At 33.9% G+C, this 72,089-nt stretch overlaps 1 protein-coding gene and 1 pseudogene across 1 annotated transcript; one reads left to right on the forward strand and one right to left on the reverse strand.

Moving 5' to 3' along the window:
• Positions 1-23,647: 23,647 nt before the first annotated feature.
• On the reverse strand, positions 23,648-28,230 carry LOC131177910 (uncharacterized). The gene is made up of 2 exons (XM_058143086.1): positions 28,165-28,230; positions 23,648-24,367 (listed from the first exon to the last, which is right to left on the reverse strand). The coding sequence occupies exons 1-2, from the start codon at positions 28,228-28,230 to the stop codon at positions 23,648-23,650; spliced, it is 786 nt and encodes a 261-aa protein (XP_057999069.1).
• On the forward strand, positions 25,465-25,559 carry LOC131178229 (small nucleolar RNA R71; annotated as a pseudogene).
• Positions 28,231-72,089: the final 43,859 nt, after the last annotated feature.

Raw genomic sequence — 72,089 nt, forward strand, 5'->3', positions numbered from 1 at the left:
TCTAGTTCACTTTAGATCTTTCTCACTCAGTTATTTAATTTCTAATATTCTTAACTTTTTTCACTGCCCAAGTAACCTATGACAGGCTGACTGGACTGGATACGCGGGTCCATGGCACTGGACACCGTGGTGCCTCGGGCCATCACACCATGAGACACATAACGTCAACCACGTATGCAATCAATACAGCTGGCATTGGACACCATGGTGCCTTGGGCCGTCATACCATGGGACGCATAACGTTAACCACGTATGTAATTAATATGGCGAAGAAGCCATGGTAACACATAATCGAGCATACAAGCCATATATGTAGGCATAAAGACTTAAAAACGAGTACTATTAAATCAATCCCTATTGGCATGCAAATCTATTCAATCTGACACACGTGTCTAGGCAATACATGGGCACATTAGTATCATTAAGTGTTCATATGTTTTATTATTTCATTACATGTTCCATTTATATTTTATAACATTTTTAATCCCATTCATGGTGAAAGCATAAATTTCCAAATCACACTTCTACATAATTTATGCATTCATCATATCATTAATGTTGATTACAATTCACATCAATTGATTTCATGTACCATTTGTACTCAAAGCATTTTTCCTTTCTCTCATGATGGGAACAAGTGTCCTATTCACACATTCATGTAATTTATTTATTCATTACTATATTTATGCGAATTATCATTCACAATTCAAGAGGTGTTTTGCATACTAAGTATTTATACACACTATTCCCTCTCATGTGCCATTTATTGTGCAAAGTATTATTATTCTATTTTTAAGAAAAGCATAAGTCCTAATGATAGATTAACCTCATTTATAAATTTTAACAATTAATTTACGTTAATTACAATTCATATTTTAAGTTGTATTGCTAATGCATTATGAGTTCTAGAATTTAAGACTTAAATTCGCTTAGCAATTTAGTTGAGATGCAAACTTCTTTTGAACCTACTTCCTTCGTAGAAGTTGTTCCTCTATGTTTTATTTTTATTTTCCTTTTTGAATCATGTCATTTGCAGTTTTAGAACTCAAGTTATGGTCAAATTACCAAAACTGGTTCATTGCCTCTTTCTAGTTCCAGAATCAGGCAGATTCTAGAGTCAAATTTTATCTAGTTATTTGGGCATGTCATAGTCATATTTAGAACTAATGTCCTTCATATGAATTGTTACCCTATGTCTTAAGGTCACTCAAGTTCAAGAATCACAATTTTTCAGGTTATGTAAGGTGAGTTATAGCCAATTAATTAACCAGGACTCCTAAACCCTATGCCATCAGGATTTCATATTCAGGCCTGTGTCTTTGATTCCCATTTTAGGGTTCCTACAATCAAAATTTGAGGAAAGTTCCTAAATAAAAGTTGGAGCCCTATTTTCAGATCAATTTAGCTCATCCCAATTGGAGTTTTCTAGTGGGAGATATGATATAAATACTATTATGGGGTCAAGTGGCTATTTAATTCAATTTTAGGATTAAGGTTACTGAATTGTTCTAACAATTTGGCCAAGTTCTATTAGGTTTTGGGTTTTGGTCAAAACACCAAAATTATATTTATATGTCTTATAAAAATTTTGGCTTTGGTTTCACTACATTTACAGTTTTGTGGACCATGTTATGGCATTTTTGCCAAAACAGGTTGAATAGGTCAAAGTCCAGAATTTCAGGTCACTTTTGGTTCTGGTCAAAATTGTTAACCTAAATTTTTCTAATAAATTGGTTGGGTTAGAAGCAGAATTGGACTCTGTGTTCCTCATGAAAAATGTGCTTCTATATCTAGCCTTTCCAATGGTTCAAAAATCAGGTCATTCTGACCTTCCTAGAGTGAGTTATGGCCATTTGAACATTTACTGTTCATATAGTCATTTTTCCAGGTCCAGCATATGGTTACCCGGATTCAAGCTAATTTTAGGTCATTTTAGGTTTAGTTTCTAGGCAGGGTCTCCACATGGAAAATGTGCTAAATTGTCCTAAATTTCATCTTCAATTGGCCTCACACCAATTGGAGCAACATAGCTCTACTTATGGCCTTAAAACGACACTGGACTCAAGGTCCAGAATCCTGCACAAAAAATCAACACTCCCAATTTTCAATTCCATCTAACTACCAAACTTCAATCACATTCATGGCACTCCAAATAGTCAATAAATGGTCTCAACAATGTCAATTTGTCATCAATTCATAAAACTGTAATTTCTGAGTCAAAACCCTAACTTCAAATTCTTAACTCATGCATAACACATGAAATTCATGGTCTAACTCATTTTTACTCATCACATGCCATCACTAACAAGTTTAGAATAATTAAAACCATCAAATTATCACTATCCCCATGGCTGCCAAAATTAGGGTTTCCATTTAATCATGGCATTCTTTTACTTTCAAGGAATTTCAACCTAATTTGACATGTTTACAACACTTAGAGAAAGAAAGAAGCTTAGGTAGTGCACAAACCTTACTAGGAGATTTTTCCAAGCTTTAAACTTCACTCTTCCTTTAATTTCTTAGCTTTCTAAGGCTTCTTCAAGGTGTAGGAGCAATTTTTAGTGAAGGGAAATGTCACACCCTACCCCTCTGTAAGACATAACATGATCCCGTAGTATACCTAATGAATTACCAACTTCGTCTACTGATAACCCATTAAATACACTACAAGGGATTTTAAAACTTTTCCTCCTTCTTTTTATAGTGGTGAGCACTATTGACAGGTGTTCAAAATTTTCTTTTACTAAAGTGAAACCAAATAACACATTTGAAGAATTAATAATTTGTGTAAAAATTTTGGCAGAGTGCCATCTGTATTTTGAATAAAACAATTTTTTAAAATCCTGTAAAAAATACTTCCAATATTTTGTTCAATCCCCAAACTCCAATATCTGGTCAACACAACAAGTTTCTCAACATTTGTCAACCCAAATCACCAATAATTTTCCTGTGTTTTCAAAACCTGAGATAAAAAAATATATCACCATATTTTTACAAGGAAAAACAATTTACAATTTTTGTTTACAACTTTAATGTACAATTTTAATGTATAATTTTAATTTATAATTTTAATTTAAAACTGCTCAAAACCAAGAACAATATAAACATACAGTGAACATACATTACAATACAAAATACAAAATATAGTATACTCAATATACCCGATGAACTCTCAAAATGTGGTACAAGCAGCCTACTCTGCTGCTCTGTCCGTCTGTCTATCTGCGATAGCAATGAAAAAGCTATCGCTGAGTAAAATTTACTCAGTGGTACACAATAACAATTTAAAATGCTGTATATAAAACTTTTATTGACAATTTACAATTCCAAAAATTCACAATTTTTCAAAGCTCATATAACACAAATTTGATCAAACAATTGAATAACACAGTGTTGCCAATCAATAACACAATTTGATCAAATAACTAAGTAACACAGTTTTGCCAGTCAATAACACAATTTGATCAAATAACTGAGTAACATAGTTTTGCTAATCAATAGCACAATTTAGGCCATGACACAAATTTTTTTGAACATGCCGTATTGTACACCACGACAAGGCACACTCACCCCACTAATTGAAATCAATGAGGGAGGAAGCTAGCTAGATAATGAGTACTCATCCACACTCACCTCAGACTGGAAAGTCAAAGGGGGAGGAATATAATCATACTCACCCCATAAATGGAGGAGGAACATAGTAACATTATCGTGCCAAGTGTGAATCAAAACAATTCCAAATCACAATATTTCATACAAACCACAAATCACATTTTATCTCAAAATTTCCATTTGTAAAGTAGGCAACACAATATTTTCCAAATAATATTCCCAAAGCCAAAACAATTAAAAACTATTTATAACTCATTTCTCCAGATAAATTTTCTAGTAAAAGCAGTGAATATAAAAAGTATTGTGCACAGACCTGGTTTGAGTCGCCTCTAGGCCTTGACTCAGTGTTCCTTATGCTTCTCAATATCCTTTTCAACTGAAACACACAATTCTAAGTGTTTCAGTACTCAACGAATTTGTTTCTAACAATAAAATCTAATATTTAAATTTTCTTGGTACTATTCCCTTCAATTCATTTCATTGGTCAACCTATAATGTTGACCCTTGATAAACTCTAAGTGAGTCAATTCTAATGTTACCAATATGTCACATTTTATAGCCCTTTAGTGTTGGTATATGTCACCAATTTCATTTCCAAGTGTATTGCATTTTATTGCAATTTACCGGATTTCGATGTACTATTTTGACCTAGCCGGATGACCTAGTTCCCTCGGTTTTTGGGTTTTGGTCCAAACTAAAAACTTGTAGGTCTATTTCTTATTGCACGTGGGGAAAAATTTCAGGTCATTCTGAGTTGTGTAGACCAAGATATGGTCAATTTACCAATGTTGGACAGAATGCACCAAAATGGTAACTTTAGGTCATTTTTAGGTCACTTTTGGTTCGGCCAGTTTTGGTACCTGAACTTGTGCAAGCTATTTGGCTTGGTTCTGGCCATTTTTGGGCTTTGGTGTCTTCATAAGAATTGTAGATATATGTCTAAACTATTCATGGTAAAAATTTCAGGTTAATTGGACCTGTTTTGAGTAAGTTATGGTAAAAAAAACTAACTGCTGCTCAAATGGTCAATTTTCAGGCTTTTAAGTCACTAATCCGGATTTGGTTATTTTTCAAGTCACCTTCTAGGCAGAATTTAGGTAACATTTCTGCATGAAAGTTGGCCTATTTGGTGTCTAGTTTCACCCTCCATTGGCCTCATACCAATTGGGTTCACAGTTTGGTACTTATGACCTAATTTAAATGCTGCCATCAGTATACAACCTGCACAAAACAGTTACACTTCCAATTTGATATTCCTTCTCCTCCTCATTACTTCAATATTCAATCAATGGCACTTCCATATTTATATTGTACACAATTCCAGCAAGCATATTGGGCAGAAAACTCAAGTGCTCAATATGTCACACCTTACCCCTCTGTAAGGCATAACATGATCCCGTAGAATACTTAATGAACTACCGAACTTCACCTACCGATAACTCATTAAGTACCCTACAAGGGATTTTAAAACAATTTTCTTATATTTTGGAAGTGGTGAGCATTTTGGTAGGAATTAAAAACCATTTATTCAAAGTTTAAATACTAGTAAAAATTTTAGTCCATTTTAATTTTGCCGCAAATTTTATAAAAATTTTGACAGAGTTCCGTTTGTAATTAGAGAAAACAGTTCTTCAAACACCTGCGAAAAACATTTCCAAAAATTTTTCACAACTCCCAACCTCCAATAAACCTCAAATCAACTCAATTCAATTCACTTCAAAATAAATCCACAATTAAATCAAAATTTATCATCTCAAAATATTTAATAATATTATTCACATGGCATAAGGTATGAAATTCACAAGTACAATTATGAATTTACATAAGGAAATCCAAAAAAAAAAAGTAATATTATTACAATTTATTTACAACTGCTCAACTTACATTGATACATACAACATTATTATATTTACATCAAAATTAACTACAAGGGTATAAAATAATACCCATAGAAAAAGACCAGAGTAGTCCTCGATTTAATAGCAGCTCACTCTGCTGCTTTCTCCTTGCTCTTATCTGCGACAGCAAAATAAGCTATCGCTGAGTATAAAAATACTCAGTGGTGCACAATAAAAATTTGAAATACAATACATGAATCATTCATTGCCAAAACACAATTTAAATATTTCTTAGTCACATTTCACAATTATCAAAACTCAGAATAACATAATTTAGTCAAATAATTTAATAAACACAGTGTTGCCAAAATCATACACAACTTAAGCCATCGCACAAAATTTTCAATCAATGCCGTGTTGTACATCACGACAAAGCAATCTACAACCCCATTAATCGAAATCAATGAGGGAGGTGGCTAGCTAGCTAATGAGTACTCATCCGATCTCAACCTCAACTGGCAAGCCAGAGAGGGAGGAAAATAAACGATCTCAACCCCATAAATGGAGGAGGAATAATGTGATATTGTCATGCTAAGTGTGAACATAAAATCAATTCAAAATAATTTATGCAAATAATTTATTGGAATTCTGGTAAATTTTTAAAGTCATATTCACAATCATAAATGGCAACACAATTCATAATTAACTCAAAAAAAATCAAAATTTCAAGAATCATATATTTAAACAACAATTACTGTGCACAAACTTGACGTGAGTTGCCTCTAGGCCTTGACTCAGTCTCTCCGAGCCTCCAAGTCTTTTTCAGCTGAAACACACAGTTTCATAGTGTTTTAGTACCATAACTTAACATAAGTCCAAAAATAAATTTAACTTCACTTTTACCTGGCTTTAATGTGCTAAATTCAACGTTCTCGAAGTTTTTGTGTTTTGGGTTACTATTCACTACACTATTCAAGTCAAATTGTTGACTCTTTAAGGCTTAATAGGTATGGGAACTCCAACTTCACCCACATACCACATTTTGGTCATTAAATTTGTTGGTTTTGGTCATTTTCTCAAAGCTTAAGTCCTTTTGGCAAAATTGTCAAATTTTCATTTTTGGTGTCCCTAATTGCACTGTTCCATTGGTCAATCTACTGTTAGAATTTGACAAAACTTCCTTCATAGAAAATGTTCCTTAGTGTCTTAAGTTTATTCTCATTTTTGGATCACCCCAATTGGAGTTTTGTAGCTCAAGTTATGGCCATTGGAACCAGGGCTGCCGGATTGGAAACAACCCAGATTTTCTGGGCAAATTTTGGTGCTGGCAGATTTGGGTCACCAAATTGGGGTGGCCAAATGGCTTGGTTGCTGGCAGAATTTGGACTTGTGTTCTTCATGAAAGTTTTAGGTCTATATCTAATCTAACCTCTGGTAAAAGTTCAGGTCATTTTGACCTGTCTAACTCGAGTTATGACCAAATGAACAAATACTGTTCATTTGGTCAATTTGTACAGTGGCAGACTGCACTTATCCAACTTTGGTCAATTTGTTCACTAGGTTTTGGTCACTTTTTTAGCATGGTTCCTAAATGAAAGTTGTGTCATTTTATGTCTAATTTCATCCCCAATTGATGCCATATCAATTGGACTTGTAAAATTTCATTTTTGGTCCTTCAAAGTTGACTTGGTCATGCTGCTACAACCTCCGAATTTAGCTTCAATTCCAACAATTCAAACACAACTCATTTGGTCACAATTGACCATTTTTCACTTCCCAATAGGTCAAAAACATCATTTACTCATTTCTCCAAATTTGTACCTCAAAACCCTAGGTCTCAAACCCTAATCACACTAATTAATTGCAATTAACTAATTTCAAAGCTCTCAACCATAATCATTCAACTAATGGAGGTCCATAAACTCATTTAAATCCATCAAACCATGCAAATTATATCCCTTCTTCAAGCTGGCCGAAATTTCAATTTGGTTCTCCCCACCAATTTTTTTAATTTTAAGTTTATTTACAAGCTCTAGATGCCATACATACACTAATTAAACTAAAATTTTGAAGTTTGCAATACTAACCTTGCTTGGAGGATTTTTTGGCTTCCCTTTCTTCAAGTATTTCTTCTTCTTTTTACTCTCTAATGCTTTCTCAACATGTAAGGAGAAATTTTTGTGTTGAGACTTTGTGAATTTATGGGTTAGGGTAGGGAAATTCAAGCTTTTATTCCCTTAACAATGCTGGAATATGGTGAAGGAGTGGGGAGAGAGGAATGGAACGGCAAAGGGAAGAAAGAAGACTCTAGATTTTTTTTTTCTTTTCTTTTCTTTATTTATTTTGTCATATGGAAGACCAAAAATCCCATTTAATTATTTTATTAATTATACCTTTTATGGCATCATGCATGATGTCATCACCTTTTTACTTTTTCATTTTCCTCTTTTTTTTTTATATTTTTCTATTAATTCTTTAGTTTAATTCTCGATCCCGAAATTTTCTTTTCTCCGATTTTATTTGACAGTTAGGTCAGGAGTCAGCTCTCGGGGTCAATTAACCAAATTGCCCCTCACCAGTTCATCCTGGTTTGCAAATAATTCCATATTTCTTCTGGCTCCCTGACCTAATTATTTGACTGGCTTAACAGTTCTTTTTCGTGATTTTCTCTTTTCCACTGTGTTCATAAGGGTCCTAAGGACCGCAGCGTCATATTTTACGGTTCGAAATTTGAGTTTAAATCGACTTCGCAGTCGTTCCCGAGGAGGTCACCCATCGCTGTGACTCTCGGCTCGTTTAACTTCTTATATTTCGTTTTTCTTATTTATACTTAACTAATTGGCAATTACTAATTATTTGTATTTATGGCTTCTCTAGTTGTCTTAAGTGTGGTTCTAATCCCCTTAACTGTCCGGACCGACACCGATCACCGGAACAGTGAAATATACCAGGCTATACAAATAGGGGTGTTACACAATGCACACAATTCACCATTCAAGCTCAACATTCACTTCCTCCAAAATTCAACATATCTCATTATTAATATTACACATACACTTCAATATACTCATACTTCAATATCACTTACACATGCTGCCCACAATTTAACACTATCATATTTAATTAATAAACTTCATATTCACACACAAATTCATGATATTATAGGCTGCCAAACATGGCAGTTTGCCAAAGCATCAAGGTCCCATTTCAAACCCTTAATTCAAGCACTAACATGCATATACTTGGACATTAACCTGCTACAACTTTTATTTGAGTCAATCAACCTTAATTCCAATCCAATACATATAAGAATAAGTCACTAACCCTGCATTTCCATGGCTGCCAAAATTAAGGTTCACCAATACTCATCATTTCCTCAATTTTTCATAGCAATTCAACTTACCCAAAGCTCACACAAGGATTATTGAAGGAAAATGGAAAGATTAAGCACTAACCTCAACTTGAGCTCGACAAATCCTTGAAATTTCCTCTCCTTTTTGCTGCCTATAGGTTGCCCATGGTGTAAGGATCATTTTTCATGAAGGAAGCTTGAAGAAATAATGGCTTGATCATGGAGAACTTGAGCTCATGCATGAGACGGCCATAGTGAATTTGGGAGGATTTCATTTCGGCCATGGATGAAAGCTTGAAGAAAATGAGATGGTTTAGTGGAACAATCTATCCCAATTACTTATATAGGTGGCTCAAGATGAGAGTTAGTGGAGCACTTAGGAATAATTTAATGGTTATTTATTTAAAGTTTTCAATTTTTGTAATTTGGCCACCACACTTTTACTATTTACATAATGTATCTCCTTTTAATTTTTCATGACATTTTCAAAGTGTAATATCATTTATTTTTAATGGACAGTTTGGTCAAAAGGCAACTCGGGATGTCAAATGATCACAATGCCCCTATTCGGATTGCATTCCCGATTTTTCGGTAATACCGAGTTTTGTCATTTTCTCGATTTCTTGTTGTTCTTTGTACTAATTAATTAATTAATTTTTCTTTAATATTTCTAATGAAATTTATACTTCAATAGATGTTTATTTAAGTCTAAAAATATTTTCCAAGGTTCCTTGCGGTCCAGGGCTAGTCGACGGTCCATACTGCAATTACCCGGTGCGGTCACCCATCGCTATGGTTTTCAGCTCATTTAAGTTGGTTGCATTTCATTGCCATTATTTTTCCTTTGTTTTCTTGTATTTCATTATTTTATGTCTCCTCACTAACTTTTAAATGTAGTTCTAGGCATTCTAGCTATCCGGACCGGCACTGGTCACCGGAACAGTAGAACGCACTATCGAACATAGGGGTGTTACAATTCTCCCACCCCCCCCCCCCCCGTCCCCTTAAAATAAATTTCGTCTCGAAATTTTACCTAATAGCCATCTTACAGTAGTCATACATTTGTTTTCTCCTTTCTATATGATCGTATAATCTTCTTTCCTTTGAATTTGTATAGGACATTTAACAATCTAATACAACATTTAATTTGTTCGTATAACACCAATCTTCTCTTACTATTGTTCTGTCTAATATTTCGGTTCATGTTTCCTTATTGAATGACCTTTGAGGTCATGTTAGAATTATTTATCTAATCATGGGTCCTTCGACTATTCTAGTCAACAATCTTACTCACATTCGTAACATTTCTTTGTTATATCTGAACCAACTGTTCAAATTTTTACTTCCACAACTCTTCTTATTGATTAATATTCTATAACTTACTTTCTTTTGTACTAATCTATAACTTTTCAATATTTTAACTTTTGAGTTTTAAATCCCTAAGTAGGATTTCCAAACTCATTTCCAACAATAAAATTTGTTCTGGCATAACTATACCAAAACAGATGCCGTTGGCAACTATTCTCATCTTGGTGTGCTATCGAGTAGTACATAGCTCTACACAATAATCTTAAGTCAGTACTGTAATCTACAACTTACAGTACAAACATCAAGAACATTGCGTAGTTACTACGATACATTCTAATAGATCAAACTTTCCTATCTTTTATCTTTTTCGAATTCACTAATATCCAAAACTTATTCTGATTACAATATCCACTGAAAATTACTAACTGTAACATCTTTGCCCTCATCTAGAGTAATTCCATTACTATAACTTACTTTTAGGTGACTAACAAATTTTTTTTATATGAGGGACAGCAGGAAGGCAAACAATATTGGCACTAACATAAAAGTATGCAGACCCCATGTCAAACAATACATATATATATTAATTACTAATTTAGAGAGTACCAGCAATGATGTCAAAAGTCTCAGCCTCTTCCCTCTGTTGTATAGTGTATACTCTAGCTCAAGCATCACCTTGTTCTGGCTGATTCATAGTACTCTGACTTCTAGGTGCACTACCCCTACCTCTACCTCTGCCTCTACCTCTACTAACTGATAGTGAACTCTTTGGGGTAGAAACTTGGGTTGATCCCTTTAGTGTAGTAAATGATCCAGAACGGTGTGGATTTATACAATTCCTAGCAAAATGACCAGTCTCTCCATAATTAAAACATGCTTCTATGGCTCTATAACATAACCCACTATGTGGTTTACCACAAGTTTCACAAAGTCGATCTGACAGCTCATTTCTGGGTCTTTACTGAGTTTGTTGATCCGATCGGAATGGTTTCTGTCCAGAAGATCTATCTCTACCTGATTCACGTGAGCTAGATCCTCCAAAGTGCTTTCTCTTTCCTAACCCACTATCAGGAACTTGATCAGTAGTCTTTCTAATTTTCTCTTTTTCTTCTGTACCCTTTTTAACTGTTTCTTCATTCTCAATTCTTTCTAGTTCCAGGGCTTGCGATATTAACTCTGAGAAATTTTGGTGTTGGAACCCCACAACTTGCATTCTTAGACTAGGCCTTAACATAGTCTTAAAACGTTTACATCTGTCTCTAGGAGTGGTAAGCAGGCTTCCTGCATAATGACTCAATCGAGAGAAGTTTCTCTCATATTCTGCCACTGTTTTGTTCCTTTGTTTCAGACTTAAGAACTCCTGTAGCTTCTGGTCCACATAGGCATATGGGATATATTTTTGTCTGAACTCTCTGAGAAAGTTGTCCCATGTCAGCACTAGGGTTCCACCAAACTATAGGGAATGGTTTTCCACCAGTCATATGCATCTCCCTGTAGAAGTGAGACTGAGTATTCAAACTTCAGCTCATAGGTGTAGTTTAGTTTCTTGAACACCCTATCCATTCTTTCTAACCATTGTTTTGCCTCTAGAGGATCTACTGTCCCATTGAACTCAATAGCCCCATATTTAATCAACTTGTCATACTGCCTAGCTGAAGGCTGTGGTTGTACTACTGGTGTCTGCAGTGGGGCTCGAGTGGGCATGTTACTAGCCATCTGTTGAAACATCGTACCCATCTGTTGAGCAAATTGAGTTGGGAACTATGGTATTGAGGGAACTAGTGCAGCTGATCCACTCACACTGTGAAGGGCTGGGGCTTCCCCTTGTACCTCAGTCTCTATCGATTGATCGACTAAATGATCACCCTCTTCCATAGTCAATTCGAGGATCTTAGACCTCCTGAACAAAAAATATAAGAAGATTTCCTCCTGTTAGTGCATATTTATAATGCAATGTACTGTATGTATCAAACCATGACATTGAGCAGTTGTACTATGAAGAAAGAATATTCAAATTACAGGTGAAAAAAAAATTTAACAACTAGCTCTGATACCACTAAAACATGTCACACCCTACCCCTCCGTAAGGCATAACATGATCCCATAGTATACCTAATGAATTACTAACTTCGTCTACTGATAACCCATTAAATACACTACAAGGGATTTTAAAACTTTTCTTACTTTTTTTTATAGTGGTGAGCACTATTGACAGGTGTTAAAAATTTTCTTTTACTAAAGTGAAACCAAATAACACATTTGAAGAATTAATAATTTTTGTAAAAATTTTGGCAGAGTGCCATCTGTATTTTGAATAAAACAGTTCTTCAAAAAACCTATAAAAAGCACTTCCAATATTTTTGAAGAACTATTTTATTCAATATAAAAAGCACTTCCAATATTTTGTTCAATCCCTAAACTCCAATATCTGGTCAACACAACAAGTTTCTAAACATTTGTCAACCCAATTCCACAATAATTTTCCTGTGCTTTCAAAACCTGAGATAAAAAAAATATATCACCATATTTTTACAAGGCAAAACAATTTACAATTTTAGTTTACAACTTTAATGTACAATTTTAATGTATAATTTTAATTTACAATTTTAATTTATAACTGCTCAAAACCAAGAACAATATATACATACAGTGAACATATATTATAATACAAAATGCAAAATATGGTATACTCAATATACCCGATGAACTCTCAAAATGTGGTACAAGCAGCCTACTCTGCTGCTCTATCCGTCTGTCTAGCTACGACAACAATGAAAAAGCTATCGCTGAGTAACATTTACTCAGTGGTGCACAATAATAATTTAAAATGTTGTATATAAAACTTTTATTGATAATTTACAATTCAAACAATTCACAATTTTTCAAAGCTCATATAACACAAATTTGATCAAACAATTGAATAACACAGTGTTGCCAATCAATAACACAATTTGATCAAATAACTGAGTAACACAGTTTTGCCAATCAATAAGACAATTTAATCAAATAACTGAGCAACACAGTTTTGTCAATCAATAACACAATTTGATCAAATAACTGAGTAACATTGTTTTGCCAATCAATAACACAATTTAGGCCATGATACAAATTTTTTCGAATATGCCGTGTTGTACACCACGATAAGGCACACTCACCCCACTAATCGAAATCAGTGAGGGAGAAGCTAACTAGATAATGAGTACTCATCCACAGTCACTTCAGACTGGCAAGTTAAAGAGGGAGGAGTATAATCATACTCACCCCATAAATGGAGGAGGAACATAGTAACATTGTCATGCCAAGTGTGAATCAAAACAATTCCAAATCACAATATTTCATACAAACCACAAATCACATTTTATCTCAAAATTTCCATTTGTAAAGTAGTCAACACAATATTTTCCAAATAATATTCCCAAAGCCAAAACAATTTAAAACTATTTATAACTCATTTCTCCTAATAAATTTTCTAGTAAAAGCAGTGAATATAAAAAGTATTGTGCACAGACCTGGTTTGAGTCGCCTCTAGGCCTTGACTCAGTGTTCCTTATGCTTCTCAATATCCTTTTCAACTGAAACACACAATTCAAAGTGTTTCCGTACTCAATGAATTTGTTTCTAACAATAAAATCTAATATTCAAATTTTCTTGGTACTATTCCCTTCAATTCATTTCATTAGTCAACCTATAATGTTGACCCTTGATGCACTCTAAGTGAGTAAATTCTAATGTTACCAATATGTCACATTTTATAGCCCTTTAGTGTTGGTATATGTCACCAATTTCATTTCAAAGTGTATTGCATTTTATTGCAATTTACAGGATTTCGGTGTACTATTTTGACCTAGCCAAACGACCTAGGTCCCTCGGTGCAAATTAAAAACTTGTAGGTCTATGTCTTATTATACGTAGGGCAAAATTTTAGGTCATTCTGAGTTGTGTAGACCAAGATATGGTCAATTTACTAATGCTAGACAGAATGCACCAAAATGGTAACTTTAGGTCATTTTTAGGTCACTTTTGGTTCGGCCAGTTTTGGTACCTGAACTTGTGCAAGCTATTTGGCTTGGTTCTAGCCATTTCTGGCTTTGGCGTCTTCATAAGAATTTTAGATATATGTCTAAACTATTCATAGGAAAAATTTCAGGTCAATTGGACCTATTTTGAGTAAGTTATGGTCAAAACACTAACTGCTGCTCAAATGATCAATTTTCAGGCTTTCAAGTCAGTAATCCGGATTTGGTCATTTTTCAAGTCACCTTCTACGCAGAATTTAGGTAACATTTCTACATGAAATTTGGCCTATTTGGTGTCTAGTTTCACCCTCCATTGGCCTTATACCAATTGGATTCACAGTTTGATACTTACGACCAAATTTAGGTACTGCCATCAATACACAACCTGCACAAAACACTTACACTTCCAATTTGATATTCCTTCTCCTCCTCATTACTTCAATATTCAATCAATGGCACTTCCATATATATATTGTACAAAATTCTAGCAAGCATATTAGGCAGAAAACTCAAGTGCTCAATGCACACAATTCACCATTCAAGCTCAACATTCACTTCCATCAAAATTCAACATATCTCAATATCAATATTACACATACACTTCAATATACTCATACTTCAATATCACTTACACATGCTACCCACAATTTAACACTATCATATTTCATTAATAAACTTCATATTCACACACAAATTCGTGATATTATAGGCTGCCAAATATGGCAGTTTGCCAAAGCATCAAGGTCCCATTTCAAACCCTTAATTCAAGCACTAATATGCACATACTTGGACATTAACCTACTACAACTTTTATTTGAGTTAATCAACCTTAATTCCAATCCAATACATATAAGAATAAGTCACTAACCTTGCATTTCCATGGTTGCCAAAATTAAGGTTCACCAATACTCATCATTTCCTCAATTTTTCTTAGCAATTCAACTTACCCAAAGCTCAGCACAAGGATTATTGAAGGAAAATGGAAAGATTAAGCACTAACCTGAACTTGAGCTTGACAAATCCTTGAAATTTCCTCTCCTTTTGGCTGCCTATAGGTTGCCCATGGTGTAAGGATCATTTTTCATGAAGGAAGCTTGAAGAAATAATGGCTTGATCATGGAGAACTTGAGCTCATGCATGAAATGGCCAAGGTGAATTTGGGAGGATTTCATTTCAGCCATGGATGAAAACTTGAAGAAAATGAGATGGTTTAGTGGAACAATCTGTCCCAATTACTTATATAGGTGGCTCAAGATGAGAGTTAGTGGAGCACTTAGGAATAATTTAATGATTATTTATTTAAAGTTTTCAATTTTTGTAATTTGGCCACCACACTTTCACTATTTACATAATGTATCTCCTTTTAATTTTTCATGACATTTTCAAAGTGTAATATCATTTACTTTTAATGAAAATTTAGGCCAAAAAGCAACTCGGAGTGTCAAATAATCACAATGCCCCCATTCGGGTTGCATTCCCAATTTTTTGGTAATACCGAGTTTTGTCGTTTTTTCGATTTCTCGTTCTTCTTTGTACTAATTAATTAATTAATTTTTCTTTAATATTTCTAATGATATTTATACTTCAATAGATATTCATTTAAGTCTTAAAAATATTTTTTAAGGTTCCCCGCAGTCCAGGGCTAGTCAATGGTCCACGCCGCAACTTCCCGGTGTGATCACCCATCGCTATGGTTTTCGGCTCGTTTAACTTGGTTACATTTCATTGCTATTATTTTTCCTTTGTTTTTTTTTTTTGTATTTTATTTTCTTGTAGTTTATTATTTTATGTCTCTTCACTAACTTTTAAATGTAGATCTAGGCATTCTAGCTGTCCGGATCGGCATTGATTACCAGAACAATAGAATGCACTACCGAACATAGGGGTGTTATAGGAAATATGGATTTTGGTGTGAAAAAGGGAGGGAAATCAAGCAAGCAAGGATGAAAATGGAGAAAGACCACTATTAAAGTGGTTCAGCCATGTTGGTTCTTCAAGGAAGAAGATGAGTTTTAGTTCCTTAAATTAATTTGTCTCTATTATATATATGTTTGTCTAATTTCAATTGGTCAAAATTTTAATTACATCATCCTTGTGTCATGCTTATGTAATAAATAGTATTTAAATTTCATTTTCTTTCTTATCTTCTCTACTAATTTCCATTACACAAATTCAAAATTTTTAATTTATTTTTAAGGTTTTATTCTCTCTTTTTGATTGACATTTAGGTCAAAATTCAACACTAAGGGTGAAATGACCAAAATGCCCTTCGTTGTGTTCATCGAGTTGTAATTGTTTTTACCGATTGGCTTTATTTCCTTGCATTCCTTTGACATTTTTATTGTCATCAAAACCCCATAAATCCTTCAATTTAGTCCCGTATAATTATTCCATAGGGTTACTCACGTGTCTGGGATTGACAATTGTCTTCACAGTCGCTTCCCGTTAGGGTTACCCATCGTCGGAGCCTCGGCTCATTTAACCTATTTACACTTCATTTCTTTTATTTTTCATTAATTTTATTTAGTCTTTATTCAGTCAATTTATGTCTCCTCACTCTAGTTTATGTGTAGTTCCAGACATCCTGGCTATCCAAATAGACATTAGTCATCGGAACAGTGGAATGCTCGGACTACATAAAGTGAGGGCATTACAGGTGGCATGATTTTCCATAAACCAAGTGATAGGGTGTTGTTCCAATGGTATTTTTATATGCACTACGGTATGCCAACAGTGCATGTAACACCCCTCCCCCGTCTACAATGTAGCTGAGCATGGTATGCCACATTCGGTGGTAATTTTTTTTTCCTGTCATGTCCATTGTTAATTTTATTTAAACTTTGTAGAAAATATGTGGTAATATTTTTTTTATCACAATTTATCTCTATGGAAACCCGAGCAGAGCCTTTTCTGTTTTATTGGCATCTGGTGGGTTCCAATAGTTACCTGTCAAAAACAAGTTCATCTCATATCTGTTCTATTCATCTTGTCATATAACATATCATATCATATCTGTTCATTCAATTTCAAGAAAATAATATTTTTCATTCATTCATTCATAGGGAAATTATACACAAAAGTTAATAAGCTTATTTTATAGTCTCAAAAATATCAATACAATTTATTACATCATCAACTATAATTACATGAACAAAAATACTAGTCTATACATAGGCCCTACCAAAATATTATAACTGATGAGGTGATTCTGGACTCTGGACTGTAGCAGATCTGGACAATTGTAATCAGAGTGCTGCTATAGCGGCTGCTGTGCCTATTCTCCAGTACCTACGCGATAGAAAATCCAACAAGTTAAGCAAATTGCTTAGTGGTGCATAATTTTAAAGAATAATAACTGAATAATTAAATGTAATAGCTCTATGTAGAATTTTGCACTTCTAGGTCAATTATATATTTTATTGCACTTTGGGAATAATTTACTTATCAGGATCTTATTTGTGCATATATTTCATTTTTAGTCTCCTTAAACTCATATCAGTGAAATTGTCATCAATTCTAAGACATTTATAAATTTTCTACACTTTGGGAACATTTATATTTAACAGTATCTTTTTTGTTCATTTCTTATATAGTCTAAGTCATTTATGACTTTTCGATACTTTGGAACTAAATTAATTATTAGTATCTTATCCATTCATTGATTTCATTCTCAGTCTTTTAAAATTATATCAATGCCCAAGTAACCTATAACAGACTATAATGCTAGATACATGGGAGTATAGTGGTTAGACAGCCATATGTCTATCTAGTATACATCTGTCATATCAGGCACAAGGCCAGTGGACAAGCATAAAACCTGTAGATCAATGATTATCCATATAGGCTTATTCATATGGGCTTATTCATGTAGGCTTATCCATGTAGGCTTATTCATGTAGGCCTATCTATGTTGGCTTATTAATGTAGGCAGTACTGCTATCTATATTCCCTACTTGGTATACCAATCGATCCAACTATATATATATGCCTAGGTTTACTGTGGGCAATTAAGCATTAATAATTATTTATCTAAATTTTCATGTTCATGTATTGTGGGAAAGTGGGTCACACATTTCTGTTTCATGTAATTTAGTGTATAGTGATAACAGATTTAACATGTAGTGACTTATTAGGGATAAGTCAATAAGTTATTTCAAGAACCTTTCTTTAGGTTCAGCTTTACTGTCTTGTCTTTGCATATCAAATTGAGCAATTTGTGGCTACTATTTGGCCACACTTCCTTAACGGAAGTTGTTCCTCTCTGTCTTGTCTTTATTTTCCTTTTTGAATCATGTCATTTGGATTTTTATAACTCAAGTTATGGTCAAATTACCATAACTAGGTCAATTTTGAATTTTGGTTCCCTTACTAGGCAGTTTTGATAATATACATTTCCAATTTTATTTGAGTAGGTTGCTGCCATATTTAAGTCTACTATTCTCCATAGAATATGTTGCCCTATGTCTTATGGTCACTCAAAATTTTTAATGGTGATTTTTCAAGTCTTGTAAAATTATTTATAGTTAAATTATTGACCTGGACTCAAGTGTCTTGTAGTAACAGGATTTCAATTAGGTTAGTAGCTTTAACCTAATATTTAAGCTTCTTACATTCATAAGTTGAAGAAAATATCTAAAACAAAGTTGAAGGTCTATTTCTTAGCTTTCCAGAATGGTATGGCTCATTTCAATTGAAAATTTCTAGTGGGAGATATGCTTAAGACACTATTCTAGAGTTAATGGTCATTTATACCATTTTCAGAATTTGTATGCCAATTTAATCAAGTTAATTGACCTAGTTCCTTTAATTTTTGGGTTTTTGTCAAAATACCATTATTATAGGCCAATGTCTTATTGAAATTTTGGCACTAGTTTCAGGGCATTTGGAGTTCTATGGACCAAGTTATGGTCTCTTTACCAAAACTGATTAGTTTGGATAGACAAAGGCAATTCTGGGCAATTTTCATTCTGGACAGTTTTGATAACCCAAATTGTGCAAGCAATTTGACTTAGTTAATGGCATTTCTGGGCTTTGTGTTCTGTATAAAAGTTATAGCTCTATGTCTAAGCTTTCCAATGTTACAAATTTCAGGTCATTTGGACCTGTCTACAGTGAGATATGACCAAATGAATAGACAACTGTTCATTTGGTCAAAATTCTGGGTTTACATTTTGACAAATCCGGATTCGGTCAGATTTTATGTTACTTTTTAGGCAGAATTTTGGCAATGTATCTCCATGAAAATTGGTCCATTTTAGGTCTAATCTTACCTCCAATTGGCCTCATACCAGTTGGGATCACACATTTTCACTTATAGCTTAAAACATACACTGCCATCAATAAGCACTCAACCTGTAAGGAAATTACACTCCCAATATTCATTTCTCCATCTCCCAAACTTTAAATTTGCATTCATGGCACTTCTATTATTATCAAGCATCTCAATACAATCAATTTCCAGTAGTTTACACAAGTCTTTAATAGTCAATTCAAAACCCTAGTTCAATTGGTTAAAATCAACACCACACACATAAACAACAATATGCTAGCATATGTAACTTCAACTATCAATATCTAATTCGCTTCCACATATCTATGAACACCATTAATCGCCATTTAATTCATGAAATTACCCATCTCTTAAGTGCCTCAAGGCTGCCAAATTGGGCGCTCTCATAATTTGTTTAAAGCCCTAATTCAAATGGTCAAAGTCAATAATATATATGCAAGTAAATTTTAATACTTCTAATCACCTTACTCAATATCACTAATCACCCTTTTTCATGTACAATTTAATCAATATCCATGCTTATCAAGGCTACCCAAAATTCAACAATTACACAAGCCTTACCAAATTCAGGTAATTACACACAAAGTCTCTAAATTAAAATCAAAACCCTAACTCAATTTGTCAAACCTCAAACTTACAATGAAATAACTTTTTAAAATATATAATTACTTTAATCCATATCACAAATCATCACTTACATACATGAATTAACCAAATTCTCATGGAAATCAAGGCTGCCCAAAATGAGGCAATTAAACAAGTCTTCAATAATTATTTCAAACCCCAATTCAAATTATTCAACCTCAAACTTATACATACCATTGAATTCTAATACATGTAACTACTTAATCAACCTCACTAATCATCAATTACATGTAAGAATCTATCAAACTCCTAAGCTTTTCATGGCTGTCGAATTCATAGCTCCCTAAATACTCATCAATTTCCTCAATTTTTCTTAGCAAATCAACTCATCCAAAGCTCTAAACAAGAATTAATGAAGGAAAATGGGAAGATTAAGCACTAACTTTTTCTTGAGCTTGTTAAAACCTTGGAATTTCTTCTCCCTTTTGCTGCCTATAGTCTTTCCAGGAAGTAAGGATCACTTTTAATGAAAGAATTTATGAAGATCATGGAATGAAAGTGGTGAATTGGAGCTTGCATGTGGGACGTCCATGGAGGTCTTGAGAGAAACCAATTCGGCCATGAATGGAAGCTTGAAGAAGATGAAGTTTTTGAGTTAGTGGATGGCTTGTCTCTTATGCTTTTATGCCCCACTAACTTAGGTTTAATTAATTTAATAATCAAAGTTTTTATTATTTCAAATTATACCCCTCATTTTTCCTTAATTGCATTTCACATGTACTTTCATTTTTTCATGAGATTTTTAAAATTTAACACTACTCATTTTTAATGGACATTTAGGTCAAAAGTCAACTCTAGGTATCAAATGACCAAAATGCCCCTCTTCAGGTAGTAGTCCCACTTTTTCAGTACTACCGATCAAATCCCTGATCCACCGATTCCTTTAATTTTTGTGTTCATCAGTATCGATTAACTAAATTTTCTTTGATATTTTCAATGTCATTTGTACTTTAATAAACCTTTAATTCGGTCTCAAAAATTATTTCCTAGGGTTCCCTGCGGTCCTAGGGTCAGCAATTGTATTCGCCGTAACTTCCCAGTGCAGTCACCCATCGCTATGGTTCCAGCTCATTTAACCTAGTTGCATTTCCTTTCTTTTATTTTCTCTTAATTTTTATTTTATTTTCTTATCATGTATCCTATCATTTTATGTCTCCTCACTATCATTTAAGTGTAGTTCCAGACATCGTAGCTGTCCGGACATACATTAGTCATTAAAACAATAGAATGTATGGACTACCTACGGTGAGGGCGTTACAGTGCATCATCTAATTTCATAGACCAATCCTTTCTTGAGCAATTAACTATTTTCTAAAGGATGTATTTCAGTTCCCTATTTGAAACTTCTACTTGACCACTGGTTTGAGGATGGTAAGGTGTTGCCACTTTGTGAATCATTCTATATTTTTTTCAATAGTGTTTCAAATTGTTGATTGCAGAAGTGACTTCCTCCATCACCGATTATTGCCCGTGGTGTGCCAAATCTTGTGAAGATGTTCTTCTTAAGGAATTTTGTGACCACTCTGGCATCATTTGTTGGTGTGGCTATTGCTTCTACCCATTTTGACACATATTCAACACCAACTAGAATATACTTATTTCTGCATGAAGATGGGAATGGACCCATGAAGTCTATTTCCCACACATCAAATAGTTCTATTTCAAGTATACCGTGTAATGGTATTTCATTCCTTCTTGAGATGTTCCCTATTCTTTGGCATTGATCACAAGTCAGCACGAAGGATCTCACATTCTTAAATAGATTTGGCCAGTAAAACCCTGCTTACAAAATCTTGGCTGCTATTTTTGTGGTGCTAAAATGTCCTCCATATGATGATGAATGGCAGTGCTGCGAAATGCTAATAATTGCTCATCAAGGAGAATGCTAATAATTCCAAACAAAGTCAGCATACCATGGAGCTTGAGAGAATGCTAATAATTGCTCATAAGGGAATGAGTCATCGATTAGCAAATCGTCAATGTCCCCTATGTCTTGCTATTTCAGTATTGAGATGTGGTTAGCTACCACATTTTCGGATCCCTTTTTATCCTTGATTTCAAGGTCAAATTCTTGTAAGAGTAAGATCCATCGAATTAACCTTGGCTTTGCTTCCTTCTTGTTTAAAAAGTATCGGATGGCATTATGGTCTGTGTATACGATGACTTTTGATCCGAGTAGGTAGGATCTGAAATTTTTATTTGCAAACACCATTGTTAAGAATTCCTTTTCCGTGGTAGCATAGTTGATTTGTGCATCGTTCAGTGTTTTGCTGGCATAGTAAATGGCATGGAGCTTTTTATCCTTCCTTTGTCTGAGTACTGCTCCAACTGCATAGTCACTTGCATCGCACATCACCTCAAATGTCAGCTCCCAATCAAGTGGTTGCACAATTGGTGCTGAAATTAAAGCTTCTTTGATCCTGTTGAAAGAAACAAAGTAATTTTCATCAAAATCAAAGGGAAATCTTGACTTAACAAATTAGTCAGTGGCTTAGCTATTTTGGAAAAATCTTATATAAATCTTTTGTAGAAGCTTGCATATCCCAAAAAGCTTCGCACACCCTTGACTGATGTTGCATCTTTTTAATAATTTCAAATCTTGCCTTGTCAACTTCAATTCCTTTTTTTGATACTAGGTGCCCAAGAACTACACCTTCCATTACCATGAAGTGATATTTTTCCTAATTTAGAACTACGTTTGATTCTTCACATCTTTGCAACACTTTAGATAAATTAGCTAGGCATTCATCAAAAGTAGTTCTATAAACAAAAAAATCATCCATAAAAATTTTCATAATATTTTTAATATAATAAAAAAATTAGCCATCATGCATTTTTGAAAAGTAGTAGGGGCATTACAAAGACCAAAATGCATTCTTCTATATGCAAAGGTTCCATGAGGGCATGTGAATGTGGTCTTTTCTTGGTCTCCTGGGTGAATAGGAATTTGGAAAAATCTTGAATATCCATCTAGATAACAAAAGTACGAATGTTTCACTAGCCTTTCTAACATTTGATTTATGAAAGGGAGAGGAAAATGATCTTTTCTGGTGGTACTATTCAATTTCCTATAATTTATGCACATGCACCAACCAGTGACTACACTAGTAGGGATTAATTCATTCTTTTTTACTTTGAATAACAATTGTCCCACCCTTCTTAGGCACTACATGCACTGGACTAACCCATTTACTATCAAAAATTGGGTATATAATACCTGTATCTAATAGTTTTAGAACTTCCTTCTTAACTACTTCTTTCATGTTTGGCTTAAGTCTCCCTTGATGTTCAATACTGAATTTACTGTTTTCCTCTATAGGTACACTATGCATGCAAATTGAAGGACTAATCCCTTTCAAGTCTTCCATTTTATACCCTATAGCCTTGCTATGGGTCCTAAGTACCCTTAATAATTTTTCCTCTTCTACATTAGATAGGTCGGCATTGATAATAACAAGATATTTAGAATTTGAGTCCAAGAATGCATACCTTAGTGTGGAGGGGAGAAGTTTCAGTACTACCTATTTGGTATCTTCCTGTGACTTGCTTTTGGGTTGTTCCTCCTTTAGCTCTTCCATTGGAAGGCTTAAGGTAAGGGCAGGGATAGGCTAGCTTCTAAAGATTGTGCACAAGTTGCAATTTTTGTGTTTTCATTATCTGCTATGTGGCTGTGCATTATATATGCCTCAGGAGGATCTTCGGGATGTCTTTTGTGAAATTCCTCTTCAACTAGCTTATTAATTATGTCAACCATTAAGCATTCATCAGGTTCAAGTTTGTGCTTTATCGCTCTGAATAGGTTGAATTCCACTTCTTCATCTCCTACCTTGAGAGTTAACCGCTCATTCTTAACATCTATGATAGCTCCGGTGGTTGCCAAGAAAGGTCTTCTCAGGATGATAGGAATTTGGATATCCTCTTCCATCTCCAGGACAACAAAATCAACAGGAATGAAGAATTTTCCTAGCTTGATGGGGATGTTTTCTAGGATGCCAATCAAGTACTTGAGAGACTGATCAGCCAATTGCAGTGAAATTATTGTGGGTTTGAGCTCTCTTACATCCAACTTTTGACATATTGATAGAGGCATCAAACTCACACTTGCACCTAGATCATAGAGTGCATTATCTATATTCATGTTTCTAATAAAACAAGGTATGGAGAAGCTTCTTGGATCCTTAAGCTTTAGTGGTAGCTTGTTTTGCAATGTGGCACTACATTCCTCTGTAAGAGCAACAGTTTTATAGTTTTCCAACCTTCTTTTCTTTAAAAGAATTTCTTTAAGGAACTTAGCGTAGGATGGCATCTGAGAAAGTGCTTATGTGAAGAGAATGTTAATGTAGAGTTTGTGAAAAACTTCTAAAAACTTTCCAAATTGCTTATCCAATTTAGCCTTCTGGAATTTCTGGGGAAAAGGTAAAGGAGGTTGATATGGCTCTGGTAACTTCTTTTTCTTCTTTGTTTCCTCTTTCTGTTCCTTTTTAGCTTCTTCCTCCTTCTCCTCTATTTGGTTATTAGATTCATCAGAGGTTTTCTCAATTGATTTTTCCTCTGATTATTGTTTTTCTAATGTCTTGCCGCTCCTTAAGGTAACTGCCTTACAGTGTTCTTTGGGGTTCATCTCTAGTTGACTTGGCAATTTGCCAGCAGCCTTGCTTGAAGAATTGCCTGCTGAGCAATTTTGATTTCAAGCATCTTATTGTGGGTGGCTAGTTGGTCCATTTTGGAAGCTAATTGCTTTATCATTTCATTCTGCTATTATTAGGCTGCTAAGAAGCCTTCCATCATGGATTCTATAGTCAACTTTGGTTCAGGTTATTGAGGTTGAGGGAGTGGTGGCTATTGCTACATCAGGTTTTATCCTCTATTCTGAAAACCTGGGGGTGCTGGTGGTCTGCACCCTTGCTATTTGTTTATGGGTTGATTTTGTGAGTTGGACCATAAGAAGTTAGGGTGGCTTCTCCATCCAGGGTTGGAAGTGTTTGAATATGGATTGTTAAGCTGTCTTTAGTTGAAGTTTCTTCCATTATTCACATAGTTTAGCTGTTCTATAGGGGCTTCATTGAAGTTGTTACATTCTGAAGTCATACACCCTCCTCTATAGCTGTCAGAGTGTTGGTTGCTCATCCCTATAGCATTGGCTTGCATTATGTCAAGCCTTTTGGTAAGCTGGTCAAACTGAGCATTTATCATGCTTAGGGCATCCAATTCCATGATTATACTATTCTTCTTATATCTCCCCTTTCATTTAACCACTCAGTTGTGATAAGCGACCCTTTCCAGAAGTTCAAGGGCTTCTCCTACTGTTTTCTCCATCAGCTCTCTTCCGCAGTTGAATCTACTATGCTCCTTGTAGAGGGCAATAACCCATTATAGAAATTTTGAACTAGGAGCCAATCTTCTATGCCATGGTGTGGACATTCCCTCTATAAGTCTTTATATCTCTTCCATGTGTCATAGAGTGATTCACCTTCCTTTTGCGTAAAGGTGTTGAGTTTAACCCTCAATTTTGTAGTCTTCACAGGTGGGAAATCCTTGCTAGAAAAGCTTGCTAGAGGTCTTCCTAAGTATTGAATACTCTAGCTGGTTTAGAGAGTAACCACTTCCTTGCTTTTTCTCAAAGGGAGAATGGGAATGCTCTGAGTCTTATTGCTTGATCAGAGACTCCATTCATCTTGAATGTATCACATAGGGCAAGAAAGTAGTGGAGGTGGCAGTGTGGATCTTCTGTAGGTGAACCTCTAAATTGAGTCTGTTGAATCATCTGGAGCCATGCCGGTTTGAGTTCAAAATTATTGGCCTCCACTGTAGGTCTTGTAATGCTGGGCTGGAGTTCTTGGACCGATAGGGCTCCATAGTCCTTCAAAGGTCTTAGCCTGTTGTCATTGTTGACTATGACTGGAGTTTTTAAAATTCCTTGATCTAGTTCTTGGTGTCTCCTTTATCTCCCGATGGTTGTTAGAGTCCTATCTATCTCGAGATCCAAGTCTAAAACTTCTTCTTCTGATTTTGTTCTGGTTATGTACCAAACCAAAATACTTGAGAGAAAATAAAAGAATACAAATGAATTAAGTAAATCTAAATAGTGATAGTAAATGCCTAAATCAGCTAAATTACCTATTGTCTAATATTACTAGAAATAAAGTCCCCGGCAACAGTGCAAAAAACTTATTTACTGGTTTTTGCAACCCCGCAAGTGCACGGATCGCTAACAATTAATAAAGTAGTGAGTAGAGTATCATTCCATGAGGAATTTAATTAGCAAGTACTAAACTACACAGCAATCATGACTGTCTAGGCTACTGAATATAATGGGAGAGCGAATCTAATTTATTTTGAGTGCTAGAACAATGAACTTAAAATGAAATAATTTGTCAAAATAATTATAAAATTAACATTTCACACTTTAACCTTATTATGGATTCAATCTTATCTATTCATTGGATTGAGAATTGTTGCTTTGATGGAAATTAATCCTAAGGTATCCTAGGTCCTCTTTCAAGGAACCTAAGGTGTATTTCAACTAGAGCTAAACCCTACTTTTGTTGGTGATTAGTCCTAATAAAAACCCTTTAAGATCTATGATTAATTTATGGAATTCCATGAAGGATTTCAGCCTATCTTTAGATTCGATTTCCTAAGTTTAATACTCCAATTTTCCAATATCCACCTTCGCCTTTTAGTTCTTCAATTAGTATCTTATATCATGTCTAAGTGGGTATCGGTACATAGCATGCATTAAGAATACAGAACATTAAATCAAAGAATAAAACTCAAATTCAATAGATAAAACTCAATATTTGTCCATAATAATGATTACAAGAATTACTCACCTAATTCCAGAATAAAGAAACTACTCACTCATGGTGAGTCTAACAAACATAACAAAAGTAAAACAAAAGAACATAAAAATAGCCTAAAAAAATAGAACAAAAGAACCAAAGAGAATTATCTGCAGCTTTGAACTTATGGAACTTCAACTGAGGACTCCCCTTAGATGCTAATACACTGTTCTTCAAGATGGCTCGGAGAGAATGATGAATATATATGTATACGAGGATGTGTGTATGAAGATTGGGATCTCTTTCTCTATTTTCTGCTGCTTCTATTTATATTCAATGTCGTAGGGTTAAGTTTTTAGAGTCCTAAAGGTATCAGAAGTCTGTTCTGAGTGTAAAAACTTGGGTTGTAATCAAATCAGGAGTTGTCAGCTGATACACGGCCCGTGTGTCACTACACGGCCCAGGGCCGTGTAAATTACTGGAACTTAAAGGTTGCATCTCGTATTTGGGCAGAAGGTTACACGGGTCTTGGCTAATTACATGGGTCCAATTACACGGCTCATGTTCTGTTATTCTTCTGGAAATTCTTCAAGCTTTGCCAAGCAGAATCTTACACGGGTCTCCACAGGTTACACAGGTCGTGGTACACGGCCCGTGTACTGTGTCTCCTCTCAACTTCATTGGTTTTCTCTAGGCAGTAAGTTACACAGGTCTATGGTATGTTTACAAGACCCGTGTAAAGTGTATTAGCAATAATGCTCTTCTTCTTGAGTTTTTTCAAGCTTCCTTCTTTACTCCTATGCTTTGGAACTCCCTCAAAACACTTGAAAATATGTAGAAAACATAGAATTTAGTGCAAAGTAATGAGATTTATAAAAGTTAATGAATTTGATGATTATGCATGAAATTACCTATCTAAATGCTATGAAATGCTATATAAATGTACTTAAAAATATCTATATAATACAAGTGTATCAATAACCCCACTCAAATTTTCACCCCAAACTTTATTAAAAATAAAACTAATTTTATTTTAATTTTTAGAGACCCGATCACAATTCTCTCACCCAAAGAGACCCAAACTCACATTTTTCTCTCACTCAATTAAAATTAAAATAATTTTGTCTCACCTTAACCATTTTTCTCTCTCTTAAAACTACCCAAAATCTCTCTCTCTCTCTCTCTCTCTCTCTCACAAACACACACATTCGATCAAACACAAGCTCACAACACCAGTTCCCATCTTTTTCATCCAAACACCATCTAGTAACTCTTCCTCTCATTATAATCTCACAATCTCATATAACCCAAATCAACTCACCTTCACAAACCCACCCATATCCATAACCACCACCATCAGTGGTGACCAAGAAGGCCCATCGTCCATCATTGACGGTAAAGGGAGAGGGCACAAGGGTTGTGAGTGCAAGGAAAGGAGGAGGGAGAGAGAGGCACGCTGAAAGGAAGAAAAGAAAGAAGAAGAAAGAAAAAAGAAAAAGAAGAAGAAAAGAGAAGAAGAAGGGAAAGGTAGGGCGGTGGAAGGAAGAAGGAGGGAAAGGGAAAGAATAAAGAAGAAAGAAAAAGAAAGGAAAAGGAAGGAAAGGAAAAGCGAAGAAAGGAAGGAAAGAAATCAGGTTTGTCTCTTTGATTTTTTGTTTTTGCAATTTTCTATATGGGAAACCATTGTTGCAATTAATGAATTGATGCTTCATCATATGAATCTTAACTGCACCATGTTGTATTGAGTTGCACCTTGTATAAACTTGATGATTCTTGTGAATTTGAGCTTCTGTAAATTTGTTGGAAGCAAGAATGTTTTGAAATTATTGATTGGATCTTAAAAACACATATTGCATTAATCTGAACTTAATAAACTTGCACTGCATCATGGGTTTTCATGACTTATGGACTTGATTTGAGCTTTATGATGTTGAGAAAATTTTGGTAAAGCAATTTCTATAAGGAGATGCTGCCAAAATTTTAGCAGAATTAATTACACTTCACTGCATCCACTTTCTTGCTCACTACACTAAATTAAAGACCACTGCACCCATCTAAATTTGCTACACTTTGAGAAATATGAACTGAACCATTGCTTTTCCATCTTATGGTATTAAGATGACTTATATAATGCTTCCCTCAGAGAGACAACTATCAAGATTATATTATGTCCCTTTTGCACTTAATTACATCACCTAGTCTACCACTACACCAACTAATTCTCCACCACATCACGCTATAACATTTTGGATCCACTATTTCTTAATTGCACTTAGTTGTATCTTGCATCAATCCATCATTATAACTACACAGAAACTTCAAAATCATTAAATGACTTCATGGCACAAAGACTCAATATACTGCATTAACTTCTATCATTAGAAACTTCCACTGCATTGTAAAAAATCTTGCTACACTAATAAAATAACCATTATTATTAGTAGTATGTCCTAAAGTATATCATTGTATTACATTATATAAATATTTATTCCCATTTAATGGCAATTATTCTTCTCATTTATGTTCAAATGGTTTGAATTTAATTGAAAAGGTCCTTTAATATCTTGTTAGATGTTCTATTCTTAAGTTGTTAAGAATATGAGTGATAGAATATTCCAGTAAAAGTATTATAAATTCGGTTCACAATCTAGAATATTTCATTGGGCATGGCTTATCCAGAAAGATTATTACTTATGTTTGTTTCCATGGATTAGTATGAGATACTAATGGGATAGAATGGTGAGTCTCATGCCATATGACAGACATGATGGGCACTTATATGATAAGTAGGCCGAGCCAGTGACACAAGATTACTTGTACATGGAGTTTACTCTTATCAATACAAAGTCATCTAGACCATAATAGTGCATATAATCTCTTGACCAGAGATAACACAATTATCTTGTGTATAGGTGGTTTGAGTTTGATACTTCTTTCATACTTGTACTATGTATGGGTATATGGGCATGTGTTGGCTCCGACTAGTTATATATGGGGATAAGTGTTAGTCAAGATAGAATCCGTCACCCTAAGTAAATAGGGATAAAATCCTATATTTATTTAATTATTCTTGATAATTTTAGTTCCTGGCTAGGACAGATAGACTTAGTCAGAAAAGAGTTTTTGACAAGAAAGTCTTGTTAATCAAGAATTGGAATTAAAATAGAACATATGATTCAATATAATTAGAGTTTGACATAAACCATGACTTCAGCTTGAATTGGGATTTTATAATGAAGAAATTTTAGTCCATGGTATGTATGATCAAAGGTTCATGAATTGGAGAACTAATTCATAACTAATTAGGAAGTCATAGCACATTCAACTATGACTTATGAGAACTTGAATAAAAAGGAATTTTCATTTTGAGTTTGGAACGGTTCCAGTAATATTAAGGAGTTAATATTATTCTCATTGCTAATTAGTAATAAACCTAGTAAGTCACACACATAAGGGCAATTTGATCAATGCAAATTTAATTTAATTAATTAATTAATTAGTTTAATTGATTAATTGAATTAATTAATTTAGTTTATAATTAGATTGCAAAGTCCCTAGCATGACTTGAAACTAAATCTAAATTTATCTATGGAAGTATTCAAGTTAATATTTAAAGTGTTTAAATATTGTAACACCCCCGTTGTATAGCTTGGTATATTTCACTGTTCCGGTGACCGGTGTCGGTCCGGACAAATAAAGAGATTAGAGTCACACCTAAGACAACTTGAGAAGCCATAAACATAAATAATTAGTAATGTTTAATTAGTTAACTACAAATAAGAAAAACAAAACATAAGAGGTTAAACGAGCCGAGAGTCACAGCGATGAGTGACCTCCTCGAACGCATCACGAAGTCATTTTAAACTCAAATTTCAACCGTAAAAGTGACGCTGCGGTCCTTAAGACCCTCATGAACACAAAGTGGAAAAGAGAAAACCACGAAAAAGAATCATAAGCTACCAAATAATTAGGTCAGGGAGCCGGAAGAAATATTGGATTATTTGCAAACCGGGATGAACCGGCGAGGGGCAATTTGGTCAATTGACCCCGAGAGCTGACTCCTGACCTAACTGTCAAATAAAATCGGAGAAAAGAAAATTTCAGAATCGAGAATTAAATTAAAGAAATAATAGAAAAAAAAAATAAATAGAAAAAAAAAGGGAAAGAGATTGGAAAAGTCAAAAGTTATGACATCATGCATTATGTCATAACTAAATTAATAAATTGAATTAATTAATTTGGATTTAGTGGTCTTTCATAAGCAAAAACGTGTAAAAGGAAAGAAAAACAAAAATCACTTCTTCTTCTTCTTCATTTGCCGCCTCCCTTCCCTCTCCCAAATCTCTCTCACCTTAAATCACCATTAAAGCTCATTTTGAGCTTGAAGAACCCTAAATCCCAACCTAGAAATTTTATTTACCAACCTTAAACCTTGTTGATTTCACTTGAAAGGAAGTTTGAGCAAGAAAGAAAGAAAGAAAGAAGAACAAAAGATAGGGTTTTGAAGCTTTAACAAAAGGTTAGTATGTTAAATTGTTACTTTTCCATTCAAATGCATGTTTAGGTAATTAAGTGAGCTAATAACTTGATTTAAATGAAACAAATATGGGGAAAGAATTAAATTGAAATTTTGGGCAGCTTGAGAGGAGTGTGGTTTGCATGAATATGATGCAATTGAGTGAGTTTAGAAGCTTTACTTAGTGAAATGATTAACATTAAAATTATTAGAAGTAGTTAAATGCAAGAGTTAGTGAGATTAAGGTTTCAATGCTAGGGTTTATGGACCAAAATTTGGAGAAATGCATAAATGGCATGTTTAACCTATTGTGACATGAAATAATGATCAATTAGGACCAAATAAATTGTATGGGAATGGTGGAAAATTTAGCTAAATTCGTAGGTCAATGGTCATGCTGCTGGCAGCATGACCAAACCCACTTTGAAGGACCAAAACTCAAATTTTACAAGTCCAATTGATGTGCCACCAATTGGAGATGAAAATAGACATAAAAGAGCACAATTTTCATTAAGGAACCATTGCAAAAAACTGACCAAAACTTGGTGAAACAATTGACCAAAGTGAGTTGATAGCAGGCTGCCACTACACTAAACTGACCAAATGAACAGTAACTGTTCATTTGGTCATAACTCGAGCTAGGTAGGTCAAATTGACCTGAAATTTTACCAGCAATTAGATATGATATAGACCTAAAACTTTCATGAAGAACACCAACCCAAATTAGGCCATTAACTCATTCAAATCATTGAGCAAAGTTAAAATTTCTGTACTGAAATTCTGCAGATTTTTAGTTGAGCAGCAAAGTTTGGATAGCTATAACTCTCTCTAGAAAACTCGGATTTAGGCGATTCTTGAACCGATGGAAACCTAAGACATAGTACAACATTTCATATGAAGAAAGTGAGACCAAATTATGAACTTAACTTGATCAAATAATTGACCAAAGTTGGACCAAAAACCTGCCAGCACCTAAATTGCAGTATGAACAGTGCACGTGAACAGTAAACTTATTTTGGCCATAACTTGAGCTACAAAACTCCGATTGAGGTGATCCAAAAATGAGAATACACTTAAGACAATAAGGAACATTTTCTATGAAGGAAGTTTTGTCAAATTCCAACAGTAGATCGACCAATGGAATAGTGCAACTTCGGAGAACCAAAACCGAAAATTGGCAATTTTGCCAAAATGACCTAAGCTTTAAACAAATGACCAAAACCAACAAGTTTGGTGACCAAAATGTGGTATGTGGGTGAAGTTGGAGTTCCCATACCTATTAAGCCTTAGAAAGTCAATAATTTGACTTGAATAGTGCAGTGAATAGTAACCCGAAACACAAAATTTCGAGAACGTCGAATTTAACACGTTAGAGTTAGGTAAATGTGAAGCTAAGTTTATTTTGAATTTATTTTAAGTTCTAGTACTGAAACATTGTAAAATTGTGTGTTTCAGTTGAAAAGAATATCGGGAAGGAACCCGAGGAACCGAGTCGAGGCTAAAGGACGACTCGTTTGAGGTTTGTGCACAATATTACTATGCTTTAAAAAAATTCATTGATTAAATGAATGAAATATGCATTTTATTGTTGCTTTGAATTGTTGAAAGTATTGTGACCTTACTTATGATGTTTTGATTCAAATTGTGAAATTTATTGTGTATATTTGAAATGACAATGTTTAGCAAATTGTTAAGATAAGTTTTAAAACCACAGTATCATGACCATATGTTTGAACACCTCACTAGCACGACTTGTGGGGGTAATTAGTTTCGAATTTTGATTCCTTCTCTGGAGAAGTGTTGAGGTGTGCCAGTAGAAGAGGATGTGAATGGATATCCATATATTTGAGCTAGCTAGCCTTGTGACATGATTTCTCTTTAGCCTCGAGCTCGAGATTCATGTGATTTCTCTTAGCCTCTGCTATTGAGATTCTATTTGTTTCAATGGCATGACTTAAGCTGGGTTTTATGAAATGTGTTTTGATACTTTGAAATAAACTTGGTTTACATGTAAAATCTTACAATGCATGATTGTATTTAATTTTCATGTTTAGTCAAATTTTTGAATGAATGTGCTTTAAGTTTTGCATAAAGATTATTTTAGTATATTGTGCACCACTGAGTCTTAGTACTCGTGATAGCTTTATTCTTTGTCATGCAGACAGAAATTAGAGGAGCAGCAGATGAAATTCTGAGGTGTGTGAAGTCATCGGCTTGAAGTCTTGAGTATAATTTATACCCTAATCAGTAAATATTTCTTTTGATGTTTATTTTGCAAATTATTGTATGGACATGTACATGGGTCTTGAGCAGCTTGTACAAAGTTTGTATAAAAGTTGTAATAAATTTTAGTTTGGACTTCCTGAATGTAAATTTTAGTCTGATGAATATATAAATTGTTTATCTTGAATGGAATATGAATAAATGATATTGATGGACAGTATTTTGAAGAAATTATTGAACTTGTGAATTTGAGAAATTGTTTGAGATTGAGTTTGAAATTGAAGTAGTGGTTGAGAAAAACTTTTAGAAGTGCTTTTTACAGGTATTCGAAGAACGTTTTTCTCAAAATACAGAGGAAACTCTGTCAAAATTTTTATAAAATTTGCGGAAAACTAAAATGGCCAAAAATATTAATTAGTTTTAATTTCAACTAAATGTTTTAAATACTTATTTGAAATGCTCACCACTTATCAAAGATAAGAAAATTGTTTTAAAATCCCTTGTAGGGTACTTAATGAGTTATCGGTAGGTGAAGTTCGGTAGTTCATTAGGTATTCTACGGGATCATGTTATGCCTTACAGAGGGGTAAGGTGTGACAAATATAAACTTGAAAATTAGCATAAGGAAGAAAATGAATTTTGACCAGTTTGACTTATTAAAGTTTGACCATGTTGACTTGCTCAAATATGAGAGGAAAATTAATTAATTAATAGTTGATTAATTAATTTGCATGATTAATATTAATTAATCCAATCTTAATTTTTTAATTAATATTAAGCTTAGACAAGTGGATCAATGAGATTTAAACAACAATTTTAATTAGCCAATTGAAAATGCACACATGTTAGCTTTTATTAATTATGAAATAAAGATATTTAATGGATGAGATAAGAAGAAATTAATATCATCTTCTCTTCTCATCTCTTGGCCGGCCACTTCTCCTCCCTTCCTTGAGTTTCATCTTCATCCTTGAGATAAAGAATTCAAGAGAATCAAGTGTTGTTTCTCTTGAATCACAATTGAAAAAGTGTTTCTCATCACTTCCAAAAGAGAAAAAACTTGAAACAACATACTCTTCCTCCCTTCCTAATCTTGGCTGAACCACAAGTAAGCACAAGGAGGAGGTTTTGGGTTGATCAAGGAGCTTTGATCAAAGAGCTTGCATGGACAAAGTAGAGGGCTAGCAATTAGTGGCCTTATTTCTCGGATTAGGTATTTAGAATCTGATTCTGTGCCAATTACGGTATGAATTCTCCAAAAGCCTAACTTGTTACAATTTAGGGAAATTATTTCTTAATGGAAATTAGGCTTGATTAGTAATTAAAACATGATTTAGCATGACTAAATGATGTATTTTTCAATAGCTTAATGTAGTTGCATGATGCATGAAACCCTAGGTTATGAAAAATTTTAAATTGCTAATATTTGCACCTATTGAAGAATTATTCTTACAATTGGTACATTTCTCTTTCAATTACATCCTGAACTTTATTGCTTCTCTAGCTCATCAGTAGTTAAAACACACCTGCAACTATTCTAGTAGAGTAACTTTCCTAGAAAAATTTGTTGTACTCAACCAAACCCTCCAATGCAACAATTGCTTCTTAAGTTAGACCATTGCATCTTACACTTATGGCACACCTCTAAACTCCCAAAGACCCAAAAGTAATTCCAAGGCTCTACAAGGTAATTCTTCATAGAAGAACATGTTAAACACTCAAACAACAACTTCTTCACTATATTGCACTTTAGGATTAGCCATTTTAAGCACTTCTAGTCATTCAAACTTCATACCTAGAACTAGATAAACTTCACCAGAAACTCATTTCTAGCTACTAGTTATTCCAATACTATACCCTTAAACAATGAAACTTAAAGGAAAATATGGTACCTTTCAAGTCTCACTATCTCTTACACCTATTCTTGAATACTAAAGTTGAGTTGGCACTTCACTAGGACTCCCCGGAGACTTTTTACTACTTAGTGTTGACATCATGGATAGGCCTTCATCTGCTGACCCTAGAAAGTATCTTTATCTTCCTGCATACACCATATACTTTGCTTGTCTATTTCCTTATAATTGATTTTCTATGAATTGTTCAGGTCCCTCTACCATAGCTATGGGAGTGTTGACATCTCCCACCACCACAACTATCACTCTAGGTACCTCCATTGCACTCTAAACTTAAAGTGTACTTATTGTGTTCTGTTCTTCCTTCCTTTCACTTGTAGTGACATCACTATCTACTTTTGCTCCATTTGCTTTAGCTGATAGCTCTAGAGCTTCTCCTTTTATCAAGTATGACATAGATCTTTTTTTTTTTTACACAACTTTTCTTTCCTATAGGCAGCATAGGTTACCAGTGCCTGTTGCATCTCCAGTAAGTCTTTTAGCATCCTGACTTACTTTTGCAAGCTTCTCCTTATATTAACCACAGTATGCTTTGATCACCACAACTAAACCATAGTCACTTGGTTCTCTTAATTGCTAGGAAATATCTCCACCAATTTTTAGTTCACCTCCAATAAATCTAGGGTAAGAATCCAACTTTCATCCCTAAGTCATCTCTTATATGAATCATGTTTGACTTTCTCTTTTATATTGCAAGGCTATTATTACCACTTCCATTGACCCTACTAGTTCTTATCTTAGACAGCTACCCTATATGAGCTTGGGTAGTGTACCACACCATATCCATTGTCTAGTACACATGAGATCCTCTTAAGCTAACCAACTGCCTCCAAAGAGCTAGGTTTTATGAATTCCTAGCCTCGTTTGCATTACAAATGAACAACTTGGCTTAACTGGCTATGCCTAAAATTTGAGCAAATTTAGAGGACACTAAGCCTTATGAAGTTAGTGGACTAAGCTTAGTAGACATTCCTTGTGATGAGCCACTTTTATCCTCACTACATCTGTTCTGGTCTTGATATTGCAACATTTCATCCTGCCCCTGCTTTTGATGTCAGTTACCTTGCGAGATATTGTAGCCTTCACTAGTCAACCTATTCTCAGAGAATCTTCCCCAACTTTAGCTATTGACTTGGAATCTTCTCATTCGAATGGAAGAACTAGGCCTTCATTTAGCAATTTTATTCTTATGAATATCAACACAGGTGAAGTTATAATGGAAGAGATGTACAGTTCCTATGGGGTCTCATCAACAAGTTCATCTTTTGCCTAGTTGCAGCACAGGTAATAGTTAATGGTGCTACTATAAACCTTAGTAAGATGTTGCTATTATGTAAAATCTCACAAATGCACGAATCATAACAAGTAATATAGAAGTGAGTAAAGTATCATTTTCACGAGGAATTTAGTTTGAACACCAAACTACACAATAAATGTAATTATCTAGACTATTAAAATCAAAGGAATTATAACTAAACTAATTATAGCTAAAAGATAAGTAAAAGCAGATTACTAAACTGAGGATATCAAATAATGAAAGTATTCTAGAATTAGGGGCTCACACTTTAATCAATAATTGATCTATATGACCTATTCAATAAATTGAGAATTATTACTTTGATAGAAATTAATCATAAACTACTTCAAGTTCTCTCTCAAGGCACTCAAGTTGTATCTTAATCAATTTAGACCCTACTTTTTGTGGTGATTAAATTAATTAAAACCCATTAAGATCTTTGACTAATTATAAACTCCATATAGAATCTCAGCCTATCTTTAGGTCAAAAATCCTAAGTTCAAAATCTTGATTATTCAATATTAATCTTCACCTTTTAGTTCTTTAATTAATATTTAAAATTAATACTAAGTGGAGCTCAACACATAGCATGCATTAAAAACATAAGAAATTAAATAAAAGAACAAAATCTCAAATTATTGAATAAAATCAAATAAAATCTATAATTGAATAAAAAATGCTACATCCTTAATTTTAGAATAAGGAAAACTACACATTTATTGTGAGTTCTACAATCAAACTTAAAATAAGAAAGTATTAAAAACACATCAAAAGAAATAGAACAAAGAAACCTAGAATGAAGATTTTGCAACCTTAAATTTTTAGAACATTGGCTGAGAATTTCTTCTAGAAATCTTGTTAATGAACTCTCCTGAGGTGTAATTATGTTGCTTAATGTAAATAAATAGATCCTTTGGCTTATTTTTTACTTTTAGTAATTATATTTGGTGTAAAATAGTCAATTTAGAGTCTTAGAGGCCTTAGAAGTCCTTCTGAGTTGAGCAAATAGGAAGAGAAGTCAAATTGGGAGTTTTTACTGTGTACAGTAGACGACCCATGTAGTACTACACAGGGCAAGGCCATGTAACTTCCTAGACATCTGAAACTTTACTTCTCAAGGAGGAACAAAACATGACACAAGGTAGAGGTCACTGCACTGGTCATAGTACACGGCCCATGTACTGACTCTTTCCCTTAGTTGTGCTACACGAGTCTTGCCTCCTGTTTGCACGGCTTGTGTAATTCTCCAAGCATTCTATCTTTTGCTTTTTGACTTCCAAACTCTTCCAAACTTGTTCTAGGCCCTTGTGACAATCCCCGATCCAGTAGCATAACAGTTGAACTGGGAGTGCTACTTGTAATTTTCATACCCTGTAATAAGAGGTATATCTTAATATTTTATGAATATTCCATACTCATCATATAAAAATTGTTCCAAAATTGATTTAAGCAAAATACAAACTTTTCATAATATGTCATTTTCTTAGATACATCCTTGTCATCAAATATTTATTTATATAACTTGTATAACTTATATAACTTATGTAACTTATGCAAAAAGAATCATGACAAGTAAAGAGAGCTAACCCTAATTTGACTCTTGATAAAATATTGCTCCTCTGATGCAGACTTTAATGGTTTACTCTTTGTGAACCCTCGGCTTCAGTACCTGCACAAGGTAAAAACCCATTATGCTAAACATATAGCTTAGTGGTGCAAGTCTAACTTAAGATGGCTAATTAATAGTCGTCTGTAACTATAAAAGCTATAGGCATTTAACAACTAATTTGAATAATTTCAATCAAGTAACAATTTATAACGACTTTTCAAAAATGTATAAAGTAGTTCATTATAACTATTTAACTGAGATCATCTGATTTTGCTCATGAAATGTGCATTTAGAAACAAGTTAGTCATTAGCCAAAGTAAGATCCAAATTTACAAGTAATGAGCAACTTATTAGACATAAATATAGGTCATTTTATTATTTTCATTTAATAGCCCAATTCTTTTCTAGTATGACTTTTCTTACACCAGATACTAGGATTTTAATGCGATATCTTCTTTTAGATATTGTCTTACATTTTCTCTTTTCCACCGCAACATCTACTTTCGGATGTTGTCTTACGTGTCCTTTTCACCACAGCAACACCTTCTCTCAGGTGTCATCTTATGTGCCCTTTTTAGAATTAGTACGTACATTGTGATATCGTCTTTTAGATGCCATCTTTAAACCATCAAAGATATAGGTTAAATTCATTTTGCAAATATGCTAACTTACTTTCTTATTTGGCATGCCAAACTATCTAGTTTCAAACTTTAAGCTAGGTGGAATTTTGGGCCTTAATAGTCTTATAACATGATCTTAGATAATTCAACTATTCTTACATCCACGAAGGATTGTCATTCATCAATTTTAACATCATTTGTCATCATCACATAATTGTGTACATTTTCAGAATAAGGACATAACCATGCAACATGTCATTTCATTTACGCAAAGTAGTGACTCTCATAACATTAATTCTTATCATCACATAATCATTTGCATATTCTCAAAAAGAACATAATTATACAACTTATCATTTCATTTGGCAAAGTAGTAGCATCTTATTCCATAGCATTTAGAATCAATCACATCACTCTCCAATAAGGTAAATTTCCCAACTCATTTTGCAATCACTATTAAACCTAGAGAAAGGCATTTTCAAGATCAATTTCTTCCATAAATCATGTTAATTTATGCTTAACTTTCATTAGGAATCAATTTGATCAGCATTTAGACATGTAGAAATTCATTTATAACCCTTTATTCACAAAGTGTTCAAAAAGGTGAGTTATCATTTCAGAAGGGGCACCTATTTGGCACCCTATTTTCTATCAATTCCTTAGGTACCCAAAAGATAGAATTTGCTCCTACAGACTTCTTACAATTTGTAGCCTGGTGTCTTACCTTTCATTTAAATTAAGAACCGCCCCATTTCAAGGGCTAGATCTCAAGTTATGCTTATTTTCCTACATATTATCCAGTTTTTACCTGATCAGGTCTGGCTACAATCAAAATTCATGGTTCCTATTCATAGGCCAATTTGACCATTTCAAAGATAGATTCCATCAAAGTAGTCTTCACAAGAAATGTTTCTACATATTTTAAGTTTCCAATGGTTCAAGAATCACCTAATTTGGAGGCCTATATTATGAGTTATAGCTAAATTACCAACTACTATTTACGTATGTATTATCCTGAGAATTTCAGGTTTCCAAATTTGCAATTCAAGCTTGCACTCAACATTCAAGCACTTTACACTCAGAATTTGTACGGGGTCTTAAAAGTAAAATTTTAGGCCTATGTCTTAAGTTTCCAAATCATCTTATAGCACCTCAATTAGAGATGTACACAGGGAGATATGCTTTGTTTACTACACGGAGGTCACACGCTAAATTGCTGAATTTTAGGAAATTCCAATTTTACAGTACTAAATTACTCTCAAATTTCAGCCATTTTTCCCTAATAATTAGGTTCGAGTCAAAACATAAAAATTGTAGGCCTATGTCTCAAGAAAATTTTGGTATAAGTTGCATCTCAATTGGAGCTCTATAACTCAATCTATAGCCAAATTAGTACAGACTGCTCACTAGATATACCAATTCTGGCAGCTTATAACTTATGATTGAAAAAGTAATAATTTAACTACAATCTTATGAAGGAACGGAAGCGTGAAAAACACAAGATTATACCATTGAATTCAAAAATTTTCACCTAGGGTCACATGCACCATGCAAGATTTATTTTTATCTATTTGATTTCAATGATAAACAACATATTAAAACTCTTTTAATATGTTTTTGGATCTGTATTTGCCATTTAAGATTTTAAAATTAATCAGATTAATTTTAGAACCCTAGATTAAATCAAGAACGATTACACTAACCTCTTGATGTGCTTTGCGTGTCTGCGCCTTTGAGATTCGTCTTGAGGACACGGATGTTGTCCCTCTAGCTTGTCCACACCAAGAACACCTATGGCAGCCCTTGAACAGCTTCTAAAGCCTTTTCTATTAATTAGAAATTCAAGTTCTGCCTTTTAAGAGATTAGAGATGTAAACAGGACACTAGAAACAATTTCTAGTGTTCTTAATTCATGAGATTGATGGCTAATCTCTTTGAATTGATGAGAGATGAAGAGAAATAGCTGGAGAGGCTCAAAGTGGCGTGAAAATTGAGAGGAGAGGCTGCTGGTTATGTTTTCTTTTCATAACCACACTTAAATAGCTAGGTTAACACATTAAACCCTAGCCACATGTCACCTTTTGATTAGCTCTAGGTTTAAGTGACCCAATCAAATTGTGCCAAGTGTCAAACCTATATTTAATCTTGATTTTAATCATCTTACATGATTAAAAATATTTGGCAAGCTTATGTGTTATGCCATGTGTCACCATCTCATGGTGCCACGTCTCACCCTGTGAAATGACCAAAATGCCCAAGTGTCTTAATTTTGAGTTCTTAACCCAAAATAATTATTTTCTTCTTCTAATTAATTTATATCAAATATAAATTAATTAATTAATCTCTATTAATTAATTTCTCATCAATTAAATTCATATTTAAACACTTTAAATATAAATTTAATTTATACTACACATCCAATAATCTAGATTTGGTTTCAAGTCATGCTAGGGACTTTGCAATTTAATTGCAAACCAAATCTATTTAATTAATCAATTAAACTCTTTAATTAATTAATTAAATCATATTTAAATAGGTGATAACTTTTGTATGTGTGTGACTTACTAGGCTCATCACTAATTGGCAATGAGACATGATATCAACTCTTAATATCATCAGAACTCTTTCTTACCATAAATGATTTCTCTAAATCATTTTATGAACCTCATAGACCATGGTTAACACCTAGCATAGCATGCCATGGCCACCCAATTAGTAATAAGATTTACCTTAAATGAACCTATAATCATATGTTATCATGCACTAGAATCTCTCTGTTACAAAATCCCAACTCAAGCTGGAGTCATGGTTTATGTCAAACTCCATTTGCTATGAATATTATGTTCTCTTTTAATTCCAGTTCTTGATTAAAAGATTTTTCTCATCAGAAACTCTTTTCTGAATAAATCTATCTGTCCTGGCAGAACTTGAAACATCAAGAACAATTAAATGAACATAGGATTTTATCTCTATTTACTTAGAGGAAGATTCCTTCTTGATCAACACCTACCTCCATATATAACTAGCAGAGCCAACACATGCCCATATACCCATACAGTACAAGTATGAAAGCGAGATCAAACTCAAACTACCAAAATAAAAGATAACTGTGCTATCTCAGGTCTAAAGATTATATGCACTGATATGATTTATGACAAAACATTGACAAGAGTAAACTCCATGTGCTTGTCATAAGTGTCACTGGTTCGGCCTACTTATCATTTATAAGTGCCTATCATGTTTGTTATATGGCATGAGACTCACCATTCCATCTTATTTATATCTCATATAAATAACTTGGGAACAAACATGAATACAATCTTTCTGGATAAGTCATGTCCTTATTATGAAGTATCCTCGATTGTGAACCTATTTATGATACTTTGTGCTAGAAATATTGTCACTCATATTCTTAACAACTTAAGAATAATATTTCTAACAAAATATCAATGGACCTTTTCTATTACACATAAATATATTATGTAAACGGAAAAGTGGAAATGCCTTTTATTAATAAAATATGTACAAGATACATACTAAATGATATGCTCTAGGGCATACTACTAACATCTTAGACAAACACATACCTCATCTTAGTCCCAGCAAATTACACCCAATAGCAACCACTTTTCATAAAAAAATCCCTAAGCCAATTTAATGTTTAGCCTTGGTTTTCCATCCCAACAATTTTGCCTCTTGAATCAACTCACAATTTCTTGAATTCTTCCTTCTCTTTCACTTTGATTTCATTCTTTGATCATCAATTCCTTCAATTGTATCATAAAACATCATCTTAGATTGTTTAATTAAGGTTTGTATGTGAGCTTCAATGAGAGAAAATGGAAAAAAGGGAGAGAGAGATGGCTGGCTGAATGAATGGAAGAAGAAGACACAAGTTTTCTTTTTATGTGCTCTAGATATTTTTAAAATATGTTTCTTCATTGGTCTTGTAACACCCTCACCATAGGTAGTGTTAGTAGTATGCCCTAGATCATATCATTTAGTATGTATCTTGTACATGTTTTTATTAATAAAAGGCATTTCCACTTTTCCGTTTACATAATATATTTATGTGTAATAGAAAAGATCCATTGATATTTTGTTAGAAATTCTATTCTTAAGTTGCTAAGAATATGAGTGACAGTATTTCTAGTACAAAATATCATAAATAGGTTCACAATCGAGGATACTTCACAATAAGGACATGACTTATCAAGAAAGATTGTAATCATGTTTGTTCCCAAGTTATTTATATGAGATATAAATAAGATGGAATGGTGAGTCTCATGCCATATGACAAACATGATAGGCACTTATACATGATAAGTAGGTCGAACCAGTGGCACTTATGACAAGCACATGGAGTTTACTCTTGTCATTGTATTGTCATAAATCATATCAGTGCATATAATCTTTAGACCTGAGATAGCACAGTTATCTTGTATAAAGGTAGTTTGAGTTTGATACTGCTTTCATACTTATACTGTGTATGGGTATATGAGCATGTGTTAGCTCCTACTAGTTATATATGGAGGTAGGTGTTGATCAAGATGGAATATGTTCCTCTAAGTAAATAGGGATAAAATCCTATGTTCATTTAATTGTTCTTAATGTTTCAAGTTCCTAGCTAGGATAGATAGATTTAATCAGAAAAGAGTTTTTGATAAGAAAAATCTTTTAATCAAGAACTGGAATTAAAAGAGAACATAATATTCATAGCAAATGGGGTTTGACATAAACCATGACTCCAGCTTGAGTTGTGATTTTATAACAGAGAGATTCTAGTACATGGTAACATATGATTATAGGTTCATTTAAGGTAAACCTTATTACTGATTGGATGGCCATGGCATGCTATGCTAGGTGTTAACCATTGTCTATGAGGTGCATAAAATGATTTAGAGAAATCATTTATGGTAAGAAAGAGTTCTGATGATATTAAGAGTTGATATCATGTCCCATTGTCAATTAGTGATGAGCCTAGTAAGTCACACACATACACAAGTAATCACCAAATTAAATATGATTTAATTAATTAATTAAAGAGTTTAATCGATTAATTAAATAGGTTTGGTTTGCAATTAGATTGCAAAGTCCCTAGCATGACTTGAAACCAAATCTAGGTTATTGGATGTATAGTATAAGTTAAATTTATATTTAAAGTTTTTAAATATGAATTTAATTAATGAAAAATTAATTAATAGAGAATAATTAATTAATTTATATTTGATATAAATTGATTAGAAGAAGAGAAATAATTATGTTGGGTTGAGAACTCAAAATTAAGACACAGGGGTATTTTAGTCATTTCACAGGGTGACATGTGGCACCATAAGATGGTGACACATGGCACTACACATAAGCTTGCCAAATGTTTTTTAATCATGTAAGATGATTAAAGTCAAGATTAAATATTAGTTTGACACTTGGCACAATGTGATTGGGTCAATTAAAACCTAGAGCCAATCAGAAGGTGACATGTGGCAAGAGTTTTAAGTGGTGACCTAGCTATATAAGTGTTGTTATGAAAAGAAAAAATACAACCAGCTGCTACCTCCCTTTGTGCCACCACCATTGAGGCTACCATTCTCTCTTCTTCTTCATCTCTCATCAATTCCAAGAGATTAGCAAATAATCTCTTGAATTAAAAATACTAGAAATTGTTTCTAGTGTCCTGTTTACATCTTTAATCTCTTAAAAGGAAAAGCTTAATTTTCTAATTAATAGAAAAAGCTTTAGAAGCTGTTCAAGGGCTGCCATAAGTGATCTTGGTGTGGACAAGCTAGAGAGACAACATCTGGTGCCCTAAAGATGCATCCCAAAGGTGTCAAACACACTGCAGTGCATTAAGAGGTTAGTGCACTTGTTCTTGATCTAATCTAGGATTCTAAAATTAATCTGATTAATTCTAAAATCTTAAATGGCAAATACAGATCCAAAAAACATATTAAAAGGGTTTTAATATGTTGTTTATCATTGAAATCAAATAGATAAAATAAATCTTGCATGATGCATGTGACCCTAGGTGAAAATTTTTTGAATTCAATGATATAAACTTGTGTTTTTCATGCTTCCGCTCCTTCAGGTAGTCCGTACGTTCTACTTTTCTGACAACTAACGTCTGTTCGGACAGCCAGAATGTTTGGAGCTATACTTAAACTAGGGTGAGGAGACATAAATTGATGAAATAAAGACCAAGAAAAATTAAGGAAAAATAAAAGAAATGAAATGTAACTAGGTTAAAGGAGCCGAAATCACAGCGATGGGTGACCGTATCGGGAATTCACTGCATAAATAGTTGACGACCCTAGACCTACGAGGAACCCTAGGAAATAATTCATTTTGAACTTTGTAAATAAACTGTAATTATATTTTGGATTGTAAATAAAGTTGTAAGCTTTTATATATAAATTTCCATATGAATGAGTTGTGATATTTTCTTAAAATTATATGAAATTTTATGAATGACATGATGTATATGGAAATATGAGATGCATATAAAATTATTCTTAATAGGTAAATATTGGAACCCGCCAGATGCTAATAAAACAGAGGAGGCTCTGCCTGGGTTTTCATAGAAATAATTTGTGATAAAAAAAAAATTTACCACATGTTTTCTATGAAATTTAAAATTAACAATGGATAAGATAGGAGAAGATAGGGTGCTCTAGCACCGAATGTGGCATACTTTACTCGGCTACACTATAGACGGGTAAGGGGCGTCACATTTAGTGGTATCAGAGCAAAGGTTTACGCAGTCCTACACCTAGATAAATAAAAAGAAATAGTTTGCATAACATGCATGGGCCTTTAAATAGAGTCAAGATGACACTAATACTGATATGTTCTTTGTCTATTTTGTAGGACCGATGGCATTTGATCCTTTAGAACACGAGTCTCCTAGACCGATCGAGGAGGAGGTAGAGAGTCACGCACCTGCACCTACTCCTAGTAGGGAGCAAAATAGTAGAGCCGATTCATCTATGGGTACTGCGAGTAGAGCACAGTAGGCCTTCCTGGAATAGATAACACAGCTGCTTTGTAAAGTCACAGGAGCCACACCTCAGCCACAGCCACTTCCACCTCCATAGTCTCAGCCATAGCCACCGCTACCTGTACAACCACCACTACCCCTATAGCCACAACCTGTACATAGATCCCCATTAGAGAGACTGCGAAAAATATGGGGTAGTTGACTTTAAGGGTAAGAAGGAGGATGATCCAACTGCCGCAGAGTATTGGCTGGAGAGGACAAAGAGAGTATTGCAGCAGCTACACTGCACCCCAGAGCAGTAGTTGGAGTGTGCTCTGTCACTACTTTAGGAGGATGCGTATCGGTGGTGGGTGACAGTATCGAGAGTGATACAGCCTGCACAGCTCACTTGGAATTTCTTCTTGGCAGAATTCAGAAAGAAATATATCAACCATGTATATTTAGAGGCCAGAAGGAGAGAATTCCTGACACTGAGACAGAGGCAGCTTACAGTCTTCAAATATGAGCAGAAATTCATTAGACTTAGTGGATATGCATTAGAGATAATGCCCACAGAAGTTGATAAATGCAGGAGGTTTGAGGACGGACTAAATGACAACATCAGACTAATAGTTACTTCTCATCGCTTCACAGACTTCTCTTTATTAGTAGCATCAGCTCTTGATGTGTAGAGAGTCAGAGATGATGAGTAATCTAGGAGAGACAGACAGCGTAAGAGAGGTCCTAGACAGGGCCAGTTTAGTACACCAGCTACTAGTAGTAAGAATCCTAAAGGTTCACAGAGCTAGACACAAGGCCAAAGGGGACAGTCTAGAGTATCTGTGCTAGTTCCCCAGTACAGTAACAAGGGAATTGATTTCAGTGCCAGAATGTACCCACTGTGGTAGGAGACACCGAGGGGAGAATCGACTGTGGACTGGGGGATGTTTCAGATGTGGATTTATGAATCATTTCTTACGAGATTATCCATAGAGGAGTGCTCTCACTGCTCTACCACCGATTAAGAGGTCTGCCCTGACAGTGCAAAGGGGTAGAAGACCTATGAGACCTGAATAGCTGGTACATCACAGAGGGCTTCTGAAACTATAGAACGGCCCGAGGCTAGAGTAGCACCCCGCGTGTACGCTATGGCTCGGGAAGAGCCAGATCCGATAGATGTTATCAGAGGTACATTTTCTATTTATAATACCTTTAAATATGTATTGATAGACCCTAACTATATTCATCCCTATATATACATTGTACCTCCTATTGAAAGAGGATACCGATAAATGGGTCAGAAGATAACATACTTGTCACCAACCTTTTAGGCCATAAGGTGATGGTAGATTATCAACCGAAAAGGATCGTATTAAACATAATGGATGGAAATAAGAAAGAGACTGTATATGAGATGAAAGAAGATGGGTGCAGAATTGATTGAGGATAAGTATAGGAAAAATTTGATCTACTGGGATATACTGTGGTAACTACGCAATGTTCTCGATATTTGTGCTGTAAGCTGCAGATTATAGTATCGACTTGGGACTATTGTGTAGAGCTATGTATTTCCGATAGTAAATCGAGATAAGGATAAGATTGTAGAGCTAGGTCTAGTAAGACAGACTAAAGATAAAGTGAAGTATTATAACACGAAAAAGCGAAAAGACAAGGAGATAGCGGTTTCTCAATTATTTACACTGGGTAAATTTCAAGGAAGAAATTTTATTTAGAGGGGAAGAATTGTAACACCCTCATCATAGGTAGTCTGTACATTCTATTATTCTGACGACTAACGTCTGTTCAGACAATTAGAATGTCTAGAACTACACTTAAACTAAGGTGAGGAGACATAAATTGATGAAATAAAGATCAAGAAAAATTAAAGAAAAATAAAAGAAATGAAATGTAACTCAGTTAAAGGAGCTGGAACCACAACGATGGGTGACCGTACCGGGAAGTCACTTCATAGATAGTTGATCACCCTAGACTTACGAGGTACCCTAGGAAATAATTTTCGAGACTTAATTAAAGGCTTACTAAGTTATAAATGACATTAAAAATGTTAAAGAAAATTTAGTTAATTAGTAGAGGTGAAAATAAAAATGAAATAGATAGTATAAAATGAAAGGAATCATCGGGTCAGGAATTTAGTCGGTATTACCGAAAAAGTTTGACTATAACCCGAAGAGGAGCATTTTGGTCATTTGGCACCTAGAGTTGACTTTTGACCTAAATGTCCATTAAAATGAGTGATATTTAAATTTTGAAAGTCCCATAAAAACATGAAACTATATGTAATGTAATTAAAGGAAACATAAGGGGGAATTATTAGAATGATTAAAAATTTATGTATTGAAATTAATAAATTAATTCTTAGTGGAGTATAAATTGCATAAGATGACAAAAATGCATCCACTAACTTCATCTTCTTCTTCAATCTTCTCAAATGGCTGAAACCTAGCTCCCATTCTCCTCTATGAATTCTTTTTCCAAGCTTTAAAATTCCTTCCCTTTTCACCATAAAACTCAAAGTTCACTTCACTAAAATTAGCCCCCACACCTTGGGAAGTTTATAGGATGTGACACCCCTTACCCGTCTACAGTGTAGCCGAGCAAGATATGCCACACAATATGCCGGAACACCATATTTTATTTCAATCTTTTTTATTCTTCCTTAATTTATTTCTTCATGGATATGTAGTGCAATTTGTGAAATTTAACTCATTTAATTCATTTATTGCAATTATAAATTCATTTGGGGTTCCGAAAATTTTATAGAAAATCCGGCAGAATACCGGTTAAAAATGGATAAAACAGTTCTTCGGAACCTGTGAAAAACACTTCCGATAATTTTCAATCATTCTCAAACTCTATTTGTATCACATTAATTTACAACAATTTCTTAACAATTCCTCCATTTGTCATCCATTCATTTCACATCATCATCATGCTCAAATCATAAATAAATTCTCATATGTTATTTATAATCACAAGTTACAAATACTTACATTAACACAAAATTATATTACATTTGTTTCAAATATACATGATAAAATAAGAGTTTAATTACAAAACTTACAAAAATCACAAAATACAAAATGGGACCTAGTGTCCTACCAATGCACTGTAGTCTGTGAGGTGACATGGACACTATGCAGAACTGTGAGTGGCTTTACCTAGTCTGTGGTCTACTGGGCTCTCTGTCCAAATCTTCAGTACCTACGTGTTGCAAAAGCGACGCGCTAAGCATAAAGCTTAGTGGTGCCAATAATACAAGAAAATATAATATGCAAATAAAAATAATAATTTCCTAGTTATTGTGTTCATAAGAAATGAATAATTACTAACTTATTGTTTAGTCGAAGACTAATTACATTTTATGATATTAACTCCTTCATGCATTTTGTTAATCATTCTCTTAATGATTTTGAGCTTCTTTATTTTATTATAATCATTCTTGATATTTAACTTGATATTTAATTTCCTTATTTTCTTTATTAATCAATTCAATTGCAATTATACTTTTTCATGCCCAAGTAACCTATACAAATTGACCGGACTGGATAAATGGGTAAACTAGCATTGGGTACCAGGTACCTTGGGCCGTCATACCATCAGTCACAATGTGTCTCCCGGTGTGCAAACAGAATGACTAATAAGCCATAAAAGCAATAAGGCATAAAGTCAAGTATAACATCATAATCAGTATAGCCATAGGCTATCATCACAGAATGGCAATGAAGCCATACATCATACGCAGTACTGCTATCAGAACCCTATTGGCATGCTAACCTATCCAAACCAATCACATTAGGCCTACTAGGCATTTAATACTTTTAATTTATGTAATTCTTTGAAATTGAAATTTTATGGCTACTATTATTTTCATTAGTCAACTAAAATGTTGACTTTTTGATAGACAATAGGTATATTGGTTCTAATATCACCAACATATCACATTTTGCATTCTAAAGTTGTTGGCATTGGTTGCCAATTTCATTTCAAAGCATAGTGTTAGTTATTCACAATTTTCAGATTTCGAGCACTAAGTTTACTGTTCCATTGGTCATTTGTACAGTAAGAATTTGGCAAAGTTGTCTTCATGAAAGTTGTTCCTTATTATGTCTAGTTATATTTCTTTTTTTGAATCACTCCATTTGGAGTTTTGTTGTAACACCCCTATTTGCATAGCCTAGTATATTTCACTATTTTGGTGACCGGTGTCAGTCCGGATAATTAAGAAGATTAGAACCACATCTAAGACAACTAGATAAGCTCTGAACACAAATAATTAGTAATTGTCAATTAGTTAAGTATAAATAAGAAAAACAGAACATAAGAAGTTAAATGAGCTGAGAGTCACAGGGATGGGTGACCTTCTCAAGAATGACTGCGAGGTTGATTTAAACTCAAATTTCGAAGCGTAAAATATGATACCGCGGTCCTTAAGACTATTGAAAACACAGTGGAAAAGAGAAAATTACGAAAAAGAATTATTAAGCCGGTTAAATAATTAGGTCAGGGATCCGAAAGAAATATTAAATTTTTTACAAACCGGGTCGAACCGGCGAGGGGCAATTTGGTCAATTCACTCCTAGAGGTGACTCCTAACCTAACTGTCCAATAAAATCGAAGAAACAAAAATTTCAGAATAAAAAATTAAATTAAAGAACTATTGAAAAATTAAAGAAAAAGAAAAAGAATAAAAATGGGACTTATTACATCATGATGATGACATCATATATGATGTCAAAATTAATTTTAATTTTCCAACCTTTTTGACCAAGTCAAATAGCCAAATAATAACAAAAAAAAAGAAAAAAAAAAGAGAAAAGAAAATAAGGATTAATGACATCATGCATGACATCATAAAGCTATAATTAAAATTTAGGAAATTATGGGATAAATACAATACAAAAGGGACCAATTAAAATTAAAGGATAAAAAAAATAAGTAAAAACTCAAATTTTCTTCTTTTTCACCCGTCACTCTCTCTCTCCCATTTCTCTCTCTCATTTTCTCTTCATTTCCACCATTTTTGGACTTAGAAAGCTTGATTTTCTCTAGTTTCTTCCCATAAATTTCTTAAACTCCAACACAAAATCACACTCTTAAACCTAGATACATCACTTGAGAATAAAAAGGAAGAAGGAAATTGAAGATTGGAGAAGAAGAAAAATTGCTTGAATAAGGTCAGCTAATTTTCTCACCATATGCATGGTTTATACATGAAATATAATTGAAATTGATGAAATTATGTAAAGAAACTTGGAAATTTATTCATGTATGGACTTATGGGAAATTTGGTAGCCATGGGAATAGTGGGGTTTATGGTGTTTTAGTAGAATTAAATGTGTAATTAGGCTTAAGGGACTAATGATAAATAATTGGTATGTTTAGATTTCATGAAATGTGGTAAATGCAAAATTAGGGTTCTTGACCTAGGGTTTCGGAAACAAAATTTTGAGAATTGGTCAAATGGTGTGTTTGACCTTATTTGAGCTGAAAAATGGTCATATTTGACTAATTGTGGTGTGTATGTAGTGTTAGAATTGAGTTTAAATTCGGATTGGTTATAGGCATTCTGCAGGCAGCATGACTAAGGTCCTTTTCAGAGACCAAAACTGAAAATTTACAAACCCAATTGGTGTGAGTCTAATTGGGAATGAAACTAGACACAAAATGGCACATTTTTCATTTAGGAATCATGCCCAGAAAGTGACCATAGCATAGTGAACAAATTGGCCAAATCCGTAATTGGGTGTTATGCCCTGTACAAAAATGACTAAATGAACAGTGTTTGTTCATTTGGCCATAACTTGGGCTAGGCAGGTCCAAATGACTTGACATTTTACCAGTAAAAAGATGAGATATAGACCTACAACTTTCATAAAGAACACAGACCAAAATTATACCCTTAACCAAGTTATTTAGTGACCTAAAACTACCAAAACCAGTTTTGGTGCCCAAAAATCTGGGTTAGGCCAATCCGGCCAACCATATTCAAATAGCTATAACTTGAGTTACAAAACTCCAAATGGAGTGATTCAAAAAGGGAAATAAAGTTAAGAAATTAAGGAACAACTTCTATGAAAGAAACTTAGCCAAATTCTAATAGCAACATGACCAATGGAACAGTAAAATTTAGGACACCAAAACTGAAAATTTGAAAGTTTGCCTAAAAGACTTAAGTTTTGAGAAAATGACCAAAACCAACAAGTTAGGTAACCAAAATGTGGTATGTGGGTATAATTGAATTTTTCATACCTATTAAACATAAGAAAGTCAATATTTTGACTTAAATAGTATCATGAATAGTAACTCCGAAATGAAAATTTCCAAAAACATTAGTTTAAGCATAATTGGGCTAGAATTAAGTATTTATGAATTAATTATCGGATTTATTATGAGATAAGATACTAAAACACTATAAATTACCTGTTTCAGCTGAAAGAGACCTGAAAAAGGATAGGGCAAACTAAGTCAAGGCCTAGAGGTGACTCACGTCAAGTTTGTACATAATAAACCTTAAATTATTGTTTTCTCATAGAAAATTTGTTTAGTTATGCATTATGTTAATTATGAGTTTTGAGAACTATTGTGTTGCCACTTTGTGAATGTAAATGTGACTTTGGAAATTGATTGTGTTTTGCATAAAATATTTAAATAACTTGATTTAAATTGTTTTTAATTCACACTTGGCATGGCAATATTAATATCTTCCTCCTCTACTTGTGGGGAGAGTTTGATATTTGATCACTTTCCTCCCTCTCTAGCTTCCCAGTCTGAGGGGTGAGTTTGGATGAGTACACATTAGCTAGGTAGCCACCTCCCTCATTGATTTCGATTAGTGGGGTGAGTTTGCCTTGCCGTGGTGTACAACACGGCATGTTTGGAAAATTTGTGTAATGGCCTAAGTTGTGTTATTGATTGGCAATACTATGATTATTAAATTATTTGATCAAATTTATGTTATTTTAAGCTTTGAAAATTATAATTTGCTATAAATGTAATTTGAAAAATTATGAAATGTGATTGTGAGATTTTTGAATTATGAATTGTTCATAAATGTTTTATATTACACATTTTGTATTTTATTATGCACCACTGAGTATTTTTATACTCAGTGATAGCTTTCTTTGCTGTCGCAGATAGAGACAAGGAAAAAGTAGCAGAGTGAGCTATTGATTGTTGGGACTTCACTGATCTTTTTATACAGATATTTATTTATACCCTTGTAGTTATTTGATGTAAATATTGTAATATCATATGTATTAATGTAAAGTTGAGCAGTTTTATAGTAAATTGTAACATTGTTATTTTGAATTTTCTTTTTGTAAATTAAGATCTGTATTTGTAAATTAAGTACTATATGCAATGTGAATGAATTTGTAAGTATTTTGAGATGACAAAATTTTGGTTGAGTTGTGAAATTAAATTGAACTGTGTTGACTTGAGTTGATTTGGGTTGGGAGTTGTGAAACAATTATTGGAAGTGTTTTTTTTTTTTTTTTCAGGTATTTGAAGAACTGTTTTCTCAAAATACAGACGGCACTCTGCCGAAATTTTTATAAAATTTGCAGAAAAATAAAATGGGATAAAAATCTTAACTAGTTTTGAAACCTCAATTAAATGTTTTTAATTCCTACTAAAATGCTCACCACTTCCAAAATGTAAGAAAATGGTTTTAAAATCCCTTATAGGATACTTAATGAGTTATCGCTAGGTGGAGTTCGGTAGTTCATTAGGTATTCTATGGGATCATGTTATGCCTTACAGAGGGGTAAGGTGTGACATGTTTTAGTGGTATCAAAGAAAAGGTTTTAAAATAAATTTTGAACAATGAATTTGAAATATTTTGTCGGTAAATACAACTGTTCAAATGTTTGATACATATGATATATTTACATCATGAATATGCACTAACGGAGTTCAACCTCCTTGTGTTTGTTATCAGAGAGTAGAAAAATTCTAGGAAATGGAATGGAAGAGGGAGATCATTCCATAGAGCAATCTGTCAAAGTTGAGGCACAAAGGGAAGCCCCAGCACTCTAGAATGTGAGTGGGTCAGCCACTCTAGCTCCTCTTCAAGCATCGCAATTCCTTGCTCAGTTTGCACAGTAGATGGCTGCGTTCTTTCAACAAATGGCGGGAAATGTGCCACCTCAAGCTCAGATGCAAGCACCTGCAGTACAACCACAACCCTCGGCTCGGCAATATAAAAAATTAATGAAATTTGGGGCCACCGAGTTTAAGGGCACTGTGGATCCACTGGAGGCAGAATTGTAACACCCCTATTTGTATAGCCTGGTATATTTCACTGTTCCATTGATCGGTGTCGGTCCGAAAAATTAAGGGGATTAGAACCACACTTAAGACAACTAGAGAAGCCATAAATACAAATAATTAGTAATTGCCAATTAGTTAAGTATAAATAAGTAAAACAGAATATAAGAAGTTAAACGAGCCGAGAGTCACAGCGATGGGTGACCTTCTCGGGAAGGATCATAAGTCATTTTAAACTCAAATTTCGAATCAGAAATGTGACGTGGTCCTTAGGACCCTTATGAACACAGTGGAAAAGAGAAAATCACGAAAAAGAACTATTAAGTCAGTCAAATAATTAGGTCAGGGAGCCAGAAGAAATATTGAATTATTTGCAAACCAGGATGAACCGGCGAGGGGCAATTTGGTCAATTGACCCCGAGAGCTTACTCCTGACCTAACTGTCAAATAAAATTAGAGAAAAGAAAATTTCGGAATCGAGAATTAAATTAAAGAACTAATAGAAAAAAAAAAAGAAAATGAAAAAGTATAGGGAGATGACATCATGCATGACATCATGCATGATGCCATAAAAGCAATAATTAATATATTTAATTAATTAGATTTTTTTTTGGGTCTTCCATAAGATAAATTAAATAAAAGAAAAGAAAAGAAAAAAAAATTAAGTCATCTTCCTTATCCTCATTGCTGCCTCACCTCTCTTTCCCCATTCTTTCACTTTGTTCCACCATTGTTAAGGGAAAGGAAGCTTGAATTTTCTTACTCTATCCCATAAATTCACAAAGTCTTAACACAAAAAAATTCTCCTTACATGTTGAGGAAACATTAGAGAGTAAAAAAAAGAAGAAAGAATTGAAGAAAGGAAAGCCTAGAAACCCTCCAAGCAAAGGTTAGTCTTCTAACTACCAATTATCTAATCAAATGCATATTTAGTTATTGAAATGAGCTTAGAAACTAAAGTAATGAAATAAAAACACTTGTAAAGGACTAAACTGAAATTTGGCCAGCATGATGGGGAGTGTGTTTTGCATGGTTTGATGGATTTGAATGAGTTTAGAAGCTTTATTTAGTTGAATGGTTAGTATTAAAAGCACTAAATGTGGTTAAATGCATGAGGTTGGTAAATTAGGGTTTTGAACATTAGGGTTTATGGACCAAAAATGTGAGAAATAAGTAAATGATGTCTTTGACCTATTGTGAAGTGAAAAATGGTCATTTGTGACTAAATGAGTTGTGTTGGAATGGTTGGAATTAAAGTCAAATTCGGAGGGAGTGTGGTCATGCTGCTGGCAGCATGACCAAGTCAACTTTGAAGGACCAAAAATGAAATTTTACAAGTCCAATTGGTATGGGACCAATTAGGGATGAAAATAGACACTAAATGACACAATTTTCATTAGGGAAGCATGCCCAAAAAGTGACCAAAACCTAGTGAACAAATTGACCAAAGTTGAAAAATTGCAGGTTGCCCTGTACAAACTGACCAAATGAACAGTGTTTGTTCATTTGGTCATAACTCGAGCTAGGCAGGTTAAAATGACCTGAAATTTTACCAGAGGTTAGATGAGATATATACCTAAAACTTTCATGAGGAACACAAGCTCAAATTCTGCCAACAACCAAGCCATTTGGCCACCCCAAGTTGGTGACCCAAAACTGCCAGCACCAAAATTGCCCAGAAAATCTGGGTTGTGTCCAATCCGGCAGCCATGGTTCAAATGGACATAACTTGAGCTACAAAACTCCAATTGGAGTGATTCAAAAATAAGAATAAACTTAAGACAATAGGGAACATTTTCTATGAAGAAAGGTTTGCCAACAGTAGAATGACCAATGGAACAGTGCAAATAGGGACACCAAAATTGAAATTTTGACAATTTTGCCTAAAGGACTTAAGCTTTGAGAAAATGACCAAAACCAACAAATTTAATGACCAAAATGTGGTATGTGGGTGAAGTTGGAGTTCCATACCTATTAAGCCTTAAAAAGTCAATAATTTGACTTGAATAGTATAGTGAATAGTAACCCAAAACACAAAAACTTCAAGAACATCAAATTTAGCACATTAAAGCTAGGTAAAAGTGAAGTTAAATTTATTTTTGGATTTATGCTAAGTTATGGTACTGAAACACTGTGAAACTGTGTGTTTCAGGCTGAACAAGGCTTGGAAGCTTTGAGAGACTGAGTCAAGGCCTAGAGGCGACTCACATCAGGTCTGTGCACAATAATTCTTGTTTAAATATTTTATTCTCAAAAATTTGACTTCTATGATTAATTATGTACTGTGTTGCCATTTTATAATCGCAAATATGACTTTGGAAATTGATCAGATTTCTCATAAATTATTTAAATAAATTGTTTTGAATTGATTTTGTGTTCACACTTAGCATGACAGTATCACATTATTCCTCCTCCATTTATGGGGTTGAGATCGTTTATTTTCCTCCCTCTCTGGCTTGCCAGTTGAGGTTGAGATCGGATGAGTACTCATTAGTTAGCTAGCCACCTCTCTCATTGATTTCGATTAATGGGGTTGTAGATTGCTTTGTCGTGGTGTACAACACGGCATTGATCAGAAATTTTGTGTCATGGCTTAAGTTGTGTATGATTTTGGCAATACTGTGTTTATTAAATTATTTGACTAAATTGTGTTATTATGAGCTTTGATAATTTATGAAATGTGATTGAGAAATATTTAAATTGTATTTCATCAATAAATGATTTATGTATTGTATTTTAAATTTTTATTGTGCACCACTGAGTATTTTTATACTCAGCGATAGCTTATTTTGCTGTCACAGATAAGAGCAAGGCTAAAGCAGCAGAGTGAGCTGCTATTGAATTGAGGACCACACTGATCTTTTGTACGGGTATTACTTTATACCCTTGTAGTTAATTTTGATGTAAATATTATAATGCTTTATGTATCAATGTAAAGTTGAGCAGTTGTAAAATAAATTGTAATAATATTATTTTTGGATTTCCTTCTGTAAATTAATATTTGTACTTGTGAATTTCATACTTTATGCCTTGTGAATGAAGTTATTAAATATTTTAAGATGATAAATTTTTATTTGGATTGTGGAATATTTTGAAGTGAATTGAATTGAGTTGATTTGAGATTAATTGAAGGTTGAGAGTTGAGAAAATTATTGGAACTGTTTTTTTTTAGGTATTTGAAGAACTGTTTTCTCCAAATATAAATGGAACTCTGTTAAAATTTTTATAAAATTTGCGGCAAAATTAAAATGGACAAAAAATTTTACTAGTATTTAAACTTTGAATAAATGGTTGTTAATTCCTACCAAAATGCTCACCACTTTCAAAACGTAAGAAAATTGTTTTAAAATCCCTTGTAGGGTACTTAATGAGTTATCGGTAGGTGAAGTTCGGTAGTTCATTAAGTATTCTACGGGATCATATTATGCTTTACAGAGGGGTAAGGTGTGATAAGAATAGTGGTTAGAAAGAATGGAACGGGTTTTCAAAAAGCTACAGTGTGTAGAAGAGTTGAAGTTCGAATATTCAGTATCACTTCTGCAAGGGGATGCATATGAGTGGTGGAAGACCATCCCCCATAGCCTGGTAGAGCCACCAATCCTCACATGGGCAGACTTTTTGAGGGAATTTTGGCAAAAGTGGATCCCCGATACTTATGTAGACATGAAGTTGCAAGAGTTTTTAAGTTTGAAGCAAAGGGGACAGAACTGTAGCAGAGTATGAGTGGGATTTCTCTTGACTAAGCCACTATGCTGGAAGCTTGGTCACCACCCCCAGAGATCGGTCTAAGAGGTTTGAGGCTGGGTTGAGGCCTAGCTTGAGAATGCAAGTGGTAGGTTTCCGACACTAGAACTTTTCTGAATTAATTTCACAAGCCCTGGAACTGGAAAGAATAGGATCAGAATGGCTAGTGAAAAAGAGTATAAAAGAGAAAGAGAAAACTGAAAAGGTTACTGGCCAAGCTACTGAGAGTGGCTCTGGGAAAAGAAAACATTTTAAAGGATCGCGCTCACGCGAATCTAGTAGAGGTAGATCTTCTGGAAAGAAACTATCCCAATCCGATTAGCAAACACAACAGACACGCAGAAATACACTGTCAGATCAACTTTGTGAAACTTGTGGTAAAACACATAGTGGAGTATGTTATAAAGCTATAGGAGCATGTTTTAATTATGGAGGGACTGGTCATTTTACTAAGGATTGCGTAAGTCCACGCTGTTATGGATCATTTGCCACGTCAGAAGGATCAGCCCAAGTTTCTACCCCGAAGAGTTCACCAGCAGTTGGTAAAGGCAGAGCTAGAGGTAGGGGTAGTACACCTGGAAGTCAGAGTACTGTGAATCAACCTAGACAAGGTGATGCTCCCGTGAGAGTATACACTATGCGACAGAGGGATGATGATGAGACTTCTAACATGGTTGCTGGTATTTTCTCTATTCTTAACTAAGATATGTATATGTGTAAAAAAAAAAAGTTTTGATATGTTAATAACTAGTCTTTTTAAAATTAATCTTGGAAGAGTTTGTCAGTGAAAAATATTTGCTAGCATACAAGAATTTGTAAAGTTAATTAGTAAGCCTAATTGGGTAAGGCAAGAGAACCTAAAAATAAGTTATAATAATATAGCTACCTTAGAAGCAGATAAAGGTATTAATGTTGATAGATGTCAGTGGGTACCATAATCAAAATAAGTTTAAGATGTTAGTGGATTTGAAAGAAATAAGATAAGAGGAAGTTTGATCTATTGGGATGTATCATAATAACTATACAATATTCTTGATGTTTGTGCTGTAAGCTGCAGATTACAGTACTGACTTGGGATTTATTATGTAGAGCTACGTACTACCCAATAGTACACAAGGATAAGAATAGTTGCAAATGGCATCTGTTTTGGTATAGTTATGATAAGATAAAGTTTTCTTATTGGAAAGGAGTTTGAAAATCCTAACCTGGGATTTAAAACTCTAAAGTTAGAATATTAAAAGGTTATAGTTCAATACAAAAGAAAGTAATGACTACACATTAGTGCAAAATAAGCTATAGAATATCAATAGAAAAAAAAATTTTATGGAAGTAAAAATTAGAATAGCTGGTGCAAATGTAATAAAGAAACATTATGAATATTAGTTAAAGTGTTGACTAGAATGGTCAGAGGACCAAATCAAAGTAATATTGAAGTATAATGGATTTATTAGGGAAGATAAGAGGTGCTAAATTATGACTCGACAGTCAAGTTAAGGAAGTAGATAAGATTGAGGAATAAAATAATTAAAGTTAAGTTGTGGAATAAAAAAAAAAGAAACAAATAGAACAATAAAAAATGAGAGAAACAGTAGATGAGGAATTACCACCAGGGCAAACAACTTACTTAAAATGCGTAACAATATCCCGAACTATTTTATCAAGAAGGAAATAAGTTAAACAAAAGCAAACAAGATAGTACAAAATAACACATAGGCCTTGGTCATAAATAGAGATAGTAAGATAATGGTTATGGACCTATGGCCAAGAAAGAGATAAGCAGTTCATATATGACCAACAAGGTCATTTAAAAAAAAAAAAAAGGAAAGACTACAAAGGAAAAATAATTGCTAAAACAACAACAAGAAAAGACTAAAATATTCTAAACTAAACTAAAGGTTGCATCAAATGATCAAGAAATTTGATAAGAAAAGAGTAAAACTAGGTTCTCACTCATAGGATCATACGAGGTCCTAAAAAGAGTGGATCCACTAGCACACAGATTTGCTTACCTCTAAAATTGAAATGAATTTGAATCTAACTTATGACAGAAGCTCATAAGAAACTTGGCACACGAGGTAAGCAATCGATGAGTAAATAGTATTGGTTAAAGTGCTACGGACCATTATTTCGATTATGAAACTACGTAGAAATGTGAGAAAAACATGAGAAAACAACATGTATGACTATTTGAGGATAGATAGTGGACACAATTTCGAGGATGAAATTATTTTAAGGGGGGGGGGGGTGGGGGGAGGGGGAGAATTGTAACACCCCTATTTGCATAGCCTGGTATATTCCACTATTCTAGTATCTAAGGCAACTAGATAAGCCTTGAACACAAATAATTAGTAATTGTCAATTAGTTAAGTATAAATAAGAAAAATAAAACATAAGAAGTTAAATGATCTGAGAGTCACAGCGATGGGTGACCTTCTCGGGAACGACTGCGAGGTTGATTTAAACTCAAATTTCGAACCGTAAAATATGATGTTGCGGTCCTTAGGACTATTGCGAGCACAGTAGAAAAGAGAAAATCGCGAAAAAGAATTGTTAAGCCGATCAAATAATTAGGTCAGGGATCGGGAAGAAATATTGAATTATTTGCAAACCGAGTCGAACTGGCAAGGGGCAATTTGGTCAATTCACCCCTAGAGGTGACGCCTGATCAAACTGTCCAATAAAATCGAAGAAGCGAAAATTTCAGAATCGAAAATTAAATTAAAGAACTATTGAAAAATTAAAGAAAAAGAAAAAGAATAAAAATGGGACTTATTACATCATGATGATGATATCATATATGATGTCAAAATTAATTTTAATTTTCCAACCTTTTTGACCAAGTCAAATAGCCAAATAATTACAAAAAAAAGGAAAAAAAATAGAGAAAAGAAAATAAGGATTAATGACATCATGCATGACATCATAAAGCTATAATTAAAATTTAGGAAATTATGGGATAAATACAATACAAAAGGGACCAATTAAAATTAAAGGATAAAAAAAAAGTAAAAACTCAAATTTTCTTCTTCTTCTTCACCCGTCACTCCCTCTCTCCCATTTCTCTCTCTCATTTTCTCTTTATTTCCACCATTTTTGGACTTAGAAAGCTTGATTTTTTTCTAGTTTCTTCCCATAAATTTCTTAAAATCCAACACAAAATCACACTCTTAGATCAAAATCACACTCTTAGACCTAGATACATCACTTGGGAATAAAAAGGAAGAAGGAAATTGAAGATTGGAGAAGAAGAAAAATTGCTTGAATAAGGTAAGCTAATTTTCTCACCATATGCATGGTCTATACATGAAATATAATTGAAATTAATGAAACTATGTAAAGAAACTTGGAAATTTATTCATGTATGGACTTATTGGAATTTTGGCAGCCATGGAAATTGTGGGGTTTATGGTGTTTTAGTAGAATTAAATGTGTAATTAGGCTTAAGAGACTAAGGATAAATTATTGGTATATTTAGATTTCATGAAATGTGGTAAATGTAAAATTAGGGTTCTTGACCTAGGGCTTGGGAGACAAAATTTTGAGAATTGGTCAAATGGTGTGTTTGACCTTGTTTGAGCTGAAAAATGGTCATATGTGACCAATTGTGGTGTGTAGGAAGTGTTGGAATTGAGTTTAAATTCAGATTGGTTATAGGTATTCTGCAGGCAGCATGACCAAATCCCTTTCAGGGACCAAAACTAAAAATTTACAATCCCAATTGGTGTGAGTCCAATTGGAAATGAAACTAGACACAAAATGGCACATTTTTCATTCAGGAATCATGCCCAGAAAGTGACCATAGCATAGTGAACAAATTAGCCAAATCCGAAATTGGGTGTTCTACCCTGTACAAAAATGACCAAATGAATAGTGTTTGTTCATTTGGCCATAACATGGGCTATGCAGGTCCAAATGACCTGAAATTTTATCAGTAAAAAGCTGAGATATAGACCTAAAACTTTAATGAAGAACACAGACCCAAACTATGCCACCTAAAACTGCCAAAACCAGTTTTGGTGCCTAGAAATCTGGGTTAGGCCAATCGGGCCATCCATGTTCAAATGGCTATAACTTGAGCTACAAAACTCCAAATGGAGTGATTCAAAAAGGAAAATAAATTTAAGACATTAAGGAACAACTTCTATGAAAGAAACTTAGCCAAATTCTAACAGCAACATGACTAATGGAACAGTACAAATTATGACACCAAAATTGAAAATTTAAAAGTTTGCCTAAAAGACTTAAGTTTTGAGAAAATGACCAAACCAACAAGTTAGGTAACCAAAATGTGGTATGTGGGTATAATTGAATTTCCCATACCTATTAAGCATAAGAAAGTCAATATTTTAACTTGAATAGTATAATGAATAGTAACTCCGAAATGAAAATTTCCAAAAACGTTACTTTAAGCATAATTAGGCTAGAATTAAGTATTTATGAATTAATTATCGAATTTATTATGAGATAAGATACTGAAACACTATAAATTGCGCGTTTCAGCTGCAAGAGACCTAAAAAAGGATAGGGCAAACTGAGTCAAGGCCTAGAGGCGACTCACGTCAGGTTTGTGCACAATAAACCATAAATTATTATTTTCTCATAGAAAATTTGTTTAGTTATGCATTGTGTTAATTATGGGTTTTGAGAACTACTGTGTTGCCACTTTGTAAATGGAAATGTGACTTTGGAAATTGATTGTGTTTTGCATAAAATATTTGAATAACTTGATTTAAATTGCTTTTAATTTACACTTGGCATGGCAATATTAATATGTTCCTCCTCCACTTGTGGGGGGAGTTTGATATTTGATCACTTTCCTCCCTCTTTGGCTTCCCAGTTTGAGGGATGAGTTTGGATGAGTACTCATTAGCTAGCTAGCGACCTCCCTCATTGATTTCGATTAGTGGGGTGAGTTTGCCTTGTTGTGGTGTACAACACAGCATGTTTGAAAATTTTGTGTCATGGCCTAAGTTATGTTATTGATTGGCAACACTATGATTATTAAATTATTTGATCAAATTTATGTTATATTAAGCTTTGAAAATTATGATTTGCTACAAATGTGATTTGAAAAATTGTGAAATGTGATTGTGAGATTTTTGAATTATGAATTGTTCATAAATGTTTTATATTACACATTTTATATTTTATTATGCACCACTGAGTATTTTTATACTCAGATAGAGACAAGGAAAAAGCAGTAGAGTGAGCTACTGATTGTTGGGACTTCACAGATCTTTTTATAAGGGTATTTATTTATACCCTTATAGTTATTTGATGTAAATATTGTAATGTCATATGTATTAATGTAAAGTTGAGCAGTTGTATAGTAAATTGTAACATTGTTTTTTTGAATTTTCTTTTTGTAAATTAGATCTGTATTTGTAAATTAAGTACTATATGTAATGTAAATGAATTTGTGAAGTATTTTGAGATGACAAAATTTTGGTTGAGTTGTGAAATTAAATTGAACTGTGTTAACTTGAGTTAATTTGGATTCGGAGTTATGAAACAATTATTGGAAGTGTTTTTTTTTTTTTTTTCAGGTATTTGAAGAACTGTTTTCTCAAAACACAGACGGTACTCTGCCGAAATTTTTATAAAATTTGTGAAAAAATAAAATGGGATAAAAATCGTAACTAGTTTTGAAACTTCAATTAAATATTTTTAATTCCTACTAAAATGCTCACTACTTCCAAAATGTTAGAAAATGGTTTTAAAATCCCTTGTAGGATACTTAATGAGTTATCGGTAGGTGGAGTTCAGTAGTCCATTAGGTATTCTACGGGATCATATTATGCCTTAAAGAGGGGTAAGGTGTGACATTTGTAGCTCAAGTTATGGCCTAAACACCATAACTGGCCGGATTGCAAATTTTCCAGATTTTTCTGGGCAGAACCAATTCTGCAGGTTTTGTGCACTAACTGCAGGTCAGTTTTTGAACATGTTATGATCAAAATTTAGGTTTGGTTTCTTCATGAAAGCTGTAGGTCTATGTTTCAGCTTTTTGCTGGTAAAATTTCAATTTAATTGGACCTTTCTACACTGAGTTATGACTAAATGAATAAATACTATTCATTTGAATATTTTGCCCAAGCATAATGCAAGTCACTCGGATTAGGACAATTTTTAGGTTAACTTGGTTTCTGGGCAGGGTTTCTTCACCAAAGTTGTGCCATTATGTGTCTAGTTTCATGTCCAATTGGCCTTGCACTAATTGAACCTATACAACTCTATTTATGGCTGCCCAAACCTGCTGGACCCACAACAAGTCCTGCAGGTCACCAAGGACAGCATGCCTAAGGTCAACTTGGTTATCCTTACTCACTTCAATTCCACCTCACACACATTCAAATGGTCACTAATTGACCATTACAATGTTATATACTATCACATGAGCAAACCCTAATGTTGTTCAAATGTCCAAGTTTTGAAGTTCATTCATGCATTACCCTTGCATTTCACTTACACAAACATGTTCAATCACTCATCTAATGCTAAGGGCAGCCCATGAACCACTTTACTTCAAGAAAATTCATCAACCCTAATCAACCCTAAGCTACCAAAATTATAGGGAATAAATACACATAATTTTTATTTTGTTTTTCTTACATTTTCTACTTATCTCATGGCATTAAGCATTAATTAAGTAAAAATAGTAAGAGTTTGGACACTAACCTCTTTTGACCACTTTCTTGGCTTGTTAAAACTTCAATCTCTCTTCAAGGAGTATATAATTAACACTTGATCTTGAATTCCTCCACTGGTCCCATCAATGCTCTTGACCTCCTTGATTTTTTTGCAATCCATCACATTGCAATCTTTGGCATACTAAGGCAAATTTACAAGAACATGGATTTTAAAGTCCTCAAATAAATAAAATTACAATCCAAAAATATTACAACCTTTATAATACATACCACTAAAATAAAATTAATTATTTTACAATCAAAAAAAAAAATAAAAGAAATAAATCCAATCACATTGGTCTTTTGTTGTCCATGATCATCCATCATGCATATTACTATTTAACAATTAAATAAAATATACATACTAAAATTAAATTGAATATCTCATATTCAACTAAAAAATCTATATTTGAATATCATTCAAACAAATTTAAAAATTCTGATTTGAATCACATTCAAACAAATTTAAGAATTCAGATTTGAATCACACTCAAACAAATTTAATTGTGTGATTATAATTCCTAATTAAATAATTTAATTAGTCATAGGCATAATTATGGGCATCAAAGCATACAACAATTGCACAATTGAAGTCCAATACAATGTGCACCATGGTGGTGCTCAAACCATGCGCACCAAGGTGCACAACCAAGCATACCGCCACACTCTTCTTTGCAACCAACAATGAATCAATCATCTTACGATCAAATTACACAATTAAATCATAAATTAAACAATCTAAATGGCAAATATAGTGGCTCTGATGCCAATTGAAGGAGCAGAAGCATGAAAATTGTTAGATTAGAACATTGAATTCAAAAATTTTCTTCTAGGGTCTCATGCATCATGCAATATTCATTATATACCTAATTGATTTCAATGTTCAAATGCATATTAAAACACTTTTAATATGTTTTAGGATCTACATTTGCTATTTAAGATTTTAGAATTAACAAATTAATTATTAGAAACCTAGATTAATATAAGAATATGTGCACTAACCTTTTTATACACTGTAGAAGTGATTGGTACCTTTATGAAGCACCGAGGACCCCAAATGTTATCCCTCTAGTTTGTCCACACCAAGATCACCAATGATAGCTCCTTGAACAACTTCTCAAGCCTTTCCAACCAATTAGAAATTAGGGATTTGCCTTTAGAGGGGTTGTAGATGTATATAGGACACTAGAAATAATTTTTGGCAATTTTAATTCAAGAGAATATGGGCAATTCTCTTTGAATTTATGAGAGAAGAAGAAGAAGAGAGGAAGAAGGCATTATGGGTTGTAGCACCTTTTAGAAAATAAGAAGAGTGGTTGATTTTGTTCTTTCTTTTCCCCTTTATAATTAGGTCACCACTTAAAACCCTTGCCACATGTCATCACCTGATTGCATCTTAATTTTAATTGACCTAATCACATTAAGCCAAGTGTCAAAGCTAGATTTAATCTTGACTTTGATCACCTTGCATGATAGGAAGACAAATGGAAAACTTATATGGTGCCATGTGTCACCATCTCATGATGCCACATGTCACATTGTGAAATGACCAAATTACCCTTGTGTTGTAATTTTAAGTTCTCAATCCAAAATAATTATTTCTCCTCTTCTAATCAATTTATATCAAATATTAATTAATTAATTAATTAATCTCTATTAATTAATTTCTCATAATTAAATTCATATTTAAATACTTTAAATATAAATTTAACTTATACCATACATCCAATAATCTAGATTTAGTTTCAAGCCATGCTAGGGACTTTGCAATCTAATTGCAAACCAAACCTATTTTATTAATCAATTAAACTCTTTAACTAATTAATTAAATTACATTTAACTTAGTGATTACTTGCGTATGTATGTGACTCACTAGGCTCATCACTAATTGGCAATGAGATATGATATCAACTCTTAATATCATCAGAACTTTTTCTTACCATAAATGATTTCTCTAAATCATTTTAGGCACCTGATAGATTAACACCTAGAATAGCAAGCTATGGCCACCCAATCAGTAATAAGGAATACTTTAAATGTAACACCCTAACTGTAGCAATTCCGTACATTCTATAGTTCTGGTGATTGGTGTCAGTCCGGACAGCTAGAACGTTTGGAAAAATAATTAGACTAGAGTGAGAAATCATAAATAACTCAAATATTAATAAGAAAAATTTAGGAATAATTTTAGAAATAAAATATAACTAAGTTAAATGAGCCGGTGCCCTAGCGATGAGTAACCCAGTCGGAAGTTGCGGTCTTCGCAACTAGAAGCCCTAAACCCGAGAGAAAATTTATGAAATAATATTTGGGACTCCAGAGAAGAGTCATTGAGGTTTCTATGGCATTAGAATGCCAAGAAAAGGCTTAGAAAAGTTTTTCGATGGGTACAGACAATTTTAGCTCAATAAGCCAAACAGAGGACATTTTGGTCATTTCGTCTTCAGAGATGATTTTTGACCGACTTGTCCAGTTAAGTAAATAATTATTATAACATAAAATATAAATTAATATTGGTGAGAAAATAATTAAAAATGAGTAAAAGAAATGAGAAAAGAAATTGAATTTAAATTAGACTTATGACATAAGCATGATGTCATAAATAAATAAAATAAAAATTGTTAACCAATGGGAACTTGACAAGCCTTTCAAAAAGGGATAAATAAACATAAATTGGGACAAAAATGAAAAAAATTTCTGCTCATCTCCTTAACATTTTTGGCAGCCCTCTCTTCCTCTCAACCTCCATTAAAATTTTCTCATCTCTCTCTTCTAAATCTTAATTTCTCACCACAAAATCCTAAGTTTGTTTCATTAAACCTTGTCAATTCCCCTTGGGAGAGTGTTTGGCAGCCTTGAAAAAGAAAGAAAGTGAAGGAAAATTGAGGATTAACCAAGAGAAAATTACGCTCAAAGAGCTTAGTGCTACTTTCTTCCATATTCTTTTAGTAAACTTAAATTTGAGCATGAAAATGGAAAGAATTACAAGAAAAAAATTGAGAAATTATTCATGTTTGAGGGAAGAATAATTTTGGTCAGCATGTGTACCTATAGGAATTGATGAATTCAAATAAAATAAAATGTGTTTATTGGAGTTGCTTAGTAGGTATTTGTGATTGGATGTGTTAGATGGCATGGATAGCATGAAATGGACACTTTGGGAATTAGTGTTTTTGAAAATTTAGAGTTTTGCTTATGTAATGGTATATTAACATTGTAATGGTCAATTATTGACCATTTGAATGTGTGTGAGGAGGAATTGAAGTGAGTAAGGATAATGGAGTTGAGCTTAGGCATGCTACCCTTGGTGGCCTGCAGGACTGGGTGTGAGTCCAGTAGGTTTGGGCAGTTATAACTGGAGTTGTATAGGTTCAATTGGTGCAAGGCCAATTGGACGTGAAACTAGACACAAAATGGCACAACTTTGGTGAAGAAACCGTGCCCAGAAAACCAAATCAAGTTGACCTAAAAATTACCCTAATCCGGGTGACCAATATGTTGTCCCTGGAAAATGACCAAATGAATAGTATTTGTTCAAATGGTCATAACTCAGTGTAAAAAAGTTTAATTGATCTGAATTTTTACCAGAAGAAAGATGAGACATAGCCCTATAACTTTTAAGAAGAACACAAAATTAAATTCTGAACCTAACCAATTCAAATTGCTAGTCCAATTTAGGACACCAAATCTGGTAGAACTGTAACGATTGGGCTCCAACCACTAGAGGAATTGTCCGCTTTGGCCATAAGCCTCACGGTTTTGTCCCATTGGTGGAATGGAGAACTTCCCAAGATTGAGCATGCTCGCTTGAGAGAAATCTTAGGATAGGTGACCTCCTAGGAAGTTCTCCATTCCACCTATGGGACAAAATCGTGAGGCTCATGGCCAAAGCGGATAATTCCTCTAATGGTTGGAGTCCGATCGTTACAATTGGTATCAAAACCACTAGCGTGTCCTCTTGGGCGATGGTGGGGCAAACCTCAGTGAGGATGCTGAGTTTCGAAGGGGGGGAAAAAAAGTCCCTTAGGCAAATCCCACATCGACAAACCATGGAGATGGTTTTGGGTTCAAAAAATAATGATATATAAAATGGGGAAACTAATCACTAGAGGCGCCTTTTGGTTGAATGGCCTGGAGAGTTGGAAGAACTCCAAGGTTAAGCGTGCTTACTTAAGAGAAATCCTAGGATGGGTAACCTCCTGGGAAGTTCTCCATTCCACCTATGGGACAAAACCGTGAGACTCATGGCCAAAGCGGACAATTCCTCTAGTGGTTGGAGTCCGATCGTTACAAGAACCAAATTGCCCAGAAATTCTGGGTGTAGGTCAATCCGGCTAGTTATGGTAAAATGACCATAACTTGAGCTACAAAACTCCAAATGGAGTGATTCAAAAAAAGAAATGTAACTAGACACAATAAGGAACAACTTTCATGAAGATAATTTGGTCAAATTTGTCACATCCCGACTTAGCGGGCCCCAGCTCAAGCCCCTATCTGGGTGGCCATCTTGCCGGCGTACCCCCCTAGAGGCCGGCGGTGCGACTCACAAGGTACTGTCCGCTTTGGTGGAGTTCAATCCCTTCGCCCTGCAGAGCTAGGATTCGAACCCTTATCATACCTTGTGAGTCACACCGCCCTCTGGAAGATGGCCACCTGAAGAGGCTTGAGTGAGCCCGCTAAGTCGGGATGTGACAATAAACAGGCGCCTTTTTATTGTCACATCCCGCCTTAGCGGGCCCCAGCTCAAGCCCTCTCTGGTGGCCATCTTGCCGTGCACTTCAGAGGCGGCGGTGCGACTCACAAGGTACTGTCCGCTTTGGTGGAGTTCAATCCCTTCGCCCTGCAGAGCTAGGATTCGAACCCATATCACCTCACGGATTTGCTTCTCCTCTTACCAATTGAGTCGCTTTTTATTGTCACACCCGGCAGTGGGCTCTCAAGCCCCTCTATGGGTGGCCATCTTGCCGTGCATTCTCAGAGGTCGGCGATGCAACTCAGATCGTCTGCTTTGGTGGAGTTCAATCCCTTCGCCTGTGAGCTAGGATTCGAACCCATATCACCTCACCTGATTTGCCGCCTACCAATTGGAATCGCAGGCTAAGCAACCGTGAGGTGATATGGGTTCGAATCCTAGCTCACAGGCGAAGGGATTGAACTCTACCAAAGCGGACAGTACCGATTTGAGTTGCATCGCCGGCCTCTAGAGGGGTACGCCGGCAAGATGGCCACCCATAGAGGGGCTTGAGCTGGGGCCCACTAAGCCGGGGTGTGACAAAATTCCTACTATACAAATGACCAATGGAACAGAAAACTTAGTGCTTGAAATCTGAAAATTGTAAAGTAACCAACACTAAGCTTTGAAATGGTATTGGCAACCAATACCAACAACTTTAGAATGCAAAATGTGGTATCTTGGTGAACTTAGGTTCAATAAATTTATTATGTATTAAAAAGCCAACAATTTGATTGAATAGTAATGTGAATAGTAATACAAGGACACAAAGTGTAAGAACTAAATTGGTAGAGGAAATTAAGGTATGAAATTTGGAATCCATGAAATGTTCATGGATTACTTGAAATAGAAATAGTAATTCACCTAAATGACTTAATGAACATTTAAGTTATGTGAGTATATAGTTAAGATTTGTATTCCCATTACTAGTAGGTCTAATAAAACATAAGTGATACCACTTGAATATGAAATGAAATTAACCTAGATGAATTGTTGAGTATAAATGGGATGAGTTTACATTAGGACTTATGTTTCCATTACAAATAAGATAATAACACCTTTATTGAGTTATGAATTCATATAAATATTGAAATGAATAAATGAATCACATGAAAATATGAATGGAACATTATTTTTCTTTATGAAAGAAAGGAAGAATGTCTTGAGTATAATGGTACATGAACACCATTGTTGTGAATTGTGATCAATACGAATGATGTAAGGAATGTATGAATATTATGATGAATGTATAAATTATGGAATTTGTAATGAAATAATAAAGTCATAAAATATAATATATTAATATTTAATGATATTATGTGCCCTTGTATTGCCTAGACATGTGTGTCAAATTGGATAGATTGACATGCCAATAGAGTATTGTTTTAGCAGTACTACGAAAGGCTTTATGCCTGTATTCATGGCTTTATGCCCGCACTCATGGCTTTATGCCCACATTCATAGCTTTTATGCCCGATTATGTGTTATCATGGCTTTTTAGCCATACTGACTGCATACATGGTTGACGTTTCGCGTGCCATGGTATGACGGCCCGAGGCACCGCGATGTCCAGTGCCAATGACCCGACATCCAGTTTAGTCAGCCTGTCATAGGTTACTTGGGCAGTGAGATTTATTGAAATAAGTTAAGAATATTAACAATTAAAAATATTAGAAATTAAATAAAATAAATGAGTAAGATGACCTAAAATAAATTAGAATAGTTATTTATTAGAAAGAATCGAAATGAACTGGACCGATATTAAAATTTACTTATTATGAGATAATCTGAGACAACCTGGAAAGTATTAAGAAAATACTAAAAGATTAGCAAAGAAAATTATAACATAAATAAATACTGCAATTTTGACTTACATAATAATATAAGCATAAGTTTATTTTTTTTAGATCATTTCTCTTTATACATTATTACTGTACATTGGCGAAATAAACACTTCCAAAGAAGACTAAATTATGATAAAACATATTAAATTTTAGAAACCGCATGTGAAGTATAAATAAATTTTAATTATCCAAATTTTGTTTATCTTTATTTGTATATTATTTCCTTGTTATATTATTGCACCACTAAGCAGCAATGCTTAGCGCGATGGAATTATTTCCTTCACGCAGGTACTGAAGCTAGAACCCAGTGGACAAATTACTGGGATTTTTGGAGTCCAGATCTACAAAGTATCAAAGGTTGTCTCCTCCTCAGCAATGCATGTAGATAGGGCTCATATTAAGCATATCATGTATTATGTGTATGTTATTTATTTCTTATATTGTAATGTAAATTAGCAAATTGTAATTAATTTATATATCATATAAATTAAGGATTTATGTAATTAGTTGCAAATTATGTAAATTAAAGCAAAATTGAGAATTTTGCTAAAAGAATGGAGCATGATTGAAATTGTTACAAATGAGTATGGATTTGAATTACATAATGATTTTTGAAATGATGATATGAGTATGGATGAGATTATTATTGCAAATTATTTTTGAAATTTTCAAACAAGTGAATAGTAAAATATGCCAAATGGTAACAGAAAGAGGAGAAACTCCGCTGGTTTCTCCTTAGAAAAATAATTGATATTAAATTGTAATGAGAAAAAAAATATTAAAAGAATAAAGTAAGA

This window comes from Hevea brasiliensis, chromosome 2, assembly GCF_030052815.1.
Source record: "Hevea brasiliensis isolate MT/VB/25A 57/8 chromosome 2, ASM3005281v1, whole genome shotgun sequence".
In the NCBI taxonomy this organism is placed as follows: domain Eukaryota; kingdom Viridiplantae; phylum Streptophyta; class Magnoliopsida; order Malpighiales; family Euphorbiaceae; genus Hevea; species Hevea brasiliensis.

Coding starts and splice junctions, on each gene's coding strand:
- LOC131177910 (XM_058143086.1), bottom strand. CDS start 28,230: ATGGACGATGGGCCTTCTTGGTCACCACTGATGGTGGTGGTTATGGAT. Junction 24,368..28,164: donor ATATGGGTGGGTTTGTGAAG/GTGAGTTGATTT, acceptor GCACTTTCTCAG/ATGCCATCCTACGCTAAGTT.